Source organism: Mustela putorius, unplaced genomic scaffold (genome assembly GCF_011764305.1).
Source record: "Mustela putorius furo isolate JIRA1106 unplaced genomic scaffold, ASM1176430v1.1 tig00000127_pilon_pilon_pilon, whole genome shotgun sequence".
Taxonomy (NCBI): Eukaryota; Metazoa; Chordata; class Mammalia; order Carnivora; family Mustelidae; genus Mustela; species Mustela putorius.
In genome coordinates, this window is record NW_025421288.1 from 6,502,172 (window position 1) to 6,566,836 (window position 64,665).

Genomic DNA, 64,665 nt, shown 5'->3' on the forward strand with positions numbered 1-64,665 from the left:
GCCGAAGTCTTTGCAGGCATACCTACTGGCGCATCGGGCCTCAGGACTTCCCTTAACTTTTACTTCAAGCTTTCACAGGAACTCAATGATGACACAGAACGCATCGCAGATTCATCCCTCCAGACACAACTCTCCAGTCTGGAGGCAATACCCCTCCAGAATCGGCGAGCCCTAGATCTCCTCACTGCTGAAAAGGGAGGAACCTGTCCCTTCGTACAGGAGGACTGCTGCTACTACGTCAACCAGTCCGAGATTGTCACTTCCAAGGTTCGCGAGCTCCAGCTGGAATGCATCCAGCGTCGTGGAGAACTCATGTCTTGGGGTTTCAATCCACAATCATGGACATCATGGCTATTACCCCTAGTAGGCCCTACTCCTCCTAGTTACCCTCAGTCCTTGTCTCCTCTACAGCCTTGTCCGTTTCATCGGAAATACTGTCTCTCAACACATGACAACCCGTATCCTCGCCCTCTGAGGATATAGTCCCTTAAATCTAGATGTTGATGATCTCTAGGGTACCCCTGCAGATCATCAAGGGGGGCACATGAGGCGGATAGAGACCCCCGGGTCCCAGCCCCTTCCTGTCCCCTGTTCTCCATTGCTCCTGCTGAGGCAGAAGAAAGACCAAATGACCATTCTGTTTGGTTAAGAAAAGGAAAGACAAGTCCACTGGGATAATTTAGCACTCTCCTGAGACACCTCCATATAGATCATACTTCCACATGAAGGGGGCCAGTCTACCCTGAGGGACAGTGAAAACATCCCGTTACCATCCCCCATCACTCGTAACCATAAAAACTCACCCCTAACCTTGTTGGGTGCTCAGCCTTTGGGAAACGATCCCGCTGAGCTCGCCGGCAAAAATAAAGCTATGTTCTCCCAGATTTCTGTGTGCTGCCTGCGGTTTCCTTGGTCGTTTCAGATTTTTCCACAACAAAAGAACAATGTAGAAGTCTTATGAAGTAAGATTTACTGCATGGAGGTGGGTCTGGAAGACCAAAAGAGAAGGGAGGGCATTCTAGGTTTTAAAAATACACCATTTATCTCAGTCGTTAAGTGTCAGTCTTCAGCTCAGGTCATGATCCCAGGGTCCTGGGATCAAACCTCACATCGGGCTCCCTGCTTGGCGGGAAGCATGCATTTCCCTCTCCTACTCCCTCTGCTTGTGTTCCCTCTCTTGCTGCGTCTCTCTCTGTCAAACAAAAAAAAATCTTAAAAAAAAAAAAAAACACAGAAACAAACAAAAAACCCCACCTTTGATTTTTACCATTCTTCTTCCACTGTCTGGATAACACGAATCATGGTATACATGAGACACTTGCCAGTCAGTTACTATGACTCTGCAGTCTTTCTAAAACAATGTTGATTTCTTGTCCCTTCACTCACCTTCATCCTTTGAGCAATGTTATTCTCTGAAACTGTCACTTTTCTAGCTCATAGCATCAATAAATCTTCAGCAGGTGTTTTTCCATTTTAGAAAAATACATAAAAATATAAAATCACAAGAGAAAGAAAACCTTTAATAATATATAGAGGAGGGAAAACATGGAAGAGGAATCTCTTCATTCTACTAACTCGTTCAACATATATTCATTGAATCTAATCCTGGTTGAGACACTGTATAATACTTAGGGCTAGGGATGGGACATTGACCCCCACCCCAGTATCTCTGCCCTTAAGGCATTCAGTCAATCTGAGACAGGCTTGAAGATAAGTTATTGAAATGTAATAAGACATTTCCCCAAAATGTAGTAGCATGCCACTATTATGAATTCCAGTACTTGGGTGTTTATTGACATGAAAAGCTGTTTATAAAACATTAAGCTACAAAAGCAGGTTATAAAACTTAGCTATGAGATGATCCTACTTTGGTGATTTCACAAAATTATAAATGTCTCTCTGTAAAATATATATTTACAAACAAAAGAGAACAAAAGCAAAAAAAAGATGTAAAAACAAAACAAAATCTAAATGAAAATATCATTATGTGTGAGTGGTGGGAGTATGGATGCTTTTTTCTTTCTCTTTTTTTTTTATTATCTACATTTTCCAATCTTATTCCTCTAACTTAAAAGGCATTGAAATGCGGTATGATGTTACACCGAGTATCAGAAAGTACAAAGGGGTTGGAGAAAATACCTACTTAAGTGTTTGGGTGTGTCAGAAAATGCTTCCCAGGAGAAAGGGGATGAAACCAAAGGCAGAGCAAGCATATTACAAAGTTTACAACTGGGACTATATATCCACTTTGGGCAGAAGAGCATCAAGGGTAGAAGGACTTTGGAATTAAATAAAGATAGGAGACAGGCTGGATTGACACAAGGAAGTAAAAAGTACCTATAATACCCAGATAAACATTTCCAACTGGCACAGAACTTGGAGAAGAGAAAGCAGACAGGTGCCAAAGGAACAGAGTAAGTCTATTGACTTATTTGTCTACCTTTTTCACCCAGAATAATGGGCATAAACAGCAGGGCTGGTCTGGGTGGGTTCTCTGCAGCATCTCATTCTCTAGGTTGGAGGGATGAAGCCAAATATTGACTCTTAAATTAGGCCAAGTAGATAAATGAAGGGAAAAGAAATCAGGAGAGGGATGAAACAGGAAAAGAAACAAGGGATAAATGAAAACCAGACAGAAATTTTTAAAAAAGAGTGTCAGTTGCTCTAACACAGGTAAAAGATACTTCAAAAAACAAAATTAGAAAATCAGGGGCACCTGCGTGGCTCAGTCGGTCAAGCGTCTGCCTTCAGCTCAGGTCAGGGTCCTAGAGTCCTGAGAGCTAGCCCCACATCAGGGTCCCTGCTCAGTGGGGAGCCTGCTTCTCCTGTTCCCTCCGCTGCCCCCTCTGCTTTTGCTCTCTCGCTATCAAATAAATAAATAAAATCTTTTAAAAAAATATGTTCATGCCAAGAGAGGTAACACGTAGAAGGTTCGAATGTATGCCATTCTATAAATATTAATCAAGAAGGGGAAGGAATGTCCCAGTGTGAGTGATAATGTAGCTACCACAGGACCAGAAACACTGTAGCATTGCGTTGGTAGCATATTTTAATTAAGGTGCTTTGTTATGGGGGGGAAAAACAAAAATAGGTGGGGAATAGCACTAATTTTCACTAAGTCGGTATTTTTATTCATGTATGTACTTGGGTGACACAGTAGAAATGATTTGGTATTATGCTACCCTGTCTGCTACAACCTCTTCTCAAAAACTGCAGTCATATTCACCCTATACTGTTAAAAGCGACATTCATTTGGAAGGAATAAAGAAACTGGAATAAAGTAAATTATTCCAATTTTTATTTGTCCTTCTGTCCTTTATCAGTACTGTCCTTCTGATCTCATCAGACTTATTTTCTGATGTGTTTCTTGGGTTTAAAAATTACAGTTGCTCTAATGCTTAGATGAAAAGACAACTGATAGTAAGTATTTTACCAACAGTCAAGAAAAAAATTCCATGATAGGTGCAATCAATGAAAACAGTCTATTCATTGGTTTCCCTTTTCTTCCATCATTTTCAGGACTACCCTCATTTCAACAGAATAATTTCTTAGTTATTCCCGCAAGCATTTTTCCTTCCCTCTGTGCCAAACTATGTAACCAGTAGAGCTGTTTACACATTAAGTCATTTTGGTATAAAGTCAAAGGATCGAGACTGGCTCAGCTCTTTAATTCTTGTTATAAAACCCGAACCCAACCCTGTAAAAATCTGAGACTAGCATGATCATTATAAATTATTAATAATCTGGATTCTATATGGAACTTATAGGACAGGGCTTAGTCCAGAAAGTAAATAGCAGATATTAAATTTTAAAATGTTGATAATTAAATGAGAAGCCACAGGTTTCATATTAAATTTCTCGATGAAACAAATAAAACAGGAAACGAAGGAGGTAATGAGATCACATACACGCAGAAACTGTTTAATTGCTTTAATACTTAAAAAAAAAAAAAAACTCAAGAAAAATCTTGGTCTGGTTAATTTCTGTATCCTAAACTCTCATTTCCTATCTCCTTGGTGTTGGCATTGACCTTTTGAGTCTAATCTCCATTATAAACTTTTCATATGCCGATGATATCTACTTCTGAAACCTAGCTTTAGGCTCTGATAACAGAAGGATAGCTACCTTTTATGAAGACCTTACCATAGGCTGGGCAGTTTCAACAGCTTAATAGGAATTAGGATTATCTGATCTTCATACTGGCCACTTTGAGTTTTCTTCTACTTTTTTTTTTTAATTTAATTTAGTTAACATACACTTATTTTTAGTTTCTGGGGTAGAATTTAGTGATTTTTCAGTTGCATATAACACCCAGTGCTCCTTACGTCAAGTGCCATCCTTAATGCCCATCACCTAGTTAGCCCATCCCCCACACACCTCCCCTCCAGCAAACCTGTTTCCTATAGTTAAGACTCTCTCATCGTTTGCCTCCCTCTCGGTTTTGGTCTTATATTTTCCCCCCTTCCCCTACGTTCCTCTGTTTTGTTCCTTAAATTGCACATATGAATGAAATCCTATTGTATTTTTTTTCTCTGACTGATTTATTTTGCTTAGCATAGTACCCTCTATTTCTATCCACATCATTGCAAAAGGCCAAGATTTCATCCCTTTTGATGGCTGAGTAATATTCCATTATATACATATATCACAATTTTATACATTAATCTCTCAATAGACAGACATCTTGGCTCTTTCCATTTTTTAGCTATTTTGGACATTGCTGCTATAAACATCAGAATACATGTGGCCCTTCAAATCGCTATGTTTGTATCCCTTGGATAAATACCTAGTAGTACAATTGCTGGGTCAAAACAATTTTACTATTTTTTACTTTTTTTTTTTTACTTTTTGAGGAACCTCCATACTATTTCCAAAGTGGCTGCACCAGTTTGCATTCCCACCAACAGTGTAAGAGGGTTCCCTTTCTTCTCTATCCTCACCAACATTTGTTGTTTCCTGACTTGTTCATTTTAGCCATTCTGGACAGTGCGAGGTGGTAACTCATTGTGCTTTTGAATTGTATTTTCCTGACGCCAAATCATGTTGAACATTTTTTCATGTGTCTATTAGCCATTTGTATGTCTTTTAAAGAACCATCAGTTCATGCCTTCTGCCCATTTCTTGATTGGATTGTTTTTTTGGATGCTGAATTGGGTAAGTTCTTTACAGATTTTGGATACTAGCCCTTTATCTGATAAGTCATTTGCAAATATCTTCTCCTACTGAGGTTGACTTCTAGTTCTATTGATTGTTCACTTTGCTGTGCAAAAGCTTTTTATCCTGATTAGGTCCCAATACTTTGTTTTTGCTTTCATATTCCTTGCCTTTGGAGACTGTTTAGTAAGAAGCTGCTGTGGCCAAGGTCAAAGAAGTTGCAGCCTGTGTTCTCCTCTAGGATTCTGATCAATTACTGTCTCATATTTAAGTCTTTCACCCATTTTGAGTTTATTTCTGTGTATGGTGTAAGAAAGTGGTCCAGTACAAATGTACAAATGTAAAAATATATATATATTTTAAAGGAAGCAAGCCTGGTCATATTTACCAGATGCCGACATTTTGGAGCATTCTTTCATCAGTAGACTTGGTACATGCAGAGGGAGAAGCCTGCTCAGGTGGCTCACAAACTAAGCTGCCCTTGTAAAGATGCCCCTGCCAGGAGGCGGGGTTTAGTGTAGGGGACTCCAGCCTCCACTGGAGATGCTGTGTTTCTCTCTGAAGTCAGACTGTGCTGGGGGGTGGGGCATAGTGGAGGAAGAAGAATATGGTGTCACCCAGCCCTCTTGTCCCAGGGAGCAGAACTACCGGTCACTGCTTTTCAGGAGGCCCTCTCATAAAAGTGACCAATCTCCTGTGGCCTGGACTTTCATCAGTTCCCTGCCCTTAACCTATCTGTTTCTGGGCCATCAGCACACCTGGCACCACAGAGCTCTTACATTTTATCTCTGGCTGGTGGCTTGGATGCAAAACTCCCAAGTTTTAAAAGGCCTGGCAAGGCCTGGCCTCCCAACTTCAGAGGAGAGCCTCGCAGCATGGCCAGCACTGTCCTGTCCCTGAAAAGCAGTTGCACAGTGCATGCATGGAGGCCAGAGTTTACTGTAACACTCAGTGAAAACCTGGAACCAGGTTATCAGCCATCTATGTGCAACTCGGTCCCCTATTCCATCCTGTCCCAGAAAAGCAATCAGAAAGAGGCTTGAATCTACTGTGGCAGACACTGGAAATCAGCAGCCGGTTTGTCTGTGATCTGCCCATGTCTCTGCTCTCTGCTCAGCTCTGCCACAGAAAAGCAGCCACTCGGCATGCACACAGAGGTTTAAGCCTATTGTGGGTTCATGGTGAAAATTTAAGAGGTTTTCTGCCTTCCACACACACATCTGACCCTGCTATTGAGCACTGCTCTTGGCTTCCAGCTGGACTTCTGTCCTTGGAGAGGCAAAATACGTTTTTTTTTTTTTCAGCGTAACAGAATTCATTGTTTTTGCACTACACCCAGTGCTCCATGCAATACGTGCCCTCTCCAATACCCACCACCTGGATCCCCCAACCTCCCAAACCCCGCCCCTTCAAAACCCTCAGGTTGTTTTTCAGAGTCCATAGTCTCTCATGGTTCACCTCCCCTTCCAATTTCCCTCAACTCCCTTCTCCTCTCCATCTCCCCTGGTCCTCCATGTTATTTGTTATGCTCCACAAATAAGTGAAACCATATGATAATCGACTCTCTCTGCTTGACTTATTTCACTCAGCATAAGCAATTCTAGTCCCGTCCATGTTGCTACAAATGTTGGGTATTCATCCTTTCTGATGGAGGCATCATACTCCATAGTGTGTATGGACCACATCTTCCTTATCCATTCATCCATTGAAGGGTATCTTGGTTCTTTCCATAGTTTGGCGACCGTGGCCATTGCTGCTATAAACACTGGGGTACAGATGGCCCTTCTTTTCACTACATCTGTATCTTTGGGGTAAATACCCAGTGCAATTGCAGATTCATAGGGAAGCTCTATTTTTAATTTCTTAAGGAATCTCCACACTGTTCTCCAAAGTGGCTGCACCAACTTGCATTCCCACCAACAGTGTCAGAGCATTCCCCTTTCTCCACATCCTCTCCAACACACGGTGTTTCCTGTCTTGCTAATTTTGGCCATTCTAAGTGGTATAAGGTGGTATCTCAATGTGGTTTTAATTTGAATCTCCCTGATGGCTAGTGATGATGAACATTTTTTCATGTGTCTGATAGCCATTTGTATGTCTTCATTGGAGAAGTGTCTATTCATATCTTCTGCCCATTTTTTGACATGATTATCTGTTTTGTTGTGTGCTGAGTTTGAGAAGTTCTTTATAGATCCTGGATATCAACCTTTTGTCTGTACTGTCATTTGCAAATATCTTCTCCCATTCCGTGGGTTGCCTCTTTGTTTTGTTGACTGTTTCCTTTGCTGTGCAGAAGCTTTTGATCTTGATGAAGTCCCAAAAGTTCACTTTCACCTTTGTTTCCTTTGCCTTTGGAGACATATCTTGAAAGAAGTTGCTGTGACTGATATCGAAGAGGTTGCTGCCTATGTTCTCCTCTAGGATTCTGATGGATTCCTGTCTCATGTTGAGGTCTTTTATCCATTTCGAGTTTATCTTTGTGTATGATGTAAGAGAATGGTGGAGTTTCATTCTTCTACATATAGCTGTCCAATTTTCCCAGCACTATTTATTGAAGGACTGTCTTTTTTCCACTGTATATTTTTTCCTGCTTTGTCAAAGATTATTTGACCATAGAGTTGACGGTCCATATTGAGCTCTCTACTCTGTTCCACTTGTCTATGTGTCTGTTTTTATGCCAGTACCATGCTGTTTTGGTGATTACAGCTTTGTACTAAAGCTTGAAATCAGGTAATGTGATGCTGCCAGCTTTATTTTTGTTTTTCAACATTTCCTTAGCAATTCAGGGTCTCTTCTGATTCCATACAAATTTTAGGATTATTTGCTCCAGCTCTTTGAAAAATACCAGTGAAATTTTGATCGGAATGGCATTAAAAGCATAGATTGCTCTAGGCAGTACAGACATTTTAACAATGTTTATTCTTCCGATCCAAGAGCATGGAATGGTCTTGTATCTTTTTGTGTCTTCTTCAATTTCTTTCATGAGTGTTCATCAAATGTACTCCAGGAAGGGGAGCGATCTTTCCCGGGGCGACCCAGGCGATCTCCTCATTGCAGCTTATCCTGAGGTCCCTATCCTGCAGTCCCTATCTCTCACGTTCTCCCTCTCCCTGACTTTGCTCCACAAAAAGTGTTCCCTTCCCATCACGGCCATGAGGCTTTCCTCTCCAATTCACAGCTCTCAACCTCACACCCACTGTGTTCTCTCCCTCTGCGGAGATTATTTCCTTAATCCTCAGATCATCTTCCTAGTTGTTCACAATAGCTGGATGTTGGTTTAGCTGTGATCAAAAGGCAAGGCAAACACAGGGTAACCCTACTACTCCACATTCTTAACTACCTCCACACCAGTTACTATGACATCCTTAGTCTCATTTTATAGCTGAGACATAGGGACTAACATGGATTTAGATAAGAAAATTGATCAAGGCCCCAGGGTTATTAAAGTAGCGGATTGGGGATTAGGGAGATGGCAGATTGGTAACATTTGAGCACTAAGTGGCCACAGACACCACATGCATGGGTTATGAAACCTCCTATTCTCAAATGCTATTAGAGAGTCATAGGGAGTTACTCCAAGAATCACAGCTATGGAACTATTTGTTTAAAATAAACTTTTGTGAATTAAAATTTGTTTCCACTATGAAAAAGTAATCTCTTTGTAATCAGAGGTTTCCAAAATGTGCTTCCCACCTTTCCATTGAGTCCTCAACCTTTTTCAGTTGTATCTAGCATCCCAGCAGCTTAGAATTAAGGTTTGTGGGTACAGGTTCTGATGCAATTCTCTCACTGTTAACACGGGGAGGATATTAGTACCTGCCTCACTGGAGCTTTTAAAGACTAAGAGAGAGAATATACCTGACCCACTAAGCAATAATGTAGCCAACCACACAGTTACAACAGGTACAATTCTAAGAACTTTACATGGACTAACTCCTTAGTACGCAAAGTAAACGTATAAAGAAGGTACTCTTAGGATCCTCATTTCACAGACAAGAAAAAGAGTTTAATGAACTTGCCAAACATACAGAGCTGATATCAGAGCCAGGATTCTAATCCCAAATTCATGCTCTAAAGCATGACACTGTACAGCCCCTACTATGACCATAGTGAGGGTTTAATAAAATGTTAGTTCTCTAGACAGCTCACTCAAGGCTCACAAGAAGAGGCCTTACTAACTTAATTATTGAATCATCAGAAAGTGAGACTGGTTTCTAGTCTTCCCCACAGCATGAGAAGACAGCAGGTTTGCTGCTGGGTGGTTTTAAGGACAGAGTCAGTTCACCAAGGCTGGCCTGGAACACCAGTTCTGCAAGCGTCCAGAGTGAGCAGCGTGGGTGGCGGGGGGAGGGGGGTACTTCACAGCCAAGAGCTCAATTTTCTAGTCCAGGCTCTGCCACATGTTTTCTATGTGACCTTGATCACAGCATTTAACTTGTATTGCTTCAATTTCTCTTCTACAAACCAAGGGTAAAAGACAGTATGACTGGAATGGCTCTGAAATTTCAGGATTCTAGGACACAGTCTGAACAAGTGTCCCTGTTAAAATGCCAGTGGTGCAACATGCCAGTGGACTACTCATACTTCATACAGTGATGAAGGCATTCAGAACTCCTTCTTAATATTTATGGTGTACAAGAAAATTGTTCGGGGAGGATGTTTCAGAAAAGAAAACATCCTTTTTCTTTTCCTTCCTGAAGACAAACATTTTTAGGTGTCATAATTTTTTTCAAGGATAAATAGTGATTGATGTCCATATTAGTTGTCCTAATTGAATTCCAAAAAAAAAAAAAAAATTCCTCTTGGCCAAAATGGACCTGAGATACTCTGTGCTTCTGAAAGACAAAAATGAATCATGAATCTCAAGAGAATTCTTCCTAAAGAAAAAGACAATTTAATTGGTCATATGTGAAATACCTACTTGGAAAAGTAGTTACAAATAATTTTACTGTGGGCTCCCTTTCTTACCATCCATTTATGTATTTGGTGCCATTCGTTTTCCATTTACTGCTGCAAAAAATTACCACAAATTTAGCAGCTTAAAACAACACAAATTCATTGTCAGACAGTTCCGTAGGCCACCAGTTTCACTAAGCTAAGACCACACTGTTGGTAGAGATGCATTCTTTTCCAGAGGCTCTAGGAAGAAGTTTGTTTTTGGTTTTTTCTCTGGCTTCTAGAGGCCACCTTAGTACTCCGCTCCCAGACCCTTCCTCCATCTTCAAAGCTAGCAGCACAGCATCTCTCTGACCCTGCTTCCATCACCACATCTCTTTGACTCTCTTTTACATCCCTCTTCCACTTTAAAGGACTTTGTGATTACGCTAGGCCCACCCAAATAACCCAGGAAATCTTCCTGTTTTAAGGTTAGCTGACTGTCATACCTATATCATTTGCAACTTTAAATCCCCTTTGTCATGAAACCAAACGCACTCATGGCTTCCTCAATTAGAATGTGGACATTTCCGGGGGAAGGAAGATGCATTATTCTGCCTACTACCATCTCTTCCCTCCCTCTGTTGTCCTTCAGATGCAATAAACTCAGGGAAGAATATACATAAATACTTTACCAAATCAAATAGGAACTGGAAAATAAAGTCACTCCTGTCTTTCCCTCCTTCACTTCCTTTGAACCAGGGTATACAGATTCCAAAGTCTAAAGAGGTTCATGTTTACATTGGTCGTCATTGCCTATTATTTGCTCACTTGCTCTATAGTATTTACATAGTATTTGACATTTGACAAGATTTTCTTTAACTTTTTTGTGGGTAAATTAATCAGTTCGTTTTTGTAGTACTTAGGACACAGTGATGTCATCCCAGGCAACAACCCAGCCCCGAATGTATGAAACCGTACTCAATCCTTACCCGCCAAACAGCATCATGGCTCCTGGCTTTCAACAACCTGTGGGTTTCATACACCTGGGAAACCAAGCTCAGAGTGGCCAGCCTCCCTTCCTCGGGTCTCCAGGAATCATCACCAACAGTCATCAAGGTCAAGGAAATACACAGGTGCTAAACCCAGCCTTAGGAACAGCAATCACAAACTTTAGAGAAGAAGCAAAGATATTAGGGGTAAGTCTACTTACAGTGAGAATTCCAATTTTGCATTTTCAAGGTTATATTGTACCTATAAGTAATAGGTGGAGAAAAGTTTATGATCTCATGACCTACATCCAATCATTAAAAAGTTCTGAACGTTAATGGAAACTGTGTCCCTTTAAGGCAGAAATAATTCATCTGCATATAGACTTTACCCTGAATTCAATTTATTTTAGATTCAAGCAAGACTCTAACAGGTGACAAAGTACTCTTCCCAGCAGGATAATTCAGTAACACTGACATTATGGAAACACCGATACTTCTAGCTTGATCTCACTTCTGCAAAGGACACTTTGGGCACCCTCGATCCTGTCTCAGATTAGCTGCAAGCCTGGTATTTGTGTATACAGGTGAATTCACATTAAAATGAACATTGATAGCTACCTTCAAAACCGAAGCAACTATAAATGGGCAGTCTGGGGGAACTGGGTTGGAAAGAATTCACAGCCATTCCATTTGCTGTGCCTTTCACCCAGGGCCTGTGCAGACGTTATGACTTAACTGCCATGCTACTTCTACAAAGGGCACTTCAAACACTAATAATCTTGTTTATGTAAGTATTGTATCTACTTGTAGATGAAGATTCCACCTGCACAGAGAGAACTGTTATAGTTTTTACGGTGCTTTCCAGATACGCCATTCATGCCACTAACAATTCCACTCCACAGTACTGTCTCTCCTGTGTGCAGTTCTAACTTCTCTGCTAGAGCATTCAGTAGGTTATACTGAGTGCCCCTTACGTACCAGAAACTCGTCCAGTCATCTTAGTACTACTTAGTAAGTAAGTACTAAGTACTTACTTACTACTATTTCAGGTTTTACCACTTTAGAAAAGTAAAAATAAACATTGCACTCTCTAGCAGACAGATCTAGGCTTGGAGGGTGGCTTTGATTCTCCTCCTGGCAGAGAAAGAAAATCCCCTGCTCCCACTGAGCAAAGGGACAAACTGGGACCCCACAAAGCCAACCCCACACAGGTGCCCTCATCTAGATCAGAATCGCAGGCTCAGACTATAAACATAAAACAGAACTAAAGTACACGATGTGTTAGAAGGTGATAAATGATGTGGACAGAATAAAGTGTAAAAGGGCTGGTTAGTACCAGGCAGTGAAGGGTATGGGGAGCAATTTCAAGTTGATCAGAGGAGGCTTTCCTGAGAAGATGACATTTGAGCAAAGACATGAAGGGAAGAACGAGCGACACAGATACCAGGACAAGAGCTTCCAGGCAAAGTTGGGAGGATCATTAGAGGAAGATGTGGGTGCTGTGTTTGATGAACAGGGAGGAGGCCAGTAAAGTAGAACAGTATGATGGAGGGAGGCTGTAGCCTCGAGGAGAGCAGAGGAAGGGTGGAGGCCAGACCTTGTGAGTCTGGAAGACAGAAGTCCTGGCTTGTACTCTAACACTGGAGCATTCTGCCTGGCAACGAAGAGGTACTCAAGAACAGCACTTTAAAGTGACAGATGCTGTTTTACTTTTAAAAGTTCCAGCTGGCAGAATACTTCTCCCTAAAGATTATACACTTAGGCTATTAGTAGCTCCCAGTCACCACAACAATGCAGGGACTTTAGGTGGTAGGATGGGGAGCATCTGCCTTAATTGATTCAGAACTCAAAGTTGTTCAGTGGCCAAAAGTCCAAATTACTGTCTGGCCTGCAGGCAAGTCTGGTAAGTAAATAGTATAGCCAGTGTTATACTAAGAGAAAAGTAAGCCAGTACTAATCCAGTATCTGACTGTCATCAAGATGAAGGCAAGGATGAGAATAAGAAGTCTTTGGCCAGATGACTCAATTGCTGCTCTAAGGAAGAGTTTGTAACAACCAATTATAATGCCTAATTCAGGAGTTCTTTAACTGAGATCCATGACTGGCTTTAGCCTGTGACACCTCTGAAGTCCTGTGCAACAGTATTGTGTGTGTATGTATGGATGTGTAACAAGATTTTGTGTGTCTGTATGAATGTGTGACAAGAGTTTTTCAAGAAGATTCATAGTTTTTATTATTCTCAAAGAAATTCATTAGTCAAAGAAAATATTAATCTCTTAGCATTATTTAGGAAGCTGTGATTTTTTCCAACTGTTTCAACTTAATAACTGTATTCAATAGCAAGTTATTAAAGAAATAAACACAGCAATGTTTGTATTTGCAGTTTTCTTGGACAGGTAAGATGTAAGCTTGGGAAGAAACCAATGGTAAACCTACAGTTAGCTTCTGGCCCAAACTAGAAACACTTACTTTCCACAAATATGTTTATTCAGGATGAAATAAGGTGCCCTAAGAGGTACAAAATAGATCTCATCTTTGAGAATATGTCTTGGCCAATAAGAAAATATTTACATGCCTGCAATTAAAAAAAAGAACAATAAAAATTCTTACAAAACCAAGTAATAAGATGTCTAATTTACATAAGATAAAACAGAAATTTAGAAAGAGAAAAGATAGCTGAAATTGACTAATATACTCAAGACAACTTCATGGAAGAGCTGGAGCTGAGCCCGAGGGAAAGCTGTATTTAATAGTTAAAAGGCATGTGTTCTGGAATCAATTTGTGGCCCCTCAGTAACCATATGGACACTGCTATGCTCTGAATGACCTCCCAAAACTCCTATGTTGAAATCCTAACCCTAACAATGATAGTGTTAGGACATGGGCCTTGAGGAGGTACTTACTAGTAGAAGGTGGAGCTCTCAGGAACGGGCATATGAAAAAGGCTCCTGGGAGATCGTGAACCCTTCTCCACTATGTGAGGACACAGTGAGGAGGCACCATTAGGAGCCAGGGGGAGGGCCCTCACTAAAAGGCAACCACGCTGGTACTTTGAACTTAGAACCTCCCAGCCTCTGGAACTGTAGCAAAACATTTCTATTGTTTATAAGCTACCCAGAGGGTAGCGCAGTACTTTCTTGTAGCAGCCTGAGAAGACAGAAACAGGCATCTTTGTGTCTCTATCCAGCTGCTGGGAAGATTACATGAAAAAATAAATGTAAAGTGTTGAGACTCTCTCAAGCATGTAGTTAATGCCCCGTAAACCCCTTGTGACTTCCTTCATGATATCATCCTCATAACTGGAATCTCCCAAGCAGAGAACAGGTCCATCTGAAATAGCCATCAAAGTCACAATTAAAGCATTTCTTCAGAGAGTCTTTTAGAGGCTCTTCGGAGACACCAATGCATGCTTAATCAGTAGCACCTTCTGAAGAGCTCTCCTTGGCCACCCTTACAAGCCACCCAAACACCTCAAACGAGGCCCACGAGGAAGGCCCTGTGCCAGTATATGCCAAATTCTTCATGGCTCACCTCCTGCTGTAAAGGTATGTATGCCTAAAGGACATTCGTGGATCTTGACAGAGGGTACAATAAATAAGCAGCAGCAGCAATGTCAGGAATGTCTCATTAGTGACTGTAAATGAAGAAACAACTTTAAAATGTCTGTTTTCTTTTTTCAGGCAATCCAGATCATGATTGGATTGATGCACATTGGTTTCGGAACTATCTTGGGCTTCATGTACTCCGTTTATGGATCAGTTTTGGGATTTGCTTCCCTTGCTCTTATTAGTGGATATCCGTTCTGGGGTGGCATCTCTGTGAGTAAGCTGCTACAACACTTATCCATCTCAGTTTATTGAGGACAGCTACTCCTAGCCTATGCATAGCTCATTTTCTCATCAGCCTCACATCTGATCATCTGAAAAATTGAGAAATAACAGCTCTGGTTGGGTATAAATAAGGGAGAGCTTCTGTTCTCCATTTTAACCTGCAGCTTAAACTCATACCCTCAAGTTTACCCTGATCCAGTAACCAAGAAGCCAAATTTTTACTTCCTGTTTACATTTAAGATGGAAATGTATGCATTGGGTAGAGAGAGGCAAAAGGAGGTGATGGGGAGCATGATTAAAACTATGCAACTGATAATGACAAGAGACTGAGCTACGAGTTCACAGACCGTCAGCACAAGGTAAGCTCACAAAAGAATAAGCTCCTTACATGTAAGAAACTAAGGGGAGAAAAAAAGGGAGAAGTCAAATTGAAACAATTTCTGAAGATTTCTCCAGAAAAATGGAGAAGTATGAGAGGAATTTTTGATAGGTAAACTAGATGAATATAAATAGACCAGTCTTTCCTACAAAGAGAGAAGCTCCAGGACTGAAGAACCCATCTTTCATAAATAAATGTGTCTGTTTCTACAGTTCATTACTACGGGTACTCTCTCTATACTGGCATCCAAGAAGCTTTCTCCTACTCTGGTAAGTCAGAATGTTTCTACTTATTAAACTCTTCTGAAGATTCATTTAATTGATTTGGAGAGGAAAATTGAGAAAGTGGATTCAACAAATGCAAAGGGAAGCACTTTTTCCCAAAACTACTTCTACTGATTGCCTCCATGGTATGTGTGCCTCAGAATGGTCCACAAAATTTGCCCCTCAGAAATGCCCCTTCTGATTCTTCAATCACAAAAGTGAGAAGTGGTATAGATAAGGTTGTTGAGCTTTACCCTAAAGGCTACCTGGCTCAGTTGGGTCGCACTGAATTAGGGGAAGCCCAAAGCAGAATATAGGAGCCAGGAAATACCCACCTGCCGCTTCACTATCAAAGACTCTATTATTCATTTGCCATTTCTCAGTTCTGCCTTGGTTTGTATTTTTATTTTTTATTTGCACATATTGCCTATTTTTACTCAGATTTGACTTTTGTTTTATGTTAAATCATCACTAACAGCACCAACTGGATACACAAAAAGAGTTTATAAAAATAATCACTGAGACAGGTCTCTCAATTTTCTTGGTCACAGCTCTCCAACTTTTGCAATTTCCTGGTCTACTTCTGAAACAGGAGAAAGAAAATGATTTGCCAAGAAATGGTGACAACTAGAGCAGAGGTGGCTTCAAGATTATATTTACTCCAGCACAAGAGGAAAGAATGGAAAAATGGGAACACAGAATCACGCTGTTCGTGTTCTCCTAGATACCAGAGACTAGACTAGAGGCTAGAACAGACACTAAACTAGACACTAAACATTAGGCTAGAGATTAAAGACCAGGCTAAACTAAACTAAATCAACCTAATCCCAATTAACCACTTCTGTTGTAATAAAAAAAAAAAAGTAGACCATCCTTTCTCTGGACGATTTACGGATCTTTCTGATGTTGTCCCAGCACAGAACATGTCAAAATCTTCTTGTAGAAACAAGAAAGTTTTGTACTCTACCCTACACTTCTACCCACAAAAGCCCAATGAGTTCCTCATTCTAAATCTGGATTTTTTAATCTAGTCCCTAGAAAGACTTCAGGGTTTTCATCAATTTCTAATTTCATCAGCAAAGATGTTTTTGCATACATACTTTTCCATCTATAAAACTGGATGCTACATAGTATTACATCATATGGTCATTGTAAGAGCTTCTTGAGATACTGTATTTAAATGATTTAAACACAGTGCCTGTCACAGAAAAATGCTCATTAATGGTTTATTTGTTGTTTTATTACTTTAAAGGGGAAAAAATTGTTATTGTGTGTGAGGCTTTTAGGCAACCCCAACAGATTAGCTTCTACTTTGTATTATTTACATTTTTCTACCGATTTCAGAAGTACACTACATTTAGGCTGCATACAGAGTAGTTTTCATGAAAACTCAGAAAGGCAAAGGAAAGAAAAGTCATCTTAATTTCAAAAATTTTTTCAAGATTTCAAAGATTAAGAACCATTACATTAACTGTTTCTTACTTATTCAATTTTTTTCTCCTATATGATTTATTTTTCCTGTCATCTCCATTAGATCAAAAGCAGCTTAGGAATGAACATTGTCAGTACTTTCTTTGCCTTCATTGGAGTGATTCTGCTGCTGGTGGATGTGAGCATCAATGGCCTACCCAACCAAGACTACTGGGCAGTTGTAAGTATCCCATGATCTACCATGTGCCTCCCCTACATTCTCGCACAGAGGGTCCATTTTTTTCACCTCTGATGACTGTATAGTAGCCCTAGTGGAAAATCCTTTTTTCTATTCCAGCCCTATTTCTGATCATGTGATCTCTAGGACTGCAGAAAAAGTGGGAGGGCTATCTCTACAGACAAAGTCGGGCAGAAAGGACATCCTTTATTGGTCTCACTGTTAATCACGTGAACAATGGGACAACACCTAAGGACACTTAAAGATACCCAGATAGAATTTTCCAAAAATTTTAAACTCTATGTAAATAAGATAGTCAAGTTATTGCATAGTTTTATTTTAGAGTAAGTATGGGATGAGGGGCAACTGGCTACAACAAGGACATTTCACTTTCATTAGAGAAACTCAAAGAATGAAACAACTTCAAAATGAAACACGTGCCTCTGAATGTTCTCAAGACAGAACTGTTCATTCATAATCACATTAGACAAAGCATAGACTCTGACAATTACCCCAAGAGTGGAGAAAGTGTACAGAAGCACTTATAAGAGGGCAAGAATATGAGGCAACTTCTTGGTAAGTAAGAAGGAAAGAGCAAGAACACAAAATTTATCCTCTATAATACCAAACCAAGAAACAAAAATTACTCAAAAACTACCTTTTAAATTAGCATCCAAGTAAAAAACCAAAAGAGTCTGCTGTGTCTCGAGGTAGTAGAAGAAAGTACATCACCTAATCCTGTCTTCTATTCCCCAGAAACAAACCTAAGAAAAGCAGGACACCAAAAAATACGGACAAGTCTCACTAAGGTTCTCCAATCTAGAGCTAAGAAGACTTAAGTGGAAAGCAGCCAGTTCCAAGAAAGTATAAAGCAGGGGCATCTGGGTGGCTTAGTTAAGTGACTGACTTTGGCTCAGTTCATGATCTCAGGATCCTAGGACTGAGCTCTGCATCCAGCTCACCACCCGACCAGGAGTCTGCCTGTCCCTCTTCCTCTCCCCTCCCTCTGCTCATGCACTCACTCACTCTCTAATAAATAAAATCTTAAAAAAAAAAAAAGAAAGAAAGTATAAAGCAAAATTTGAATGACAAAAGCCCTTGTGTAGCACCCCAGGACCTCAAGAAAAGCAGAGCACCAGAATTAACATCTTTCAGTACCCCTTGATAACGTGGAGAAATTAGCAGAAATCCATAGGAACAGAATATACCTCTGGTCTTGTAGCAGGTATTAGTATAGACATTTCTCAAAAGAAAGAGAAGGTGAAGTCTACATTCAATAGCAAGAATTGTGCTCAGTGCCAGCTAAATCATCTCTTTCACTGCTACAGCTGCATGGTTAGCATTCAGTAAAATGAACATAAAACAGTATCTGTCTCTGAAATTGAAACTGGAAATAAGAAAGACAAAATCAATGTAGTTAAGTAGAAACACAATCAAGGAAAACTTACCTATACTATATCCAAACAAAAGTAAAGCCTATATACAGTTGTTCACTTTAAGAACGAGAAAATTGAGAAAAAAAAATGGTAGGGAAACTATCCAAATACCTTAGAGTGACTAAAGGAACAAATGAAAGGATAAAGGGAAGGAAAAAGGAAAGAAGACTTAAGATTCCCATTGGTCAGCAGAAGCACTCAGATGCCTATTGCTTATTCTGAGAAAAAGATACAATTCAGTTGATTGGAATAAAAGACATGTCAGATAATAAAATGGATGCAAACACATGTGCCTTCCTTCTTCCTCACAAGATGTGCCCTGGTTTGAATGTGAGTCACATAAATCAGGAATACACTGAGTTTCCTCATTATCATGGTTAGATTCCTTACTTGTCTGGAAAGCCACACCCTCAAATTTTAGCTCAAATTCCTGTGCTATGATACAGTGACTCTCATCTGTGATTACCACATGTCCCAGACGTAGCACTGGGTTTCAGGAACTGATATTCAATTCAATTCTAGGTACACATTTTTCAATTTAACACAGAGACAATAAAAGGAAATACCAAGTAGCAGGACAAACCATGTTATACCATAGCACATCAGTGGTATAGATTTTTAAAAATGGAAGAAAAAAAATGGAAGAAATATTATCCAATTATCTATATCTATATCCAATTATCTATAGAAGACTCCCTATGAGTCTTTATCACAATGATAAAGAACAAAGGGTTCTTTAAGATTTTAGGGATAAAAATCCAATACCTATGAGCTGGAAAAAAAATCAGTATGATTCAGTCCCCATCACAGCAACATTCAATGGGGGAAAATAATGAAGCAATGTCACAAAGTTTTGATGAACAGAAACTGTGACTCAAGAATAACACATCCAATAAAATTCTTTTTTTTTTTTAACAAACACTAACATTTATTGAGTGTTTATTACCTTCTAGAAATGGTTAACATTAGAGAAATTGAGCAAGGTAATTACCAAATATATTTTCTAACTTATTTTGAAATTAAATAAAATTATTAATGTCTACTGTATTACCAACATTCTTTTTCATTCTCTAGCAGATTAAAAGTAATGTATTCATTGTTTTGTACCACACCCAGTGCTCCATGCAATCTGTGCCCTCTCCAATTCCCCCAACCTCCCCTCCCTCTTCAAAACCCTCAGATTGTTTTTCAGAGTCCATAGTCTCTCATGGTTCACCTCCCCTTCCAATTTCCCCCAACTCCCTTCTCCTCTCCACCTCCCCTTGTCCTCCATGCTATTTGTTATGCTCCACAAATAAGTGAAACCATATGATAATTGACTCTCTCTGCTTGACTTATTTCACTCAGCATAATCTCTTCCAGTCCCATCCATGTTGATACAAAAGTTGGGTATTCATCCTTTCTGATGGAGGCATCATACTCCATGGTGTATATGGACCACATCTTCCTTATCCATTCGTCCATTGAAGGGCATCTTGATTCTTTCCACAGTTTGGCGACCGTGGCCATTGCTGCTATAAACACTGGGGTACAGATGGCCCTTCTTTTCACTACATCTGTATCTTTGGGGTAAATACCCAGGAGTGCAATGGCAGGGTCATAGGGAAGCTCTATTTTTAATTTCTTGAGGAATCTCCACACTGTTCTCCAAAGTGGCTGCACCAACTTGCATTCCCACCAACAGTGGAAGAGGGTTCCCCTTTCTCCACATCCCCTCCAACACATGTTGTTTCCTGTCTTGCTAATTTTGGCTATTCTAACTGGTGTAAGGTGATATCTCAATGTGGTTTTAATTTGAATCTCCCTGATGGCTAGTGATGATGAACATTTTTTCATGTGTCTGATAGCCATTTGTATGTCTTCATTGGAGAAGTGTCTATTCATATATTCTGCCCATTTTTTTAATATAATTGTCTGTTTTGTGTGTGTTGAGTTTGAGGAGTTCTTTATAGATCCTGAATATCAACCTTTAAAATTCTTGTACAAGCATATAAGCAAAAACAAGATACTCTCAGTAAACAATGATAACACACTGGTGCTTAAAAAAAAAGAGAATATTACACCACATAGGGGTTAAATTAAATCAAGATTCAGAAAGGCAGGGAGAAACTACGTAAAGAGATAAGAGGACATGAGACCATTTAAATATTCATCTAAGACTGTAAGACTGAAAAACTGAAGAAATAACAGCTATAGAAGTGAATATAAAGCTTTTGATGTTCACCCAGCACCCTCCACCAAAAAAACATGAAAAACCACAAAAATACCAAAAACTGGGATGTAAAGAGAGGGAAGAAAAGAGAGATGTCAAATGAGAGTTCCACTTGCCTCATTTTTCATAGCAATCACTTCATACTGCCTAAAATGGAAACTCGGTTTAAAAGTACTTCAGCTTCTTCATGGATTCCTAAACTTTTAACTCTGGCAGACTTAATTTACCTATTTCTATTCTTTCAAAGATCAAGTAATACTTTTACTCCAAAATAGCAAGTACAAAACCATTCCATTCTTCAAGAACAATGTTTCTATCTCTTTCTTTCTCTCATCGCCTCTTTCGTGATGCTTTCTTTCTTGCCGTCTCTCCATGCAGCCATTTCTCTATCTGCCTTTCAGCCTCTACATAGAGACCGGGAATAATAGACAACAAATTTCAATTTTGCTTATTTCTAGGCAGTGACATTAGGGATGAGTTTTTTTAAGATTTTATATATTTGACAGAGATCACAAGTAGGCAAAGAGGCACGCAGAGAGAAAGAGAGAGAGAGAGAGAGAGAAAGGAGGAAGTAGGCTCCCTGCTGAGCAGAGAGCCCAATGCCAGGCTCCATCCCAGGACCCTGGGATCATAACCTGAGCCGAAGTCAAAGGCTTTAACCCACTGAGTCACCCAGGCACCCCTAGGGAAGACTGTTTTCTACATAGCTTGATTTTTTTAAATAAGGAGGTAACATTTTTATAAAAACAAGAAAGCCATCACAAAGGAAAAAAGGGTACTTCCTTTATAATGTTTTTAAATAGTCTGGTGGAGAAAAAGAAATTCTTCTGGCATTTTCTGGCAGAAAATTCAAAATTAATTCACATTCCCCTAAAATAAGCATTTGATGATAATAAAAAAACAATCATGAAGTTGAGCAGGAGAATGGCACATTTGATGAGTCAAAAACTTTGTGAAGCTTGTGTGATTAGTCAAGATTTTGGTATGTTTTTCCCTGATTGCAGCTTTCTGGGAAAGGAATTGCAGCCATGCTGATTATCTTCTCTGTCTTGGAATTCTGCACAAATTGCACTACAGCCTATTTTGCCAAACGAGCAATCACCAAAACCAACAGGGTGAGCTGGGCCTTTTCTCTGTAAAATACTCTGAGTGTGTGCTGGGGAAATACAGACAAGTGTCAGCCAAGTCCCACTGCGGGTTAACAAGAGCGCACTTTGTCCTTGAGTCATGGGGTGGGGATGGGGTGGGGCACGGGACGGAATAGGATTGTAGTAATAATGCTGCTTGTTTTGTTCATTCCAGCCTGTCCTGGTTATTCCCAACGTGTATACAGTCAGTCCTTTGGAACGAGGGGTTTTCTCAGCTCCTCCCAGAAATGATGGCCACCTCACTCGTGCCACTTAACACAACAAGGAGAGGCGCCTGGGTGGTGCAATCAGTTGAGCATCACTCTTGGTTTCCACTTAGGTTGTGATCCTGGGACCGAGCCTCATGTCAGGCTTCACACTCAGTGCAGAGTCAACTTCAGATTCTCTCTCCCTCTCCTTCTACCCTTCCCATTCTTGTGCACACCTGCTCCCCCTCCCCCTAAAATAAATTTTAAAAAATCATATAAAAGAATTTGGCTAAAAACAAAAAGAAGCAGCAAGCTATCTCATGAAGTTAAACTGCTCTGCAGGAACTTAAGAAGCTGGTCTCTGCTGTCCACGATGATTGCTCATCTTTCAAGACTGTGTTTGAGATTTTTCTTAGTTTGTCATTAATGATAGATAACTGCATGTATTTCCCTGCCACTGTTTCTTCCTACATACCACTACCACACTGGGGAGATGGATGACCAGAAGACTGAAAATGGCTCACAGTACTTTGTACATTGATTTCATCAAATCCTGCCTCCTGGATAGCTACAAAGCTTTCTATTTACAGAGTATTTTTCATGTTCATTAAACTCATTCGCAAGGGGACAAGATCAGACCAAGGATGGTACACTGGGGGAGTTTTATCCAGATTATGGCTGTTTTGTTTCTGAAATGGGAAAAAAAAATGGGCATGTTTAAAAGCCAATGGGAACAATACAGATGCACTAGAAAGCTACTGAATATAGGAGAGAAAAGGGATGATTGCAGTCTAAGTATCAAGAAATCAAAAGTGTACATGGAAGGCATGGCCTAAGTCATGAGGAAGGGTGGTTTATCTGCATGAAAGAAAGGAGGATGTCATTGTTGCCTATATCAGTAGGTTTGCAGAGATGGTACGGAGTATGTAGGAGGCTCCATTATAATGGCTCATGTCATCCCCATCAAAGCAGAAGTGAGGTCATGCCCAAGGTGGGGGTCATGTGTAGAATGAGAATATTGAACAGAAAGGGTGATTTTGGATAAGCAATGGAAATAGAGAATAAACTGATCAGAGAAACAGATGAGGACTGCCAGGCTGTACCAAGGGCACATTTAAAGAAGTGGTCACACATTTATAGCACAAACAAACTGATTGCTTCGTCAAGACTTGATCGCTCAGATGTGAATCCAGATACAGGGCCAATTTGGTTTTGTCCAGGATTAGGGTTTTGCAAGAGGGGATGATAAAATACCAAAGGGGCAAAAAAGTGTGGGGTATCTTCAGAAGTATTACTGCAATGATGGACTATGAATCTAAACTGGATTAAGAAGAGAAGGGGAAAAAGTACAGATAGATTGGTCAAATATTTTTATCTGCCTTTCTCCATAGAGCTGTTGGAAAGATCAAATAAGACAACATTATGTGAAAACAGTTTGGAAATAGCAAAGTATCACCCATTTTTGAAGCTTGAGAGTTATTTTTAAAAGCCAAATGGAACAAAACAGATAGGGAAAGAAAAGGTAGAGAAATCAAAATCAAGGAAGAGGCAGATGAGAAGAATGGAATTCCTGTACCTGGGAAAGCAGATGTATTATGTCAGGGGAACATTACATAGTTCCAAATTTCCTCCTCTGCCTGGGTCCCAACTGTTTAGCAGTTTGGGTGATCAGGAATGCTGTGTCCTTCACCATGAAGCTTGGCAGCTAAGTGAAAATAAAGACATATGCTCTATGGTCGGAGGGTCTAGGAACTAAATAGTGCTCCCAAAATGGCTGTAGGAGTGGCATACTACAAATCCACATAAATGACTTAAAAAGTAAGACTTGCTTTACAGAAGAGAAGCATTTCTAGCAAAGTTGATTTTTAAAATAAATTTCCATCAAACACATTCTATTTTTCATTTTACTTTAGTAGTAGTACTAATGGTAACAGCAAATATTTAGCCCACTCTATATGCTAGGCACATCCCTAGACACTTACACAAATTAATATACTTAGTGCTCACAAGATCTCTGTGAAACAGGTACTATAATCAGCATCCTTTCCAGATGAGAAAACTAAAGCAGAGAGATTAAATCTTGTCATTAGGATGAGCAGTTAGCAAAGATTGAAGGATGAATTTGAACCCAGGCAGTCCGGCTCCCAAGTTCAGGCAGTGCTCCTAACCATTACTCCCACTCTTCTTATTGTCTGGGATAGAAGCAGAGATTTGTAGCTCCAAAACAAGAAAACAAACAAACCTGTTTCTCAACAGTAAACCTGTGGTAAATGTGGAAGGAACTACCTAACTCTCTGGTGGGTGAAAAGGGGTTTAGTAATATAATACGATTACTTTCAGCACTTGCCACCTGAAAGTTACCCTGTGACTTTTAATCTCACCTGAGAGTCCCTTAACTCAATATCTAGAGTGTCAATTGATTTGGCCCCCAACTCCTCTTTTGGCTAGAGAGTTAAAAGATGCTAATAGATTTGGGTTTCAACCACCCAAGATTGTATTTTAAGTTGAGGCTTCTTACACTGTAAAAAACAAGACTGCAAACCTTTACAATTTTAACTATGCTGTAAGCATAATATTCTTATGTAGTGGATTCATTTCAAACAATGTAATCATGTTTTTATGCAACTGGGTAAAGTATTCATTCATTGACTAATCAAAATTGATTTAGTGCCTACTCTACAGGGCACTATTCTGTGTGCTTGAGAAAAACAAAAATTCTATTCCTTGGATACTTATGTCATCTAAGTGTTAGACTTCCTGTGAAAAATAAAATCAGACTTTAATTTTAAGTTAAATCTTCTAAGCTTTCTAAAAATGAACCTGTGACCTAAGACCTAAGAAAGTGACTAGAGTAGAAATACTATACTCCAGCACAGAAGTCATATGCTTATTATTAATACTAATACTAAGTTACTTAAAATACTGATCCTAAATTATTGAAGGCTTTATGGATTTTCATTCTGGATTATCTAAAAACTTACTAATTTATGCATTCATTTGCTCAAAAAAATATATTACTACTTCATGACCAAACACTGTGCTAAGCCATTACCTAAAACTAAGATTTTACATATTTTTTAATTAGAGTAATATAAAACAGGATAGATCAGGCTTTATCTTAATGCCAGTATACATATGCTTTTTTCACATCAAAGTAATAAATGTTGGATTTGAGTACCAATTCCTCACTCAAGAAATATAACTGAAACCATACAAGGAAAACCCAAGCGCATCCTGTATTTAGTGTCTTCCCTCTTCAGAAAAACACGGGTTATTATTAGATTTCCAGGGCTCCAGACCATCAACCAACTCTAAATTCTAAGAGTTAGGTCAAGATCTCATGAAATGCATGGGTTCAGAGTTATCATTCAAGAATGTACAAACACATCATAGATACATACATATCATTGAATCACGCCTGGCCTACACTTTTCTGAAAGCTTTTTCCAGAGTATATTTTGCATTTGTTAAATCCCTTTAAAAATCTGTCACAACTGTCCCCTTGTCCCATGAAGCAGATGCTGGCCAAACTCATCTTAAATTTGGGTGACTGGGAGGGAGGTGCCAAGAGTAGCCAGGCCTCTATTTGTAGAAGTGATCTGAATCAGGGGGAAAGATCCTACAGGAAGCTTTGAGTTCAAGTATCCAAAGCTCAAACTGAAAGAGCAGAACATGGAGTCTAGTTCCCTGTCTGGTCAAACCAGGCTTGATCCCCATGGAGAAAGGAGCGTTCTCATTTGCACATGGACATGATGAGGCTCCTGCTCTGTGAGGAGGAGTGAAGAAAATTCAAGGCTGCTGAACCCCCAGGGCCTTGGAGCTTGGGAAGCATTGGGGGACAGCACCTAGGTCAAAACAGCCTTCTTGAAAAAGGCAGCTACATGGCCTGGGAAGACAAAGATGCAGATGGAAAGTGGCTGCTGTGCTACAGAACAATGTGAAAATTCCAGGGACTCCCAGAAATACTCTGGAAGTGGGGATTTGCAAAGAACTAAGGGGTACTTGAGCAGATCAGGGGCAAGCCAGACAAATGTGGCCACATTGCCAGTGTGTCTGAATTCTCACAGGATGGAGAGGACGTAGACATCAGCATTTTCTTAAAACTGGCTAATTTTTGCCGTTCTCCCTTCATTTTTCAAGTAAAACAAACAAAGCCTTCCTCTCTCCAGACTTCCTTCTTCTGGACAAGGCAATTTATATTTTCGCAATGTTCACTCTTCTCCCCAAACCCATCTCTACTCCACTCCTCAGTTCCCTGACTTCACTCAAAAACTGAATATCCCTTGCCCCACAATGATCATGACTATGGGTACCTGGCTCAGGAGGGTGTTTGCTTCTCCCTCTCCCTTTGCCTCTCCCCACCAGCAGGTAATTATTTACAAGTAATAAATGCTGGGTTTGAGTACAAAGACTTCACTCAAGAAATATAAATATTTCTCAAATAAGTAAAATCTTTAAAAATAATAATAAATAATAATAAAATAAAAATGGACATATCCCTTTATTCAGTTCAACCAGCTGGCTCACCTGTCCTCAATAGGTTCCACCAATCTCTTTCTCCACTCATGGACCCTACCCAGGTTAAACCTCACTCGCAGTTTGACTTTGTTTTCAAAATACCTGCCACTCACCTAAGAACTTAGCAACATTTATAATCTGGTACAGACTTTTTGGCCAAATGTTGCTTCATGTAGTCAGAGAATGCTAACTGCAATGTCTAGTTCTGTTGGTCTCAGCCTATTGATAGTGATGCTATTGACCTGAGTGCCTTAAGGCCTTCACCTGAGCCCTACAACTCATGGTGGCCCCCACGGATGTGCCTCCTATGGAACAAGTGATGTGGCTGGACTGACCCTTGTGGTTCTTACTGTAATTGTAAGTTGCACCTCAGCAACAACCATGGGGAAACGTTGAAGTACAGGACATACTACTCACAAGTCAGTCCTGTAGCAAGGGAGAGGGACAGAGAGAAAGTACAAACCCGGGGTTCCGCCTTTATTAGGGTTGAAGGTAGTGTACCTACAGTTTCTTGGGTTTGCTCTTTATGGGTGAATTTAAGACATAAGAGCAGGAATTAAGGCACAGGAAGGGAAAAGCAGGGTCCTTCAAGTGATTAGTTATCTATGTTAATCACAGAGAACTTTCTAAAACGGAAACTTCGGAGGTGGAGTGGCCCATTTTTTCCCTAGTTGTTTTGTTAGTAGCTGTGTAATACAGATGGCAATTCGTCTATTTGAGAGAACTGTCTTTGAAATGGATGTACTGGCAATCAAAAGGTTAATGACTGCAAAATTGGGTGAAGAGCGTGCTCCTGAGCCTGGCATCCTGGCACCAGAAACATCGTGCCTGAGCTGAGAAGATGAAACAACTTGAGGAATTCTTGAAGGCATACGCATCAGAGCCCCCGACTCTGGAGCATCCTGTTGCATAAGTATTTTCAGGAGCATCAAGGCCTTACACTGTAAGAAGAGAAAACAAAAGTCCAAGAGTAGTACGATGGAGTGCACACAGTCAGAACTAGTGCTGAGAACCATGCCCAGACCTCGTAATTTCACCAATTCTGCGACGGTCATACAGCACAGCTCTTCCTGAAGGAGGCCAAAGAAAGCAAAGGGGTACAGGTTCTGGAGCTAGACTGCTGGAATCAGAACCCCAACTTGCACGTTTATAAGCCGTGTGACTATGAACAAGATCCCTAACCTCCCCAGGGGTCCGTATTTTCACCAGTTCAAGTAGTAACAATGGCGCAGTTTAAGTAAGATAAGCCAACGTGGGAAAGCAGCTACACAAGGAGGCCTTTAGACCAGAGTGGCTCTAAGGCCTTGAGAGCCTACATGAGCAAACTGAAACCAAAGCCAGAATCAACGTACTCCAGCCCGAGAAAATTAAACTTAAGAACAACCAACCCCAGCGCTCAAGAAAGACAGCTGTCTAACCTATAATTCCCTTGCTTTGCTTCCACATCTTCTAGAAAGAAACCTTTCCCCTAGCGCCTGCTCATGAGCTGCCCCCGACCATTCTCAGTCTGAATCCATGTTTGCTCAGACCCCTCATCGGCCCCTTGTGTATCTGCCCGCTGCTACCGCTACTTCTTTACACATCTTTTCACACACGTCGTTTTAAGGACTCTGCACATCAAACAGAAAACTGATACCAGGTCTAACCTGAAACGTTGACTCACCTCAGCAGGTGGATGAAAAAGTCGTCCTGATGTCTTGTCTCTTCATTTTCTTCGTTGGCGCCTTACGTTTAGAAAACAAAAAGGGGGGGCGCCTGGGTGGCTCAGTGGGTTAAGCCACTGCCTTCGGCTCAGGTCATGATCTCAGGGTCCTGGGATCGAGCCCCGCATCGGGCTCTCTGCTCAGTGGGGAGCCTGCTTCCTCCTATCTCTCTCTGCCTGCCTCTCTGCCTACTTGTGATCTCTCTCTGTCAAATAAATAAATAAAATCTTAAAAAAAAAAAAAAAAAAAAGAAAAGAAAACAAAAAGGGCAGAGGGTAGTCATGGACTCTGCTACCTTTTTCAATATTTACACCTCCTAAAAGGCATCTGCACTACAATTTCCCTCTGAGGACAGAGAAGGTGAAGGACCGACTTTTCATCAGTGACCCTGGCGGAGGCACCAGAAGGGCCGACATCACCAACGGATACTTGAAGAAGCCATTTCTCCAGACACCAAGCGGTAGTTCTCACACGAGTCTGACCACGTGGTCCGCAAAGCCCTAGTGAGTCTGCGCACACGCAGCCCCCCCCCGCCCCGCCCCGCCACGTAGCAGGCGTGGGCTGCGCAGGCGCACGAAGACAGTGCCTCAGCTGCTGCCGTTGGAGGCCCGCGTGGCCTGAGGAGCCTGAGGGCCTGCTGGGGCCTGGGCTCCTTGAACCTTCAGTGATGCTTGCCAGGCAAGGTCTGGTGACCTGGCCCTGAGGACACTACCCCGGAGATCTGCCTCTTGATCCGGGCCTGGGCACTGGCAGAAAGACCTGGACGGGGTGCTGGAGGAGGTCTCCTGGGCGAGAGGACCATCCAGCGCGGGGACTCCGCCCCCCTGAGCCTGGACCTGGACCTTGAACAAGTACAATGAAGGGTAATGATGTCGCTTTGCTTACGGTATTTCTCAAATGTTAAAAGCCGAAAAGGGTGGCAGAGACCGAATTCGGGGCCCCCTACCTTCCCTCGCCTGCCCCATGCATCCTTGTGCGGACGCTGGGCATCAGCCGCCCGCTGTGCGTCCAGTCCAGTCCACTTCACCACGTGTGCGTCCGTGAGTCGCAGCCCAGGACTAGCCCTGGACGTGCGGAAATGAATTCCTTGGGTCCCAGGAAGTGACCCTGCCTTGGGAGCCAGACCTGCTCATTCAGAGTTAGGTAGACAACACTGTGATGGAGCGTAGGGGAGCAAGGAGAGGAGTACTAATAGACTCTGGGGCAGAGGACGCTTCCCCAAGAAGGGTGCTGTCGGAGCTATTAGGGCAGAAACCCCGGGAAGGGCCTGGGATGAGGCTGAGAAAGTGGGCAGGGAACAGCTCATGAAGGGCTTTATGGGCCCTGCTGAAGAGTTTGAACCTTATTCTGAAGACAGGAGTCGCATCCCTGCTAAAGATGGAGCAGTGGCTTCTAGACGTGAGCTCTCGGTGACTGTTTCCGAATTTCTCTGTCTTAAGGCAAGAGTAAAGAATGAGGATAGGGTTGGGAATGAGGACTAAGGACTTGTTCTGCAGCTGCTTTTTGATTAGTGATGAAAGCACCAGAGAATAGAAACAAATTATTAATTTTTATTTTTTTATTTTTTAATTTTTTTTTTTTTACAAAAATGAGATTCTTCAGTGGGTTCTAGAGTAACTGACCGTAGAATGTTTTTCTAAAAAATTCTAACCGTCATTTATTCCAGAAATGAATAAATTTATTTACAGGAATTAAGTGTAGAATTTCTTATTTTCTTCCAACATTTAAGCTAAAGATTTTTAAACACACACACAATCTGTTTTTTCATGGTACGTCAATGAATACTTCAGCTGGGGTGGCTTTCATGGGGGCCTGAAGGAGAGAGACTATAGGATGCTAAATATTCTGCTCCTGGTGCTTCCACTATCAGCTGTGAGAATTTTTATACATAAAGAAAAGGACTAATTACTTTGTATTATTTTCCTTTTTTTCTCAAAAGTGACACTAGCAATCTAGATAGGACTTCCTAGTTACTTTATATATAAATTCTGTAATTCTGTGCCTTTTATTTGAGCATGACGGAATGATTAATCTTGGTTACCTTTAGACCGGTACACTTTCTTCAGTATTTCTCAAAGGTGCTGTTTAATATATAAAACCTATTATTTATACTTAAGTTATTGTACTTAACATATTGTTTTCTCTACTGCCAATAGCTCTTATAGTCTTAACCTAGCTTTTTTCTGTCTCTGTACTTTATAGAATTAAGAGACAGAGAGAAAATGAATTTTAGAAACCAAAGACTCATTAAAATAATCAAATCATGAGATTTGAAGGGTACAGGGAATGAGAGTTCATTTACTCAAACCTGCCTCTCAAAAAGGCCAAGATTCAGGGTTTAAGATCATCCATTACATTATCACCTAAGTGACATGATTCATGTTATTGACTGAGGTATGACATGTTAGAAGATGTAGAACAATGTAATGTCAGATCCACAAAGGATACAGTTATTAGCCAGGTTTTCTGAACACCAGGGAGAAATGCAGAAAAAAGGGAGGGCGAGAGGGGAAGAAACAATAATGAAAGAACTCCTAGAAGAAGCCTTCAGTGGGAAAAAAAAGAAACAATAACAACAAAAGAACTTCTAGGAGAATCTTGAGGATTGTGGAAGCAACTTTGGTAAGTTGTCTGACGGTAGAAAAAGTTCTTTCATATAAAGAACTAGATAGCAAGTGTGTGACAGAAAAAAAAAATCATGAGCCCATGATGAATTTAAGTATAAGAATTTGGTTTTGAAATGTGAACATGGCATTATGAATTGCATTGAAGGCATTATGAATTGCAAATAAGTTGTTAAAAGCGTTACCAAAAATTCCCTAACATCGTTTCCTAAGTGTTCTTTATATTTTATCATCCAGGGCCACTGCTTACTACTCAGAGAAAATAACTGTAATATGCCTATACTTTTTAGTTGTAAGGAGAGGCTTTTCACTTATGGAGGCCATTATTCAGAACAGGTAGATGCCAGCTGATGCCTCTACAAACTTAGGCACAAAAAGAAGAAAACAGTTGCTTCAGAGTTTGGGAGGTGGTTGTAAAACAGTGGGAAAAGAATCAAACTTAAGTATTTTCTTCTGAGCAATGTGTGTATATGTGTTTTGTATTGTTTTGTAGCAGTTTGTTAATAAAAATTTCACCAAAGATTAGAAGCATAATCATCTAGAGGAAATGCTGGTAGTATGGCTCGATGTGTATGTTCAAAACTCTCTGCAGCAGATAGTCTTACTCTAGGGGTAAGTAAGACTTCAATTTGACTAAATTCAAGAATATGTACTACTTCAGTTTACTAAGGATTATTCGTGAATCTGGGAAGGTGCATATTTGGTTAAGTCAAAGGGTAAAAATGGGTTTAAGAAATTGTTTTTGAATATAGTTGACACACAATGGTACATCAGTTTCAGGTATACAACATTGTGACTCAGCCTCGCTGTACATTATGCTCTGCTCACCACAAGCAGAGGTAGCTACCATTTGTCACCATACGATGCTGTAACAAGATCATTGACTGTATTCCCTCTGCTGTACCTTTTATTTCTGTGACTTGTTCATTCCATAACTGAAATCTCCCTGTATCTCCCACTTCCCCTCACCCCCCCCAAAAATTTTTTTAATACTGATTGTCTCCTACAAATTTTGACTGATCTCATGTCTCTTCATACACAAATATGTGCTTATATATAAGCATATTGACTAAGCCAACATACATAGGGTGCTAGAGAAATCCCAAAAAGGAATAAAAGAAAAAGAAGTGTTGTTTTTTTTTTAAACTGGAAGAAAGATCTCTTGTTGATCTCTTTCTATTACTGTATTGATTTCTATGCGATAGAATGATTATTAATTTGTCTCTTCAATTATAAACAGAGAGCTTAGCTATCTCTTAGTAATACCAAGGAATTATGAAGATCATGCTCTTTCCCATCTGAAAGAGAAAGAACTTTTCTACTGGATGTGAACTTTTCCTTCGAACTTGGTCGCTGTGTAGATTGTCTCCCACCTGACTGTTCAGCTGAGGTTCTTAATGTCTTGGGAGTCACAGACCCTTTCTGACATAGGAAGGAAGCTCTGAATCTTCTCCCCAGCTTCATATACATATTGTAATCCTTTGCACTCATATTTTTGTGTGTGGGGAAGAGGCCTATGACCTCCTGAAATGCCATTTTTTGGCTCTAGGTTAAGAACAATTTTTAAATAAGAAAATCCATCTTGTTCTTCTCCACACACTAGCAGCCTTGCTTTCTAATATGGTTACTAGGATATTTCATAGTATTATATAGGACAGCCCCAATTATAAAGGGAGACACTACTTTTCAACTTCACTTAAGAGTTGGGAAAGTCAAGTGAAATTAATGTCCTTCATTCTGATGTGCTTATTCAAGAGATATTTCCTGGGCTCCCGCTTGTAGAGGTTGGTACAATAGTGAGATAACTAAATTCAGTCTCTCGAGGGCTTATCTATCTAGTAAAGATATTCTGCCAATCAAATCCAAAGAATCTCTGAAGAAAATGCCATTTTTTCAAATGGCAGTGCAGAGGAAATCTGAAATCTAAATGTATAAAAATGGGTAAGATTGTTACTGAAAAAGTAACAATGGTCTTTCTATAAAGAGAATTCTCTAAAATGTATCTTTAATATTATCTGATTGCATTTATGTGTTTTTAGACTATTTCCTTTGTAAGGAGCTGGAACTATTAAAGCATTAAATAGCTTCCTGTTAAAGTTTATATTCAAGTAAAAATAATATTACATCCAAGATTTTTACATTTATTTGTTTTAATTAAGTAGGCTCCACAACCATCATGAGGCTTGAACTCATGACCCTGAGATCAGGCATCACATGCTTCACTGACTGATCCAGCTAGGTGCCCAATCCTCTGAAATTTTTAAAGCGTAATTAAAAATGTGATTCAGTATGTGAAATATCAGTTCACATATAAATTTTTTTTGGATTATAGTTATCTTCTTAAAAACTAAAGTTGAGTAATAATTCTCCCCTCCACCAACCTTTCCCCTATCCAATAGGAAGACCTGGTACAAGCAAGTCTACACGATATTCTTTGTATCTCTGTGTTGGATTGTACCTCACCCCAGCATGCTTGTGATAAAGATACATACCAAGTATGCCTTGGAGGCAAAGGTAAACCTTTAAAAGATGCAAAAAGTGGTTCAACCTTAAAATTACTAATGTACAAGAACATATTGGATAAATGGCTTCCTGCATCCAAATAGCGTAGTAACCATATTTTGCCCCAAATACCTTCAGTGTTCTCTTCTCATGCCATTGCTCTATAGGTAGAAAGGATAGCAGTAGTAAGAGATTGTCAACCTTTCTGTGGGAGAATTGACTAGAATTATTATTGAACAGTATGATGCTCCAAGAATCGCTGATTCCTATTTGGTAAACCTCAGTACTTCCTGGTTAGGGCTTGCTTTGGGGGCTAACCAGTCCAGAAAATACATGGTAAGTGCATTCCTATTTAACTTTTATCTTTCATAAAGTATTGAATATTTCTTACAGTTAACATTTATTGGAGCTGTGTTATAAATTACATGGTTTTGGTACTAATATCATTTTCTTCTCACAGGCTGTCCAGATTATGATTGGCATATTTCATGTTTTCATGTGGTATTTCCTATTGATTTTGTATATGGGACAAATTAGAGGAGTCTTTGGGACATATGAACCTATAACTTACAAAGCAGGATGTTCTTTATGGGGAGTTATTGTGAGTAGAATATATTTATGATTTAATCATTCAGTAAATACTATTCATGCCAGTAGTGGAAGATAGGGAACAGTTTTTAAACAGAGATTTCAGGAGAATTATGTAAGTAAATCTCATGTTGGTAATTTATTCAAAATCAAATTCCTTTTTCAGCACATGTTTCCTTAGTACCTTTAACTTACCAGGGCTATTAAAAGAGATGTGGAAACAGGAAGGAATAAACAATGACAACCATAGGTTGGATTGACTTTATATATGTGAAAGACAAAGAATCTTAACCATAATATCCATTAGCATAGTTAATTTTCATATTTAGGGTCTTTACCTTCTTCACACAACGAGTCTATACTCACACATTCTCTAAACTTGTCATTACCTGCATTCTTCTGTGGTTTCTAGATAACCATAAGGCAGTAGGAATAGTTGAAGAGTATGGCATCCTCAAAGCTGAGCAAACAAATAGGGAAAGATAAACTATATTAAATTCTGTTATTTTGCCAAAAAAGGCTGAGAATTGACCGTTGGAGTTAGCAATGTGGAACCCAGCCATAAACTTGACAAGTAGTTTCAGTAGAATGGTGAGGCAAAACCTGACTGGAGTTGGTTTAAGAACTAATGGAAGGAGAAGAACTATAGAGACAGCAAATAAAAGTCCTTGAAGGACTCTGGTGTAATGTGGCATTGAGAAATGAGGTAGTAGCGGGAGGAAGTTTGGGTCAAGACAAGGTTTCTTATTTGTTTCAGTAAGTTGGAAGTATCATGTCTTTTATGATGGGATTGAACCAGAAGAGCAAAAATCAATATGAAATAAATGGAGAAAAGGAGAGATTAATAGAATCCTGCACTGGAGTAGGCAAGAGATGATGTTTTTAAATACACAAATACTTGGGTTCATGGACAGTTCATGTCTAGCAGTGGATCTCAACTAGAGGTGATTTTACCCCTTAGAGGACATTTGGTGATGTCTGGAGACATTTTTGGTTTTCACAGCAGGGGTGGGCATCTAGTAGGCAGAAGCCAAGAAAATGCATAAATATCCCACAAATTACAAGCTAACCCTTATAAGAAAAAATTATCCATCTTTAATGTAAATAGCACCAAGGTGGGTAACAGGATGGAAAGGTAGAGGAGCAAAGAGAAAGGACAAATTTTGATAGGTAGGTAGATGGGATATTGGGAGCTTGTGGAACTTCCCTTCCTATGACTTCAAATATCTCTGTGAATTAGGAAGCCAGATTATGGGCTGAGAATGAAAATTGGGTAATAAACTGGTTGTTTGAAGGGAGGGTTTAAAATGGTCATCTAGAAAAAGAGAGCGTATGCATTGTAGAAATGTAGTCTGACTTCCACTAAGATAAAGAGCTCATTTAAGCTTTAGGAACAGGGTGTGTGTAGTGAGATGTGGGTCAAATGGTTGTGTGTCTTTCTCAGGTCCCGTTTGGCTGCATGGGTTCAGGCATTCAGTGAGAAGGAAACCTGCATTTAATCAGAATTTGGGTTTAACCGTGCATCTGTGATCAAACAAGAATGGTGCAAAGGAGTTGAAAGTGTATATAAGTGAGTGTAATAGTTAACCATGGAATTTAAACTGGTGAAGGAAAGAATATAATGGAAGTGAGGGGCTTGATCATAGATGCAGATGGATTCAAAGGATTGTTAAAGTTGGGATACTACAGAACCTGATGTAGAAAGATAGAAACTAGTAGTCCTAGTGAGATACTTGGAATTGAGATTTGGAAGATGTCATACTTATTGGCAGAAACAAACACAAGAGAATGAATATGGGAGTGAGCGACTGAGATAAGATGGGGTCGGAGGATTAGAGAAGAGAAATTCAAAGAACTGTAATACCAAGGTGTTAGAAGGATCACACACACACACACACACACACACACACACACACACACCAAGGTCTAAGAAGTGTTAGTAAGATAGGAATTAAAATCACCAAGACTAGAGTGACCAAATCAACTTCAACCAGGCTAGATAGTGGGTGATAGAATCTGATGACATTTGCTTCAAACCTGGGGGAGAGACAAGCATTGGAAGTAATAAGGAGCAAGGAGACCACTTACACAGAAACAGTGGTATAAGGGCTGTAAGAGAAAATGGCCGCCACTTGAGAGAGCTGCAGAGAAAGTAGTGACCTCTAGGAGTTCCTCTTTGTACATTGGCTCACAAGGGTCAAAGCATTGCTTTAGAAAACAATAGTGAATTTGCAGACAAAATCCAGATAAATGATTCATGTCCCTCAGTGTTTAATTGTACATGTTATAAAAATAACATGTGTAGCTCTTAGAATAAATTATCTAGAATTTCAGCTAAATTAAATCCAATGGAAAACTCTCATAAACTTTGAAAGGCATTTTGTGAAGCACATGGTTTGCTAATCTAGCTACAAAGCACTCTAGTTTGTAATTCAACTCATATTAGCTCTTCCTCTCACTGTGTACCTCCTTAGAAATCTCAGCTTTTATTACAGAATGAAGTGCTGTGTGTGTAAATTTAAGTTATCCTAGAGGAGTTAGTAAGCTTTAAGATTTGATCTCCCTCAAACCATAAGTGACTCTTAATCTCACAAAACAAACTGAGGGTTGCTGGGGGGAGGGGGTTTGGGAGAAGGGAGTGGGATTATGGACCTTGGGGAGGGTATGTGCTTTGGTGAGTGCTGTGAAGTGTGTAAACCTGGTGATTCACAGACCTGTACCCCTGGGGATAAAAATATATGTTTATAAAAAATAAAAAATTATTAAAAAAAAAAAAAAAAGATTTGGTCTCCCTATAAATGGTATAGCATGAATGCTGTTTTTCCACAGATTGTTCTTTGATTTAGATCTTTGTGAATTCACTAAAACAGATAGGACAAAAGGAATGTTCCAAAGGAATTATGTAGCTCACCTCCAAACAATATGGCATAACTTTATACTTCTGGGAAATAAAGTACCCTGGTATGAAATAATGGAAACTCTTTAAAAAAAAAAAAAAAAAGAGACCAAAACATGAGTTACAGTTGTTACTTAGTAATGGCCACAGTCTTAACTGTGTACAAACACAGTTTGGAATAGACTCATGAAACCACTTTTCACATTTAGATATGCATACAGTAATTGCAATCAGTGGCTTCATTTTATTAGGAAGGATAGCATTTGAAATGATAATCAGATGAGTTCAGAAAGCAGGCACAGATATAAGCAAACTTGGCTCCTGATTTGGGACTCTTTGAGTCATCTTTGGTACACACCACAACCTGAATTCTGCCCACTGTCTCCTATGTTTCTATGATTAGTGACCCGGCTATTAGCTTTCAGTTCATGACTATATGATGGAAACTTGTCCCGACCCCTTCTACTGAAACTTCTTTATATCTTGTTACTCTTAGTATTCTAAAAATAACAGATGTGGAAGAGAGAGTTGTTAAAAATACATCTTAAGTTGATGAGCATTATCAATGAATATTTATAAATATGTTTTTATATCCAGTTTATCATTACAGGAGTCTCCATAATAAGAGCAGTAAGGCATCAGACTCAAGGCGTGGTAAGTGGAGATGCTTCGGGTATCCTAGAAATCACTTGTCACAAAACTAAGCAGATTTTAGTGAGTATCTGAGCAATGAAGGAATTTACCTTACTTGTAAAATAAAGAATTAAGTGAAAAGCTAAGAACTCATAACTTAATGTGGACAAACTTTCTAAATTAGAATCATTGTGTAAATGTTCTAAATTTAATATAGGGTTTTTTGGTTTGGTATTCTACCTTATTTTAATATTGTATAAACTTTACTAGTAGACAGAATTTAATAGAACCTAATAATGCCTTTATATATAGATATAATATTACTATAAAACTTCATTTTCCTAAACTATTAGGTTTGAGAACAGTATTATATCTTATATTAAAATAGAGGATCTGTCCAGAAGATCCATCCATGGTATAGGTAAAATACTGGTAAGAAAAATATCTTAGACTCCTAGAGTTAAGAAATCAGTGAGTCTGATCTCATAATTATACAGATAAAAACATATCCAAAATTATTGATTGATTCCCCTAGAGAATGAAAATCCTAGATTAAAAATCACTGCATCTTCTTTGGCTTATTTCTATAGGTAGTCAGTTTCCATCTTTATTTTTGTTTCTTTTTCTATTTTATGGTGAATCTCCTTTTGTTCAAATCCTATCTTAACAATCTTTCTTCCTCATGACTCAGAAGATTGTAAAATACAACATCTTTTAGCCCAAATTGAAAATTGATACTTATTGATGTGATATTTCACTGTTCCTTCCAGATTAGTTGGGTTTCATATAAACGCGGAAAATATTTTATCCAAGTGGCAAGCATTCCAGACCTCTAAAGCTCCAGAAACTAGATTAGAGTTCTGACGAAATGATTTTTTTTCGGCAATACAAACTAACAAATTTACCATGTATCTTCTTTTCAGATTACATTTGCTTTTATCATGAACATCTTCTGCATAATTGTTGCAGTTATTGCATCAATTCTAACAGCAATTGAGTTGTCTTCTTTTAATTCCGTGTCATATAGGAATTATGGACAAGCAGTAAGTGACCAATTCTTTAGGAACATCTTAATTTCGAACAATTCTCTTCCAAGGTTTTAAAGCCTTTGGAAGTAAAATAAGGCTTTTATTAGTCTTTAAGAAATCTTTTGTTTTAAGTAGTAAGCTCTTGATTGAAAGTTTCAATTCCAAAGTAATTCTAACATGATTTTTTGGTAAATATTAATAGAATGTTTGAATTCCTGACTGCCCAATTAAAATAAAGCAAGTAGATAATGTGAAGGCTTCAGTGATAAGTGTGTATGCATTAGGCATAGGGTCACTGATGATTCTCTTAATGAAATAAAAGCATATCCTTAAAGTGATCTTAAAACCATTCCCAAAATCAACAAAATAATTCTGCAACTAATGCATATATTGTAGACACCTGGTAATTTCTGGTTTAACACAGAGCTTTTCATATACAGCCAATTTTTTTGAGATTTATTTATTTATTTATTTATTTTAGAAAGAGAGAGAGCACACAAGTGGGGGGAGAGGGAGAGAGAGGGTCCTCAAGCAGACTCTCTACTAAGTGTGGAGCCCGATGTGTGGCTCCATCCTGAGACCAAACCCTAAGATCGTCACCAGAGCCAAAATCAAGAGTCGGATGTTCAACCAGCTGAGCCACCCAGGCATCCTCATACAAAGATTGTTTTTGTGTCTCACATGAATTTTGCTTTATGTAGTCAAATGCTAAATGTGTGTGAATCTGTCTTGTTTCCATTTAACTAAATATCCAATCCCATACTTTGTAGCAGAGAAATAACTGTATTTCAATTTTATTGGCTTTAAATTCAGAATTACAGAATATTAGTGCTGCAAAAGACTTTGAAATGAGAATATATTAGAGTAGAGCTCCTCTTTATTATTGAACAATAAAACAAAAAATAGCAACTTGAAAGTTCCAATTCAAAAATAATTCTAATGAGAAGACTCATTGTAGATGAGGCATAATCTTCCTGCTTCCCCTATATCAACTTTCCTCTCTCTATACCTGCACTGTATTATAAAGGGACCATCAGTGGAGGGAATCCAAGCATGAAAAACAAAAACCTAGAAAACAATGAAAGGATGAGAGAAGATACAATAGCACCCCCAAATGAACTGTGTGTAATGATTGATTTAAATGAGTATGCATCAGATTTTCCCTATACATTGTAAGAAATTCTCCATTTTCCCTAGAAATTCATTCTGGGAATCTTCAGTTTTAATTCTGGTGGCAGAGATAAGGAGGAATAATTAGGTTATTAAGTGGAGGATTATATCAAATTATTTAGTTGCCCACTCTTATTCACAAGCTTATAATTATCAGTTTAAGATAATAATGACATAATTTCCAGGACTCACCTTTTGTAAACACCATTACAAACCATTGTAGACTGTATTTATCTGAACTCAGTATTAATGATCAATTTCACAGTCTCCCAAATGCACAAGTTTTATTTTTGTTTGCAGTGATCAATTACTTGAATGAACTTATATATTAGACCGACATCTCTAATCCACAGTCTTCTCTTAGAGGCATTACAGAATACTATTCCTGCATTTACTAAGGCACCAACCTTTTACAAGATTTGCCACATGACAGCTTTTCCAATAAAAACAAGCTGTTTGGCTAAACCCATAAACTCATCAAGTTATCAGTGTTCCCAGGTAGGTTCAGCTATCCCAAAAAGTGCATGTCTCTGAAGCATACTTCTCTTATAGCAAAATAGTTGATAATCTAAATCCAGAACCAGACTGATTTTATCTAAACACTGTCTTCAGTACTCACTGTCAGTGAGTGACCTTGTGGACAAGTTTCTTAACTTCCCTGTTCCTTTGTTTCTTTCTCTTTTTTTTTTAAGTTCTATTTATTTATTCATGAGAGACAGAGAGACACACAGAGAGAGGCAGAGGCAAAGGTAGAAGCAGGCTCGCCAAGGAGCAGGGAGCCCGATGCAGGGCTTGATCCCAGGACCCTGGGATCATGACCTGAGCAGAAGGCAGACGTTTAACCATCTGAGCCACCCAGGCGCCCTTGTTCCTTAGTCTCTTTCTGTGTCAATAGAGAAAGTGTTAACACATACCTATTAAACTGTTTGTCTGCCAGACTCCAGTCCTGTTATTCTTTTATTTTTTATTTTTTTAATTGCTGCTTCATTTTCTTTTTTAAAATTTTTTATTGTTATCTTAGTCACCATACAGTACATCTTTAGTTTTTGATGTAGTGTTCCACAGTTCATTGTTTGCATATAGCGCCAGCTTGATGCTTCCACTTTGATATGCTTCTGTTGTCACCATCTCAAATTCAACAGATATAAAACAGAAAATATTTGTCTCTCAAAAGTACTGTGCTGCACAACTCCCTTATTTCAGCCTCTAAAGCTGAAAACCTTGAAGTAATCCTTCACCCTTCTCTCTCCACTATCTTCCCAAATATCAATTACTGTTTAGTATTTACTTTAATTTTTATTAACTAGGGCTCTCCTAGTTGTAAGTGATAGAAAATACAACCCAAATCGACTTAAGCAAGAAAAGGGGCACTTACTGACTTCTGCTGCACTCAAAGGCTTAATTCAGTCATTCTCTCCGTTGTTTGCCTGTTTGAACTTCTCTGGCAGATATCTTGCTATTTACAGGGGCAGAATTTAAGAATAACACTAACATATACAAGTTAAGGAATGTGGACAAAATGACTTTTTACAGTCTTGGCAACAAAGAAGTCACCAGTACTTCCCAGCTAAAATGCTACTATTATTGTGTTTCTGCCAACAAAATTAAATCATAATTCTGATAAGGTAACTTGATATTTCAAACCCTCTATAGTATTTTCTTTATCTTCCTGTTACTATCATACACTCCTTATACCTGAGTTATACTGAGTTACCTGAGTTCAACTCGCTTTATCATTTTCTTAAAACATGTTCATTCTTCCATGCATTTTCCCCCTCACATTATCAAACCATAGGTCATGTGATACGTATTTTAGCTTTATTATTTTTCTACTTTATGTCTCCATTAATTATTTTATCACACTTTTAATGTATGCTATTACATTTTTTCTAGAACATGTCACAAAAAAACTAGTAAATGAGAATTTAAAGCTGCCTAGAATGTTGCTTCCCTCCTTTGTTTCTTGGTCTTACTCTTATTTTTAATGTCTTGCCTTTTATGAAGACTTCCTGGATACAAATGGCTTAGGACAAATTTCCTGCCCCTAAAATTCCTGAGCAAGTTTTTATCCATTCTGACATATTTGACCTTATTATATGTTATTTTATATTATCTTTCTGTCTTTTCTACTTGAATATAAACTTTAAGAAGGCAAGAATTTTCTGTCATCTCATTCTTACCATATACTCCCTACCACCTAATAGTTTCTTGCATAAAAGATATTAAATAAACCCAACAAAAACAGAAGGAGGAAGAGAAAGAATTGAAGGAGAGAGATTGTAATGTTATTATTTCCAGGTCTGAATGTCATTCTTGTCTTTCTACAGCCAGCACAAAAAACTACATTTATTTTCAGGATTGGAACCAATATCATTCATCCTGATATGTAGTTGAAAATATCTTTCTGATTGCAGTAGAAGGGATCTGCTTTATTATCCCAGCAAAATCATAGTCACTCTTTATTTTCAAGGGAGATGTTGTTGTTTGAGGATTTATTCATCCTTCCACATCACGCTACAGCAATTTCTATGTAAGATTTTTATCACCACACATACAAATTTAAGTAAGTTTGTAATTAATAACCGTTGTTTTAATACATGAGAATTGCTTGATAAAATCTCTTAGTAGCCATCTTATCACTGGAGACAGAGAGTCAAATCTTACTGACCTAAGAGCTTGGATAGATGTCGGGGATGGCCAGCAATCCCTCTGCAGACAATTGAAAGATTACTCCAGACTTTGCCATGAAAAAGATGAGGAAAGGGGGTCAGCGCTCAGAGACAAAGACCCTTTGTGCTTCTTTGCTCCCAGCTTTATTGGTCCTTCAGGATAATCACAAATCTTTGTCACTGTTTCTCATACACGTAATGTGTGACAAGGGGTTTTACTGGAACTAGGAGGATCTGTTTATGGGAAAGATAGGATATGCTAACCTGTGTGTTCTTCGAGTCCTACTAAACATAGCCTAGAGGATAGTGAATACATCTTTTAGGTCACAGGAAGGTTTTTTGGGCTAAGCTTCCAGAAAGGCAACTCCCACAGCATTCCAGTGGCAGAGTGGTCACACAGGCCTCGGCATTCCAAAGTCCTACACCCCTCACCCCTCTCCAAAACCTTCCCTTGCTCCCAGCGGCCACTTGTTTACATTTTAGTAAGCCAGGTATTAGGGATGATTTCATGCTCTACATTAACCCCAACAGATAGAGACTCTGTCATGAAGAGAATAACGAGAATGAGGAGTTATAAGAAGTGAGACAAGAATGCTGAGTGACGAAGACCACCAGTGGAAGCTGAAGATAATGAGCAGGGGGAATTAAGTGTAGGAAAAGTGGAGTGGAAGGCAAAGTAGTAGAGATGACTAGGGAAGCCGAATGGTCTAAGCAGCTTATTTATTTTTCCTATTTTCCTTGACACTCATAGTAGGAGCTGTTCTGCGAACATATTTACACTTATTAAAGATAGTAATGCAAGATTTCTCCCTATTCTCTGGTTTCAGAAACTTGGAAGGGAAGTTTCACGGATTTTACTGATATCTTACCCCTTGGAATTTTCTATTGCATTAACTTACTCAATCTTTGGCTGTATTGATTTGGTAAGTGTTTATCTATTCTGGCAAGTCAAGAGTTGCTGATTTCTAGCACATACACTCTATAAGGAGATGATACAATATGTTAAAACTCATGAAATGGGAATATGTCACAATATTTCCTTTATTTCTCTTATTTTTATTGTTTATAAAGTTACAAAAATAATACATGAAACTATAAAGTAAAATTATAGAATAAAAATTATTGTCCCTCTTACTGTAGTCCTCATCATACCCACACATCCAAATCTAAACAAAAAGACACAAACACACACACAGACACACTATACACAGTTTTCTTGTATACTAATTATGTAATCATATTCGTGTTATCACATGATTTTTCCCAACTATCATAAACATCTTTTCATTATAAAACAAAACAATCATATTTTTCCTTAGTATTTATTTTGACTTTTTTTCTTGCTGCATCTTTGGCTTTTTTTCATTTTGGTTTTTTTTTTATTATAAAAAATAATCTTTACATGTAAAACTAGTATTTCTGTAGATAGTTGATTCCTAGAAGTGTAATGACAAGTTTGATAACATACCACAAAAGTTTATGAGAATGATTATTTTATACAAGCTTTAAATAAAACTAGATATCAGGGTGCCTGGGTAGCTCAACTGGTTAAGGCAACTCTTGATTTCCAATCAGGTCATGATCTCAGGGTCATGAGATGGAAGCCTGCATAGGGCTCTGCACTACATGTGGAGCCTGCTTAGGATTCTGTCTCTCTTTCTCTGCTGCTCTCCACCTCGCTCTTGCATGCTATGCTCTCTCTTTCTCACTCAAGAAAAAGAAAAAAGAAACTAGATATCTACACATTCATTCTTTCACAAATATTTATGGAGGGCCTGCTATTTCCTAGGCGTTGTAATAGGCACTAAGGATGCAATCATTAACAAGACAACATCCCTGCCATCAGGAAGTTTTCTTTTCAGTGGAGAAGAATGACAATTAACAAGTAAATATATATCTGTATTTATGTGTGTATAAATTATAATCAATGATGTTTACATGTAAGACTAGTAAATATTTGGATTGGATTAAAGTTCACCCTAATGATTTTATTATGATTTCATTACTGTTTTATAAAGACTCGATCTCCAAATAGAGTCAAATTATGAGGCACTGGGAGTTAGGACTTCAACATATGAACTTTAGGGGGACACGGTGAAGCCCTTTACATAGTGTTTAAGCACAACCTCTGACTAGTCATTGGTACCTACTTATGCTGACCAGGGGAAAACCCCATTAAATGCATCTTAAAAACAAAAACATCAGGGCGCCTGGGTGGCTCAGTGGGTTAAAGCCTCTGCCTTCAGCTCTGGTCATGGTCCCAGGGTCCTGGGATCGAGCCCCCCCATCGGGCTCTCTGCTCAGCAGGGAGCCTGCTTCCCCCTATCTCTCTGCCTGCCTCTCTGCCTACCTGTGATCTCTGTAAAATAAATAAATAAAACCTTTAAAACAAAAACAAAACCCATGAATTTAAAAAAATGAAAAACATAAGTAAACATATCAAAGGCCAAACACTGCAAGGGACACAGGCTCCACAAAATTAGTACAGGCAAGTCACAAAAGGCAGTTATAACAACCACTCTGGGGGAAAGATAAGAGAATCAGAATCCAAAGTCTCTACAATATCTTATCTAAAATATCCATTTTCAACAACAACAAAAATAATGACATGCAAAGAACAGGAAATGGTGACATATACACTTAAAAAAACAGTAGCTACATGGTGATGCAACATGGGGGCTTAAGTGGGTATGAGAAGAATCAATGAAACAAGATGGGATTGGGAGGGAGACAAACCATAAGTGACTCTTAATCTCACAAAACAAACTGAGGGTTGCTGGGGGGAGGGGGTTTGGGAGAAGGGGGTGGGATTATGGACATTGGGGAGGGTATGTGCTTTGGTGAGTGCTGTGAAGTGTGTAAACCTGGTGATTCACAGACCTGTACCCCTGGGGATAAAAATATATGTTTATAAAAAATAAAAAATTATATAAAATGAAAAAAAAACAGTAGCTACAGTTTTGGGGGGGAAGAGAATGACAAATGTTGGGCTTCACAAAGACTTCAAAGAACTAAAGAAAAAAGTGTTAAAAAATTAACATGTTAATTAACATTAAAAATAATGATTCCTCAAACAAGAGTATGAATGTCTATTACCTTGATTCTGGTGATGGTATCATAGTGTTCATATATGTTTAAATTTGTTTAATTGCACCCATTTAATTCATACAGTTTTTTGTATAACAGTTATACCTCAATAAAGCTATTAATTTTCACTAAGTATTAATATAAATAAAAGAGATACTAATTATTAAAAAGAACCAAATAGAAATCCACTTTAGGAATACAGTTACTGAAACGAAAAACCCACCAGAGGGGCTGAGTAGCAGATTTGTGCTGACAGAAGACAAAATTAGTAAACATGATAGAATGATACAGATCATCCAATCTGAAGATCATGAAATAAAAAGAAGAAAAATTAATAACACCTCAGAGATCTTTGGGACACCACCCAATACACTAACATATGCATAATGAGAATCCCAGAAAATGAGGGAACAGGAAAAATACTTGAAGAAATAATGGCCAAAATTTTCCTAAATTTGATGAAAAATATTCCTCATAAGAAAGAAACTCAATAACGTCCAATTAGAATAAGCACAAAGATAAGCACAAAGATACTCACTCCTAGACACCTGAGAACCAAACTGAACTAAAAAAGAGGGAAAATCTTAAAGGCAGGAAGAGAAGAATGATTTCTTATACAATAGAACCACAGTAGGATTAAAATAGATGACTTCTCATCAACAACAACAGAGACCTGAAGGCAATGACATGGCACACCAAAGTGTTGGAGGAAAGCAGTCAAGCATGAATTCTGGATCTTTTAACCATTCACACATGGAGGGCAAATAAAGACATACACAGATGAGCAGACAGAATGCATGGCTAAGAGAACTGCCTTACAAGAAGCACTAAAGGAAGTTCTTTAGTCTGAAAAGAAGTGGTATCCGATAGTACTCAAAAATACATGAAGAAATAAAGAACATCATTAAAGGTAATTATTGCAGATGACTATAAAAAATATATAAATACACCTTTTGTGCTTCTCTTAGCTGATTGAAAAGACAATTGCATAAATTGCATTGGGTCCATCCAGATAATCCAAAATTAACTCCTTATTCTAAAGTCATGTTATTACCAAACTTAATTCCATCTGTCACAACTACGCAACTCTACCTTATAGCTTGAAAGCAGCCATAGACAATATATAAATGAGTAGATATGGCTTTGTTTCAGTTGAACTTTACAAAACAGTTAGTGGACTCAATTGGGTCCATATTCCAGAGTTTGCCAACCCCTATTCTATAGATATATATTGTTCCCTTTTTCCTCTGAAATTTTAAGAAATTTTATAAAAATTTATAAAATTAAAAATTACAGCACTGTATTGTTGAGTACATAACATCTAGGTGTACTATATATGACAGCAGTATCACAAAGGAAGGTGGAAGGATGAAGCTACATGAGAATGAAGTTTCTATATTTTACTGGAATTAAAGTAGCAGGTACCTGAAGCAGTCTGTGATAAATTAAGATGCAAATTCTAATTCCTAGACTAAGAACTAAAAACTAAGAACACTCAAAATGTATAATAAGATAACAAAGAAATTAAGATAATATCTAGAAAGTAGTAATAGGCAAAGGAGGAACATAAAAGACACAAGACCTATAGGAATTTAAAAGCAAGGTATTAGGCATAAATCCAGCCATTTCAATAACATTAAAATAAAACCACACTGAGATATTCATTTCCTAACAGAATGATTAAGTTTCAAAATACAATTCTAACTGATAATAATGCTGATGGATAAAAGAAATCTTTCACTCCTACTTGGAATTTAAATTATTACAACAACTTCAAAAACTTTTGGGGCATTTTTATGGAAAGTTAAGATGTGCATACCTTATAAGTAATTTTAGTTTTTAGCATATACACAACAGAAATATGTATGCATATGTATTAAGATACACTTCCAGGAAAATGCCAATAGTATTCATAATAGTCCCAAAATGGAAACGCTGCAAATGGGTGAATGGTGAGTATATTGAAGTATATAACTCTGTTAAATTCTGCATAGTAATTAAAATGAACTATACCTGTACTTACAATAAGGATGATTCTCACATGCATAATGTTAAGTATAGACAGGCCCAAAGAATGCATAATTTATGATTCCATTCAGATGAAGTTTGAAACCAGGCAAAACTAATACTCAACTACAATGTTTACAGAGGGATGCAAGCTAGTGAAACTGGAAAGAAAAGAAAAGATTAATTACCTAAAAGTAAAAGAAAAAAAAGTTACTTTTGGAAGGAAGAAATGGGTAATAACTGGGAAATATCATGACAGGGTAACTTTTGGAATGCTGGCATCTGTTCATGTTCAAGAAGAATTTTTTGTTGTTGTTATAGTTTGGAAGTATGCCAAAAAGTCACAAGTGTCTGGGGCCCCTGTGCGGCTCAGTTGGTTGAGCATCCAGCTGTTGATTTCAGGTCAGGTTGATTTCAGGGTTGTGAGTTCAAGCCCCATGCTGGGCTCCACACTGGGTGTGAAGTCTACTTAAAAAAAAAAGTTTCAAATGTCTAGTAGGAATTAAGGGAGTAGTTTGAAGTACAATTGGGACACAAAGAGGACACATGGCACTTTAACATTTTATTCTATAAACATCAGTACCATTTTTTTTTAATTAAGTAATTGTTACATGTATGATCTTAGGAAGAATGATAAGATTTATAAGAAGTTAATTTTTTTTTCAGAATCATCATGATGAAGATACTCTCACAGCTGTTACAGAGGAAGCTGAGAGCACTTTTTAAAAACCTTAGAAATGTGAGATTTCTCCTGGTGCTCATACCTGACGTGGGCCCTAATGATATCTCTGCATAACAAGGCTGCTACAAAGCCCACAGATTTTGTGCAAAAGAAAATACAAACAAGTTGGATTTTTCTTCTTGGTATTCGAGAAATTTCTCTGCACATATTTTTGTAGGCTCCAAGTAGAAAGCTTTTCCCTACTTAGATATATTATTACAAGGAGAAATTTATTTTCTAGGTACTCTGTACCTGTCAACTCTGTGTAACTCTAAAGCTATCAACTCTCCCTAATAGAGCTTTTGCTCTATAAAAAAGATTTGTGATTGTCTCTAGAGGACAAGCAAAATGTCTCAAGTACAGGCAGTAAAGACTTGGAGCACAATACTGTGTAATTCTCAGGAAAACTTTAAATAATTTATGCCCCTACAAGTGAAGAGTACATTTCAGAATGAGTTCTTCTACCTGAACTAGCTTCTACCTGAACAAAATACAAATCAAAAGTCATCCAACCCATAATCCTTTCATTGTTCTTCTTTGACTACTCCTCTCCTCATTAAAGTTCCTTTCTGCCCTGAAAGTCTCTACTGTCTTCCTTCCCTTTCATTTCCCTTGCTTATTACTTCTTACCATTGCCTCGACCATCTGTTCAATTGTTTTTCAAAGCAAACGAGTGGCTTTTCCATAATAAGGAGAATTTCCCAAAAACCTGTTCTGAATTCAGATTCCACCTCTCGTCTAATAGGAAACAGTGCCAGAGAGCCTTGCTCAGCAGTATTAATCATGCCACTGAGTTCATCCAGATCTTTTAAATGTGCTGCTGTGTTGTTTTGTTTTGTTTTGTTTTGTTTTAATTTTCTGCCTTGTCTCTCAATTGGTTTCATCAGTTGTTATCTAATACTACAAAAAATTTCATGGGCCTAAGAATTTCAGTGGTTAACTTACGTCTATCAGTTCAACACATATTGAGTGTCTTCCGTTGTGCCAATGACTATATTAAAGTCAGGAGTATCAAAGATTAATGAGCATCCTCACCACAAAGAGTTTTTGTTTTAGGGAAGAAACAGGTAACAAATACAGACTATGCAGTGTGATATATATATTAACATAAGTATGAAGAAAATTGAAGTGGCACAGAAGAGATAACAATCCTTTTGTTAGAAAATAAGAGGGAGAGGGAATAAAGCTTTGTGATGGATACAGCCTCTCAGCAGGGGATTAATTCTAGTTTACAAAGCAGACTGGAAGGTGGGAAAACAATTCAAATAAAATTAGCTCATGCAAAACCCAAAATGTGGGAAAAGGCCATAGTATATTCCAGTAGCTAAAATAAATATATTCATTAAAACACAATGACAGGAAGGAATAGGTCAAGTGAAAATTGGAGAGGTAAGAAGCCAGATGCTAAATCAAATTATCAAATATTGATGGACTGATGACTGTATTGAACTGAACCATATCCTGCAGGTAATGGGAAGCCCTTGAGGAATTTTTAAGTAGGAAATGATAGGCTTGGATTTACTTTGAGGAAAAATTATTAATTAGGTGGAAATGCATTAGAAAGGATAAATTTGATAAGAACAGCTAGAGTGTAGGAGAGAGTAATGGATCACTGTTGCAATGAGTCAGACAAGCAATGAAAAAGAGGGTAAGTTTTAGCTGTGATGACTGAGCAGACATAACTATAAAAGGAAAAAAATAATCTTAACTCCCCAGTTCCTGGATGAGTGATACCTACAGTGATACAAAATGTAGAAGACATGGGAGGATTGAATGAACTGTGATAAGTTCTGTTTTGGATAAATTGAATTTGAGATCATTAGGAGACATTAAAGTAGAGCTATCTATTAGGCAGTTGAAATACTTACCTGAGGTTGAATAAAATACCTGGGGTTGAATAAAAATTAGCTATATGTTGATTGATTTTGGTGGTAAAGATGTAGAAATGAGCTTCCACTTTCAACAATTAAGAACTAGGTTCTTGGAAAGAACACAACAAAAGCAAGCCAGAATTTTAAAAACACCATCTGTTGGAGGGTATCTGAGATCTAGGATTTAAGGGAGCTAGGATTTAAGGAGTCAAGATTCCAGAGTTGAAGACAAGATACAGTCCAGGCTTTCAACATAGCTTTTCTCCAAGATGCATTTCCTGAATCACAAACAGGAGCCCTGGGTATTATACACAGTGAATCATGGAACATTGCATCAAAAACTAATGATGTATATGGTCTGGTGACTAACGTAATGTAACAAAAAATATTTAAAAAGGTGGGAAGAGCTTCCAGTGTTCTTCTGGGTTGTAAAGACAATTAATTGGAGTTCAGGCTCACTGAAGTGTGAGAAGCTCATAAACACCAAAATTTTCTGTTGTGTTCTCTCCAAGGGCTATATCCTAATGGTAAAGGTGAGAAAAAGTGGGCCTTCCCTCTCATAGACTGATGCTTGGACCCAAATCAGCTCGGTTACAGATTGTAATAAAGTGAGCTTCTCCATATGTGATATTCTGCCAAAGTGAAAATTTCAAGAGGAAGATAGTGTTGTCCTGAGCATCAAGACAGTTTTTCATACATAATGTCAGATTTCATCAAAACAAGAGTTTAAAGAAAAAAATTAACAGAAATCCAAGAGAAACCACAGGCCCACAATGATCTAAGTAACAGAATTATAAAACCTTAAATGACAAGATTTTAGCAGAGAAATGGAAATCACAAAGATGAATCAAATGGAAATGAGAAATCACATAAAATAAGATCCAAATACATGAATGTAACAGCTACTAGATATAACTGATGAGGAAATCAGTGAGCTAAAAGATAAAATGGAGGGGAAAATCAGTCTTGAGCATTAAGAAAATGACAGAAAATGTAATGTGGAAGGAAAAGAATAAGATACAGATGGCCTTGAAAAGTTCTAATACCACATATTTGAAATTTCATGAGAGGAGAGATTAAAAACAAGTAATACTCGAGATTATGTCCTGGAAATTTAACCAAGTTGATTAAAAAAATAAATAATAGATTCAAGAAAGGTTATAATCCTAAACAAAGCAAATACATCACACATCATAGTGAAACTGCATGAAACTAGCCAGAGAGAACAGTCTTAAAAGTTGATGAGGAGAAAAGACAATTTACTTTCAAGGAACAGTTATAAAAGAGAATGGCAGTTGATTTGTTAACAAAAACAATAAATGCCAAAAGTCATTAACACTGATCTGAAAAGTTCAGGAAGTGTTCTGAAGACAAAAGGGAAAGGACCCCACATGGAAACTTGAAGAAGGAAAAAAAATGGAACAGGATAAATAACTGCGTAAAGATAAATGAATGTGCCCCTATAAATAATAACCTCTAGGCATACTAAAACATTTAGAAAAGAACTGAAACAGCACAAGACAGGTGATAAATAAAGCTAAAGTGTTGTAGGGTCCTTACCTTAACTGATTTATAACAGCCCTTAATAAGTTGAGGTACAGTGCATGCTATAACCTCTAATCACTAAAAGAATAATAAAAAAGTGTATAACAACCTAATAATTTAGAAAACTGATTTAATATGAGAAATCCAAAAGAAAGCAAGAAAGAAAAAAAAATAGAGCAGAGTAGACAAACTAGTATTAGGGTAAATATTAAAGCAAGAAAAAGTCTTGAGGTGAGGAAATCTCATCAAAAGTGTCAATCCACCAGGAAGCTATAATTCTAGATTTGTAGTAAAAAGTGACATATCATTAAGATATATAAAGCAAAGGTGGAAAAGTACTAAAATATTGAATAGACCACCCGTTATACTGGGAAAATGTTAGCAACTTTTCTTAATAATTGATGGAACAAGCAGACAAAAACATCAGAGTACATGTTAAATAAAACATAAACCACCCACCCAGCATATTTACTTTTACTATTTTTAATTTTATTAAATTATTAAATCTAAATTTATTAATAAATGTTAAATTATTTTTATTTTATTATATCTATCTATGCAGTACTAAGTCCTAATCTTAGGAAACTTGAAAAAGTACCCAAAGCAAGCAGAAAGAAATAAAAAATAAGATAGAAAAAGAAAAAATAAGAAATCAAACTGAAAACAGAAAAATAAAGTGAAACAAAAAGCTAGTTGTTGAAAAAATTGACAAAATTGACGAAACTTTAGCAAGACTGTCAAAGAAACACATTGCTAACAATATATGAAACAAGATTTCACTATCGATCCTGCAGACATCAAAAGGAATCCTACAGACAACTCTATGTGCATAAATTCAATAACTTACATGAAATGAACCAGTCCCTTGAAGAGTACAAGTAATCACCACTCACTAACGTATATCAAATAGATCATTTGACTAGCCCTATAACTACTTTAAAAATTGAATTGATAATTTAAAACTAGCCACAAAAGAAATTGCCAAGTCTACATTGTTTCACTGGAGAATTCTACCGCATATTTTAAGGAAAATTTACACCAATTCTACACAATCTCTTCCTGAAAATAGAAGTGGAGGAAACACTTTACATCTTTCTAGAAAGCCAGTATCACTCTGATGGCTAGACATTACAAAGGCAGTACAAAAATACAAACAAACAAACCTACAGCCCATATCCCCCTTGAATACAAATTCAAAAACTCTTAATAAAGGGTTAACAAATGTAACAGCTTGAATGGATCTCAAGAGCGCTATTCTAGTGAGGGGGAAAAAAGCCAATTTCTTGGTTAATGACTGCCACGGGTTAGAGACTGTGAGGAGATAGGGGATGGTTGTGACTATAAAGGGGTAGCATCAGGAGGAATCTTCATGGTAATGAAGTAGGTCTGTATCTTGATTGTGGTAGAGACTACATGGCTCTATATATATAATAAAATCGACCTAGAACTCTATACACACATAGTACCAATATCACATTTTCAGTTTGGATATTGCATTGTAACTATGTAAGACAAAAACTGCTGGGCATACTGAGTGAAAGCTACATGGGACCTCTCTGTACTGTATTTGTGAATCTATAATTCTGTGAAGCTTCATGAATCTGTAATTACTACAAAGTAAAAAGTTTAAAAAGGGCTGAAGGGGGGCTTCTCAAGAGATGGTAGTATTTACATCAGTGGATATTCGTTTTGGATAATTCATCTACCTGTATAATTGATATGTACAGCTTTTGGTACATTTAATTCAACCTAATTATTTCTTTTAATATGAGAATGGATAAAACCAGCCAGAGTGAAATTACTGAGTGAATAGTAAAGAGTACTGAGGGAAGAACCATGGAGAAACCTAATTTTAAGATTGATGACAAGAAAAAAAGAATATAACAAAGTCTAGGCAGTGGTCATAGAAATTAAAGAAAATTAGAGAATTGTGGTATCATGAAAGCTAAAGGAGAGGTGAGTTCCATATATTAGGTTATAAAAAGAAGTCTTCACAAATTTAACCAAAGTCAAAATATATCAAGTCTTTTCCAACTTTTCCAGTGACAGTGATATGAAACTATAAATCAACAATATAAGAAAAACTGAAAAATTCACCAAAATGTGAATTTAATATTTAATTTAATATTACACACTTCTGAACAATCAATGGGTCAAATAATAAATCTAAAAATTATTTAATTTGGGGGGCACCTGAGTGGCTCAGTGGGTTAAGCCTCTGCCTTCGGCTCAGGTCATGATCTCAGAGTCCTAAGATGGAGGCCCACATGGGCTTTCTGCTCAGCAGAGAGTCTGCTTCCCCATCTCTCTCTGCCTTCCTCTGCCTACTTGTGATCTCTCTCTCTGTGTCAAATAAATAAAATCGTTTTTTAATTATTAAATCTTTTTAATTAAAAATATCTTGAGACAACAGAAATGGAAAAACAACATATCAAAACTTATTTGATGCAATTAAAGCAGTTCTAAAAGGGACATTTATAGCCTATAAATAAATTATGAAACAATGCCTACATGAAGAAACAAGAACAATTTCAAATAAACAACGTAACCTAACTTTATACTTCAAGAAACTAAGAAAGGAAGAATAAGCTAAGATCAAAGTTAGTAGAAGGAAAGATATAATAAGGAAATAAATGAAATGGAGACTAGAAAGACAACAGAGAAGATCAATAGAATCAAGAGTTGGATTTTTGAAAAGTTAAAATTGATAAACCCTTAGCTATACCAAGGAAAAAAGATAATAAAATTATAAAAGAAATAAGAGACATTACAAATGATACCAAACAAATATGATCATGAGACTACTATGTACAATCATGCCAACAAATTAGATAACTTCAAAGATATTGATAAATTCCTAGAAACTACAACTTACTAAGACTGAATCATGAAGTAATAGAAAATTTGAACGGAACAATAACAAGCAAGGCTATTGAATTAGTAAACTCCCAAACAACAAAAGCCCAGGACAAGAAGACTTCACTGAATGCTACCAAATATTTAAATAATTAACTCCAGTTTTTCTCAACCTCTTCAAAAAAACATTGAAGAGAAGGAACACTTTCAATCTTATTTTACAAGGCTGGCATTACACTGATACCAAAGCTAGACAACTGCATTACAAAGAAAGGAATTACAGGGAATATGCCTATTAAACATAGATGCAAAAAATCTTCAACAAAATATTAGCAAACTGAATTCAGGAGTACATTAAAAGGATCATACATCATGCTCAAGTGGGATAATCCCCAGGATACAAGGATGGTTCACCATACCTGAATAAATAAACGTGATATAACACATTAACATAATGAAGGACAAAAATCATATAATCATTTCAGTAGTTGAGGTAAAAGCATTTGACCAAATTTAATAGCGTTTATGAGAAAAAAAAAAAACTCTCAAAAATTAGGAATAGAAAGAATGTACCCAAATGTGATAAAGGTTGTATATGACAAACCCACAGTTAACATCATACTCAATGTTGAAAAGCTGAGATCTTTTCCTCTAAGATCAAAAATGTTACAAGGATGCTCGCTCTTGCCATCTCCATTCAACATAGTACTGCAAGTCCTAGCCTGAGCAATTAGGCAAGAAAAAGAAATAAAAGTCATCCAAATCAGAAAAGAAGTAAAATCATCTCTATTTGCATATGACATGGTATCATAAACCCTTAAGTTTCCGCAAAATCTCTAATAAATGAACTCAGTAAAGTTGAAGGATACAAAAGCAACATAAAAATCATTGCATTTTTACACAGCAACAATGAACTAACCAAAAGAGAAATTTAAAAAATCCCATTTACAATAGCATCAAAAACAATAAAAGACTTAGGAAGAAATTTAACCAAGGTGGTGAAAGATTTTTTCATTGAATACTTGAACACAGGGATAAAATAAATTGAAGAAGGCACAAATAAATGAAAAGATACCCCCATGTTCCTGGAAGGAAGAATTAATAATGTTTAAATATCCATACCACCTAAAGGGATCTACAGATTCAATACAAGTCACCAAAATTCCAATGGCATTTTTCTAAGAAAGAGAAAAAGAACAATCCTAAAATTTGTAAGGAACCACAAAAGACCACAAATAGCCAAAACAATCTTGAGGAAAAAATAACAAAGTGGAGGCATCACACTTCCTGATTTTAAATTATATTACAAAATTATACATATATTCCCCCCACTTTTCAAAAGTCTGTGTTGTGTCACCTCACTTTTACAAAAAGAAAGAAGAAAAAATATCTACATTAATGACTGTTTTTCCTAACTGAAAGAAATCCAGAGAAGATTTTTGCTTTAACAAAGACAAAAAGTGAAAATAATGTTTAGTGTTTGTTTTACAGTGAGCCATTATAGAGGCATTGTGCATCCTGAGTAGCAAACACAGCTCTGCCAAGCTCCATCCCTAGAGAACTACACTCAGCATCTCAGCATCAAGCTGCCATAACTTTGAATTGTGTCTTTGAGCATCTATGTTTTATCTCAATTTATCCTGTGCAACCATTAGCAAGATGTATCCTAAGGTATCAGAAAAGCCTAACACATTATTTTTGAGGAACATTCAAAATTTTTTCCACATAAGTGAATAGTAATTACTTCTTTGTGCCATTTCAGCTTAGGGATTAAAATAGTCTGATGCTTGCACAAAGATGGACAGATTGATGGAATAGAATAGGATGACCAGAAATAAATCTTCACATATTCGGCCAATTTATTTTTGAAAAAGGTGTGAAGACCATCCAATGGGGAAAGGACAATTTTTTCAACAAGATGGTGCTGGAATCCCTTTTACGAAGATGGTGCTAAAAGCTGAGAAGGAAGCCCCTACCCCCTCCCAAAGCCAAAGCCAAAGGAAAGCCTTTGATGGCCAAGAAAGTGGTGCTGAAAGCCATCCACAGTCACAACAAAAAGATCCGCACATCACCTACGATCCCACGACCCAAGACTCTGCGTCTCCCAAGGCAGCCCCAATACCCTGGAAAGAGCACTTGAAACGTGCTCAATCACTATGCCATCATCAAGTTCCTCCTCACTACTGAGTCAGCCATGAAGAAAATAGAAGGCAACAACATGCTTTTGTTCATTGTGGATGTCCAGGCCAACAAGCACCAGATCAAACAGGCTGTGAAGAAGCTCTACAACACTGATGTGGCCAAGGTCAACACCTTGATCAGGCCTGATGGGGAGAAGAAGGCCTATGTTCAACTGGCCCCTGACTATGATGCTTTGATGTTGCCAGCAAAATTGGGATCATCTAAACTGAGTCTAGCTGGCTAAATCTAAATACAATTTTTTTCATCATACAAAAACAAACAAACAAATGGTGCTGGGAGAGCTGGATATTCACATGCAAAAGAATGAAACTGGACCCTTACCTTATATACATACACAAAAATCAACTCAAGATAGACCAAAAACTTAAGCTAAGAGCTAAAACTGAAAAATTCTTAGGAAAAAAACATTGGGGAAAAGTTTCATGACATTGGATTTTTCAACATTTCATGGGAATGACACTAAAAGCATGGGCAACAGAAGAAAGAGTAGATAAATTGAACATCAAAATTAAGAGCTTTTATGCATCCAAAAACACTATCAAAAAAGTGAAAAAACAACCTACAGAATGGGAGAAAATATTTGCTAATCATATATATGACAAATGATTAATATCCAGAATGTATAAAAACTCCAACTCAACAACAAAACATTCAAAAATTGGCAAAGGATTTGAATAAACATTTCTCCAAAGAGGTACAATTAATCCTTAATCATTAGGAAAATGCAAAGCCAAACTGCAATGAGAATCACTTCACACTCACTAGGATGGCTGTTATTAAATAAATAAATAAAATACAAATGTGATGAGTATGCAGAAATTTGAAACCCTTGTGGTTTGCTGGTGGGAATGTAAAATGTGTAGTCTCTGAAAAGCAGTGGAATTATAAACATAGCTTTACCATACATTCCAGCAATTCCACTTCTATGTGTGTGTCCCAAGGCACTGAATACAGGGGCTCGAGCAGATTCTTGTAAACCAACATCCACGGCAACATTATTCACAATAGGCAAAAGGTGGGAAAACCTAAATATTCATCAATACATGAATGGTTAAACAAAAGGTGATTTGTACAGTCAATAAAATAGCATTTATTTTTACAAAGGAATGAAATTCTGATCCATGCTACAGCATGAATGAACCTTGCAAACATTATACACAGTAAATAAATCAGATACAGAAGGATAATTAATGTATGATTCCAATTACATGAGGTACCTAGCATAGTCAAAATCGTAGAGACCAGAAAGCTGAATAAAAGTTACCAGGTATTAGAAGGAGAGAAAAGGGGAAGTTATATTTTAATGGATACAGCATTTATGATGAAAAGGTTAGGCTTATGGGTAGTGGCATTGTGAATGTATTTAATGCCATTGAATAGTACCCTTCAAATAGTTTCACTGATAAATTTCACGTTATATATATTTTACTACAATTTTAAAAAACATAATACAATTAGCTTTTAGATTTTAACATAAGTGAATATCCTCATGATCTTGAGGCAAGTGGAGTTTATTTAAATAGGTACAGAAAGCACTGACCATGAGAAAAATATTGATAAAATTGATAAAATGATATACATTTAAATTAGGAACATCTGCTCAACAAAGTACACTATTTAAAAAATGGAAAGGCAAGCCGCAGACTAAGAAGAGAAGGTATTTCAATTTATACAGTGTCCTAAAAGGTAGCTTTAAGCTTAAATAACTTCAGAAGTGCAAACTTAACAAAACAAAGCATTTTATTATTTTAAACTTATTTCACATTTAGGCTCAGGAATTTTAATACATTTTAATGTTAATTTTTTAAAATTTCAGTCCCTCCGATTGAAAACAGCAAATGTCAACCTATGGAATCAATTGGTGAATCTGGAAAACTAGTCCTGCATAGTATAAGGAGGCCTCCAAGAACCTTTCCGTTGGTCCTTTCTGTTGAGTCTAGAGACACCATCCAGATACCTTCTTCCTTCCTGGTGAGTTCCCCTGTCATGCCCATTTGTGAAAGCACATCTAATCTGGGACCATCTCAGTCCACCAGGGAGGTTCTAATAACTGTGATTCAAAGAGAATGTGTCACCATCTCAGTTCCATTCTCAGATACCTGTTGGCCACTATACAAATTCTCTCACTTTATCTGCTCAACAGCCAATTTAATAAGTACCTATAAAGGGCATCTTTTGTCAAGTCCTCTCCATGCCCCCCCTCAAATTTCTGCTGTGTTTTTCCCTGTATTCATTAGATGCCAGTTTCCTGATATCTGTAGAAATACATATGGGTTCAGAGAAAAATCCAAAAAGATAACACTCCGAAATAACATTTTTTTAATCTACTTACACAGAGAAATGACTAACAGCTCACTCTGCTGAAAATTATTTTCAGGTCTAATACACCAAACACTCTATGGCATATTTTTAAGTTTTAAACCTCACATAATATATAATACCTATTAATAACAAATTTTAACTGGGGTGCCTGAGTGGCTCAGTCAGTTAAGTGTCTTGACTCTTGATTTCCGCTCAGGTCATGATCCCAGGGTTGTGGGATCAAGCTCCAAGTCAGGATCTGTGCTCAGCAGAGTCTGCTTGTCCCTCTTCCCTCTGCTCCTCCCCCTGCTTGCACTCTTCCTCTATCTCTAACTCTAAATATATAACATCTTTAAAAAAATTATAAATTATAACTGACTAAAGATACTGATATGAATAATGCATAAAATCATCATGCTATTATGGGCTTTTTCCTATTTTATAAGCTCCCTATAATTTTACATTATTGTATACTTAAAGTATTTACATACATTTTAAAAGATTTATTTATTTAATTGAAAGAGAGATCGCTTCTCGGCCTTTTGGCCAAGATCAAGTGAAAGAGAGAGAGGGAGAAGGAGCAGAGGGAGAGTCTCTAAGCAGGCTCCCTGCTGAGTCTGGAGCCCGACTTAGGGCTCAGTCTCAGGACCCATGAGGTCATGACCTGAGCCAAAACCAAGAGTCAGATGCTTAACCAATTGAGCCATCCAGATGCCCCAGTATTTTTATATATTTATAGACATAATACATTTTTCTTTTTAAGCTATGGAAGAGTATTTTATTCCTATTCAGCATCTGGGAGTGAACACAAAATTTTATTGGGCAAAAAAGCAACATTTTAATCATTGATGACTGCTAGAATCAGTATTTCATTTCTCTCTGGTAAACCAGGACATAAACCCATTAGGAAGGGCTAGTATATTGATATAATTGGAAAACTGAAAATGTTCTCTCTACAGAGTTTTCCTATAAAATTGAAAAATCCTGAGGTAAATGTGTACTTCATTGTTTTATTTGTTTGCTTGTTTGGCTTATAATTGAAGGTAAAAAAAAAAAAAACAAAACAAAACCCACCCCTCTTATACAAAACTGTGAATAAATTAGAAGTTTGTTTTCTATATCTTCACTCTCCTGAGACAATAGAGGTAGGTAGATATGATTATCACTCTCAGATCTGCTTTATTTGACATATATGTATATTCCCCTGGGACCAAGGACATTTGGCACACCACCCCCAGGCACAGGATTAAAAACACATTGAAATCTATGGTCCTGGTCACCTATGTGGCTCAGTCTGTTGAGATCCAACTTCTGATTTCAGCTCAGGTCTTGGTCTCAGGGCTGTGAGATCAAACCCTGCATCAGGCTCTGTGCTCAGCAGGGAGTCTGCCTGAGATCCTCTCTCTCCCTCTTGTCCAGCCCTTCCCTGGCTAGCTTGCTCTCTCTCTCTCCCTCAAATAAATAAATAAAATATTTTTTTAAAAAAGAAATCTGTGGTTCCTATATTTTATAATTTGTTGTGTATAAAAATTCAAGATATTCTAATGTCTTTAAAAATCATATATTTTAGAACTAAAGAGTTGGAACATCAGATATCCTAAGAAAAGTTGGTACAGAAGCTATTTAGTAAAGCTTTATATGGTTCTACTCTCTCAACATTTACCACTCCAAATCTGGAAGACAAAATTTGTCTTCAACTTGTTTCTTTTATCACTCAGAAAACTCTTGTCAAAGGAACATCTACCTGTTTCACTTCAGTGCCAACTGTTTTTAAAACTCACATCACAGGCCCAGACTTAAGGATAAATTCAAAGGCGATAGTAGGTTCCAATGTGGGGGCTGTTGTCTATACCCTTGTTCCAAAAGAGTATGTCGATAGAGTCAGGTATTTATGGGAACAGGTTCTGGCACATGGGAGTATTGGAAGTGAATAAGATTTGGGGTAAGGGAAGTGGTGAGGGTTGGGACTTTGGGAGGCAGGAGGGGGTTAGGAACCAGATGGTAACAGAGCCTATTTTCAGATACTGCATATATGTCTGTGTAAAATCAGAGATACCAAGATAATCCTTTTATTCTCATGGGAATACACTAATAGCAACTCCAACTTTGACATTCTCTCATATTAAATACAAATAATTGATTAAAAAGAGGGAATAAAAACAAAGAGTTCAAATTATGTGAAGAAATAGAATTACAAGGGACTTTTCAGTACAGATTTTAGGCTGGCAGAATAAGAAATCAATAAACACATTCACTTATCAAATTAAGGCCTAACTTTTGGGTTTTACTCATAACAAATATCACATAATAGGGAATAGTCAACAATATAGATTATAGTAGCTGAAATATGAAGAACTTCCCAAAGGGACAATTCTGTGATAAAAACAGTAAGGAGAAAGAAAAAATTGAAGAGATAATTTGACAATAATGCCTCAGTTTTATTAAGTAACTGAAGTTTCAAGAACTTAAACCATTGGATTGACATTTAAACAACACAATTTTAAGAAAAACTGTTTCTGGACATTAAAAATTAAGATTCAGACTCTGAGATTAAATGAAAAAAAAAAAAGGAAAATGATGAGCTCCATCCACACAAAAAAATGTTCTAATGTTTAATGATAATGGTATCTCTCTACTCACCCAACTTTATGAGATTCATTCAGAAATAGAGATTTAATCAGAATGACTTAATATTGCAAAGGCAATTTCACCTGCTCTGACCAAGGGGAAGAAAGCATGATATATTTGCAGAATGGCAAGTCATGTGATGAAGGTGAACCTGGGGAGAAAAGGTGGTAAATACTGGTAGACAGTATTTGTCTATGTCATATAGACACAGTATATGACATCACTTGAATAACACGCTGAGGCGTTGGCATTTCGGTCTATAGGTGATGGAATACCTCGGAAACATAATAAATAAAACCATGATTAGACTTTTGGTGAGTTCCTCGTAGCTGGAATGTGGAGGATGGTATTAAAGTAGCTGTTATTACTAAAAGTGGGTTACCTAGGTTAGGTTACCACGATTTTCCAGAGGAGAAAAGATGCATACTTCAGCTAGAACTGTGGAAGACAAAGACAGGGAGGAAAAATTTAAACTGTATGTGAAAGATAAAATCAAAAGGATTTGGAGATTGCTTAGATTTGGAACCTTAGCTGGATAGAGATGCTACTAATAGAAATAGAGGAAAAGGGTGAATTTAGATCAGATCCTAGTTGCTTTGAATATATGGAGAAACGTTTTGTAAGAAGTTGGAAATATGAGACTAGGAACTCAGTGAGATTTCTAAGGTGAAGTTCAGCTTTGGAAGTTGTTTATAGGATTGTAGGACACTTTATATATGCAAATGGCACGTCCCACTGAGAAGCCCAGGTCCAGCCATCCAAATGTCCACAAGAAACCGGGCATGAAACTTTACAAAGTAGTGGTCAGATGATATCTTAGAGATCCCAAGACCCCTGTAAAGCTCCTCAAAAGCACCCTCAGAGTTAAAAAACCAAGTCACAGAATTAAACAAACAAAACCCATTCAAGTTTGTAAACTAAATTGTTAAGTTCAGTTCAATATCTTTCTAACTGTGATTTCTGTAGAAGATAAAAATAGAAGGGCCCCTAGGGAAGAATATCATCTAAGACCAAAATATAAGGCCATGGAAGGGAGTACACTAGAGCCCAAAGAGAACTAGGAGTGAACCAAATTTTGGAAACTAAAGATGAGACAGACAGTAGTAAACAAACAAAAATATCCCACGGTTGTTTTGACCACAATAACTGTTCATTAAATTAACGTTAAACACTTGTTTCTAATCCCTACAGTTAACACTTACACATAGTTTCTATTACTACCAAGCCACATTTGTACTATTTTGACTAAAAAATTAACTATTCCTATGTTATCATACATACAACCCATTTTTATTGCTTATGTTCATTTAGCATAGATTTGGGTATCTGCCCTTGACACTGGGTATAAACAAGACAAACAAGACCCCTACAGTAATGGAACTAAAGAAGATAAATGAGGGATACTTCGGTGGCTCAGCTGGTTAAGTGTCCGACTTCAGCTCAGGTCATGATCCCAGAGTCCTGGGATCGAGTCCCTCATAGGGCCTCTTGTTCGGCAGGGAGCCTGCTTCTCCCTCTGCCCGGCACTCTCCCTGCTTGTGCCCTCTCTCTCTGACAAACAAATAAATAAAATCTTAAAAAATAAAAATGATAAATGAGGTTTTTATCAATAAAGATGATAAATGATAAACGTAGGTTTTTAAAAAGGGAGGGAGAATTTTAAGCTACGCTTTTTAAGAAATCAGCAGGATGATAGGAAGAGAGGTGGGGTGTATCATGGGCACTATTTTAGATAAGAAATAAATGCTTTTTTCTAAGAACGAGACTTTTAGGTTAAAACCAGCAGGAAAAGGTGGAGCCAAACATCTTTAAAGTCAGAAGACAAGTGCTCCAAGCAGAGGAAATAGAAGAAGCAGTCCTGAGAAGGACTGATCGACGGATTTGAGAGGATGGTGTGGTTAGACCTCATGGATCAAAAAGATGATTAAGGATGGTGTCGGAAGGACAGACAGAGCCAGGTCATGCAGACTTCTTTGGCCGTGTTAAGTTGTTAGGATTTTATGTAAATGTAAAGAAAAGACATTAAGAAGATGAGAAGAGCTAAAAGAGGGAAGTGGTTTATAAGATATTAAAAAGGTCTAGAGCAGTGCTACCCAGATGAAATAGAACATGAGCCACATGCGTAATTTTAAATTTTCTAGCAGCCACACTCAAAAAACAAACAGAAAACAAAATAAACAGAAAGATTAATGAAATTAATATTAATAATAAATTTAATAAGCCCAATATGTCAAAAATATTTAGCCTTTTGACATTCTTTTTAGCAGATCAAGTCGTCGAAATGTGGTGTGCATTTTACACTTACAACACACGTCAATTCAGACTACATTTGAAATGTCTAATTCCCACCTGTGGCTAGTGGTTGCTGCACTGGACAGTGTAGGTCTCGAAGTCTCAGCAGAATTCATAGAAAATGCTTTCTTCACTCTCCCTTACCCAAGGATTCATGGTTCTAGAGAGTGAGCAAGTGTTTAAAAAAAAAAATGTATTACCCTCAAAGGAGCACTAGGTTTCAGGCCAAGAAGGTACAGAAAGTGCTGGAGAATATACAGGGGTCTGTGCACGCCAGAAGGCAGATGCCAGGGGACACGGTCACAAGACGTACCCCTCCTCTCTCATCTCAGCTGATGACTTCCGTTTTCCCTCTCTTCTGGATTGCCCCTACCAACATCTAAACATGTAAATATTTCTTCCATGTAAAACAAAACAAAACAAAACAAAAATCTCTTGACCCTTTCTGCCTCTACTATGACTCCATTTCTTTCCTTCCCTTAAGAATAAAATTCAGAAGAACTGTCCGTATTGACTATTCCCATTTATTTCCTCTTATTCTTTCTCAAATCCACTCCAGTTAGTCTGGCCTCCACCTTTCCCCTAAAACTTCTCTGACAATGACAGAGGGGACCTTCATATTACAAAATCTAATGGCCAATGCTCAGTGCTCATCTTCAGGGACCATCCAGGAGGCTTTTCCCATAACTCTGCATTTTC

The 64,665-nt window shown here is 37.8% G+C and overlaps 2 protein-coding genes and 1 pseudogene across 8 annotated transcripts; all 3 read left to right on the plus strand.

Moving 5' to 3' along the window:
* Positions 1–2,292: 2,292 nt before the first annotated feature.
* Positions 2,293–24,914, plus strand: MS4A12 (membrane spanning 4-domains A12). Its single transcript, XM_004770465.2, has 7 exons — positions 2,293–2,414; positions 10,949–11,228; positions 14,702–14,839; positions 15,443–15,499; positions 17,028–17,144; positions 21,794–21,904; positions 22,092–24,914. Exons 2-7 carry the CDS (start codon positions 10,965–10,967, stop codon positions 22,191–22,193), a joined length of 789 nt encoding a protein of 262 aa, XP_004770522.1. The 5' UTR covers positions 2,293–2,414; positions 10,949–10,964; the 3' UTR covers positions 22,194–24,914.
* Positions 24,915–28,912: 3,998 nt separating this feature from the next.
* Positions 28,913–48,870, plus strand: MS4A13 (membrane spanning 4-domains A13). Of its 7 annotated transcripts, none has more exons than XM_004770399.3 (7): positions 28,913–29,209; positions 31,467–31,582; positions 33,933–34,073; positions 37,554–37,610; positions 38,513–38,632; positions 43,284–43,379; positions 48,217–48,870. In XM_004770399.3, the coding sequence occupies exons 2-7, from the start codon at positions 31,529–31,531 to the stop codon at positions 48,274–48,276; spliced, it is 528 nt and encodes a 175-aa protein (XP_004770456.1). In that variant the 5' UTR covers positions 28,913–29,209; positions 31,467–31,528; the 3' UTR covers positions 48,277–48,870. The 7 variants fall into 7 exon arrangements, with proteins under 7 accessions (XP_004770456.1, XP_044919046.1, XP_044919052.1 ...); XM_045063099.1 differs by having other exon boundaries at positions 28,914–29,209; positions 31,464–31,582; XM_045063107.1 differs by lacking the exon at positions 28,913–29,209 and adding an exon at positions 33,370–33,484 and having other exon boundaries at positions 31,476–31,582.
* Positions 48,871–53,625: 4,755 nt separating this feature from the next.
* Positions 53,626–56,949, plus strand: LOC101686914 (annotated as a pseudogene).
* Positions 56,950–64,665: the final 7,716 nt, after the last annotated feature.

Bases quoted from the DNA above. Each gene is read 5' to 3' on its own strand.
- MS4A12 (XM_004770465.2), top strand. From the start codon at position 10,965: ATGTCATCCCAGGCAACAACCCAGCCCCGAATGTATGAAACCGTACTC. The intron at 11,229-14,701 runs GTAAGTCTACTT...TTCTTTTTTCAG, and splicing joins AAGAAGCAAAGATATTAGGG to GCAATCCAGATCATGATTGG. The intron at 21,905-22,091 runs GTGAGCTGGGCC...TGTTCATTCCAG, and splicing joins CAATCACCAAAACCAACAGG to CCTGTCCTGGTTATTCCCAA.
- MS4A13 (XM_004770399.3), top strand. From the start codon at position 31,529: ATGGCTCGATGTGTATGTTCAAAACTCTCTGCAGCAGATAGTCTTACT. The intron at 34,074-37,553 runs GTGAGTAGAATA...TTTTATATCCAG, and splicing joins GTTCTTTATGGGGAGTTATT to TTTATCATTACAGGAGTCTC. The intron at 37,611-38,512 runs GTAAGTGGAGAT...TCTTCTTTTCAG, and splicing joins GGCATCAGACTCAAGGCGTG to ATTACATTTGCTTTTATCAT.